Below are 72,089 nucleotides of genomic sequence, written 5' to 3'. Positions count from 1 at the left end.
ACATTTGAGATTTATTTTTTTACTGTTCATTAACATTATACATATCTTAACTGTCTAAGTGTTTGCAGGTTATGTTTACATTCTCACAATCAAATTTGAACAGCTGTCTTCAATGCCTAGTTCAATGCGATTGGTTAGGGAGTCTACAGTGTGTAAACTTATTTGACATTTTGTGATCTTGTATTTCTTTTTTAAGTGCAGATCTTTGTACTGCTAATGTTATTTCTTTCTTTAATAGATTTCGATTACATTCCCTTTCAGTACTTTTGAACGGCCATGTGTAGTGTGTGACTTACTCAAAGATATGGCTGTGGTAGATTGTAATCATGTATTAATACTGGAGTAGATGCAGGTGCAACTTTTGTGAACTATTGTGCATTTCCTCAATTTTCCCTTTTTATTTCCTTCTTACAATTTTCTAGCACCTCCACTTACCACTCTCACATTTACACCTAAAACCTTGAAGTGCCTGTTTGTAGTTCTACACACTCTCAGCACTCCGTTGATAAGAGATATGAGTAATGTAGGTTTAGGCCTATAACAGCACATGGGAGAATTGCTCAGTGCAGTAGCTGGGGAGGGGGCGGCGGCTCACCCCGGGTGACACACTTTTTGGGGGCAGCAGAGGTGAGGAAGTTGTATCTGCTGACTACCATCATCCCCCTGCAAATAAGTTGTCTGTTGCCCCCCGGCACAAGTCGTCCCTAGGCCACCAAATCACCCCCCCACACTCTTACCTGACCAGGCAGCAAACTTAGGGGACGACCCAGGTGGCAGAAGGTCTAGCTATTACAGCAAGCAAATGATGGACCGAATGCTGACAATGCAAGCATCTACCCCAGTCAAAAGATCTTGGGTTAACTATATCGTTCTTTTGCCCTCTAAGCCACCCCAGTTTGAGCCCATCCATATGCAAATCAGTCTTGACCCTGAGCCCCATTGTAACAGTCCAGACCGAACTGCCAGGCCAGGTCCTCCTTCATGGACCGGAAACAAGCTTCCTGGGACCAGCTTCAGTGTATGTCACCCTTCTTTAGCCAGGCTACCTTGAATCTAGTGGCACAGTTAGCAAGGGACCCAGGTCTGGGCATACCCATCCCACTTTGGGCAAAAAGTGTTACAGCAAACAAATGATGGGCAGAATGCTGACAATGCAAACATTCTCCCCCAGTCAAAATATCTGGGTTAAATCCATTGTTTTTTTGCCCACTATGCCACCCCAGTTTGGATCCAGCAATATGCACATCAGTCTTGACCCTATGCCTCATAGGAACAGTCCAGACCGAACTGCCAGGCCAGGTCCTCCCTGAACCGTAAACAAACATCCTGGGACCGGTTTCAGGGTATGTCACCCTTCTTCAGCCAGGCTAGCTTGAATCCGGTGGCACAGTAAGGAAGGGACCCACGTCTGGGCTTACCCCTGTACTGGGGTAAATGTATGATATTGTTCTGCATTCTGTCAATTCTATTTGCATTTCGCACCCGGAGTGGGACGGGTATGCCCAGACGTGGGTCCCGTGCTCTCCATGCCACTTGAGTCAAGCTATCCTGGTTGAAGAGTGCTGAAAGCCCGAAACATGTCCTAGGATGCTTATTTCGAGTCCAGGGAGAACCTGGCCTGGCAGTTCTGGCTGGACTGTTCCCATTGGGCGCAGGGTCAAGACTGATTTGCATATGGCTGGGTCCAAACTGGAATGGCATGGGAAGCAAAAAAACGATGGATTAGGTCCAGATCTCAGTACTGGGGTGAATGTAGAATATTGTTCTGCATTCTGTCCATCAATTGTTCTTTTTGCATAGGTCTAGCTATGCCACAGGAATTGCTCCAATTTTGGAGAAAGTTGAAGACACACTTCTTAAAAGAACTCCACATCGGATCACTGAAATAATATCGACTGACAAAATATCGACTTGCCAAAATATCGTGGACAAAATATCGACAGTCAAAATATCGAGTTTGTATCTACAAACAGGTAAGTACAAAAATATCGAGTACAAAATATCGTTAACAAAAATATAGATGTAAAAAATATCGACTTTATTAAAAACAGTGTTATATTAAATTAATATTAAATTTCAATTACTAAAATATACTTAAAACGACTTAAATTAAATTATAATAATAAAATAATAAATGAAAATAATAAAAATAATTTTTTAAAATCTGATTTGTTGACCCTGAACCCTAAAAATACCCCTTTACCCAAAAACCCAAAACTGACCCTGAACCCTAAAAATACCCCTTTACCCAAAAACCCAAAACTGACCCTGAACCCTAAAAATACCCCTTTACCCATGACCTGAAAACTGACCCTGAACCCTAAAAATACCCCTTTACCCATGACCTGAAAACTGACCCTGAACCCTAAAAATACCCCTTTACCCATGACCTGAAAACTGACCCTGAACCCTAAAAATACCCCTTTACCCATGACCTGAAAACTGACCCTGAACCCTAAAAATACCCCTTTACCCATGAACTGAAAACTGACCCTGAACCCTAAAAATACCCCTTTACCCATGACCTGAAAACTGACCCTGAACCCTAAAAATACCCCTTTACCCATGACCTGAAAACTGACCCTGAACCCTAAAAATACCCCTTTACCCATGACCTGAAAACTGACCCTGAACCCTAAAAATACCCCTTTACCCATGACCTGAAAACTGACCCTGAACCCTAAAAATACCCCTTTACCCATGACCTGAAAACTGACCCTGAACCCTAAAAATACCCCTTTACCCATGAACTGAAAACTGACCCTGAACCCTAAAAATGCTCCTTTACCCAAAATGTATCAATATTATTTAATTACCAATTAATTATTAATTAACAATAACAATAAAGTAAATATATTACAACATTAGGTGTAATTATTTTAATAATTAATATTATGTTATCAAAATTAATTACTTAAAAATAACACAAAATTATATATATAAAAAATGTACTCTAATTAATGTAATTAACTAATTACAATTAATTAATTAACAATTATTTACTAATACAAAATATATTCAAAATATATTAATTAATTAACTAATTAATATTAATTAATTATCAATTAATTAATAATTAAAAATATTAACAAACATATATTAATTAATTAATTATTATTAAATTACTTCCCACCCTATTCCCCTATAAACCCACAACCCGCTACAGAATTACATTACGCAATTATTATCAAAACAAAATTCATGTAATAAAATATTTTATAACATTAATACACACTATTCACACATATTATTACATAAAAATACACTATAAAATATTATATATTATTAAAAAATCGATATTTTTGCTATCTATATTTTATACAGTCGATATTACTTCACTTACCTGAAAAACGATATTTTTGTAGTCGATATTATGTCCAGTCGATATTTTGTCCAGTCTATATTTTAAACTCGATATTATGTCCAGTCGATATTTTGGAGTCGATATTTTGTCTCTATACCCTCCACATCACAATTCAGTAACTGTCCACAACTGTCCACAACTTAGCTTCCTCTCTTATTACTCATTGACATTAGGTTTACCTTTGACCATGTACAGTGGTCTGCTGCCCTTTTGTTAGGTTTCTGCTATAGAAATATCAAGTGCATAAATACATATACATTCGGAATATTTTGCAACACAATTTATTCTTGTAGGGAAAACATCTACTTCGGAGACCCTTAGATAAATTTGGACTTGTGCAAAATAAGCCAAGGAAGATTTTAAAAGCATTCCCCAAATTTTACCCAGTAAGAGAGAGCAGAAAGAGAGCCCAACTGTGTTCACAAGAAGGTTTGAGGAAGTTCTATCGAAGAAAATTCTGGGAAGAGTGTGGCCATACAACGGATTCTACCGCACAATTCTCAAAATACATTGGCTAAAATGTAGTGGTTTTTGCAAACAGATGTGAAGGGGAAACAATGAAATATTCTCGAAGCTCTTGCTTAGGACACAAAAGAAAAATTCTGCATAGATGCATATCTTGTATGTGCCTATTAAAAAATAGTATGCCAATCCAAAAGTGTGTAGAAAGATCCCTAAATGTTTTGTCCCAGATGTGAAGCAATACCTATCTTATACAGTGTACCCCTCTGAAAATGTGGCCATTGAAACTCCTTGTGAAGATATATAACATCTTTTATAAACTGTTTTAGCAAAGGTAATTCAGATAGGTTCTTGAACTTGAAATACTGAATGAAAAGACTTTGGCTACAGACATCATGTATTCATCCTATAACATAAATAATGTAAAACAGTTGAGGTTTTCGAACCCATGGTCAGCGGGTATCCAGGGAACCTTACCAATCCTAGACTATTATGAAAACTAGAGACCTAGAAAAATCAATGACTTGCTTGTTCACATGGTATCTTGAGGACTGTTCAGACATTTGATATATTTGCTTTTTGTCTTTACCTCCGTGTTACTGCTTGTATTGTGCTTACAAAAGAAATTAAAGAAAAATTAAATACAGAAAAATGAAGCAGATTCAGTTTACTCCATTGTCGCCCCTCTGTACAAGAAACATTGTTGAAGGTTTGGAAGACACCCAGTTTACTTAATTCCCTTTTACTCAAGAGGAGACAAGGATCGAACAAATGGGCCCACCTTTTGTCTTAGTACAACCTATATGTGCTCTGTCCTCAGTAACTGGAACATTTTCACCTATTTTCTCCAGCAGTACCTTTGGTGTAAGTATTTGCCTTAATAGAAATACTTATGACATTCCCTCCTCTACCATTCACAGCTTAAATATGTCAGACCAAACAAGGACAACTGTCCTGGTTGAATGTCATATCAGCCACTCAAATGCCACAGCTCTTTTGATGGCCTCAGATCGGAGCAAAAATACTTTTTCCTGCTGACCTTGAATTATCAAACCATGCAATTGATTGTGCTCCAGGAGTGGTTCAGAACTATGGGCCCGATTCACAGAATGAACTTAAGACTCAATCCTAAACTTACTACTATTTTGGTATTCACAGAATGCACTTACTACTTTTGGCATTCAGAGAATGAATTTAAGACTCAATCCCAAAATTACTACTATTTTGGTATTCACAGAATGCACTTACTACTTTTGGTATTCACAGAAGTTAGGATTTTGTCTTAAGTGTGTCTTAAGACAAACTTAAGACGGACTTAATTATTATTATATTTCTTATTATTATATTTCTTATATAGCGCCAGAATCGACCCCCGAAGGGGTATCTCCGCGCTTGCCTTGGGAACCCGTCCTGGTTTTTCCCTGTGAGATAGCCCCTACAGGGCATCCCCAAGGTGAAAGCCAGGCATCCCGCCGCGGGGGGCCGTTGTGGAGATTAAGCAAGCTTAATGCCCAGAGTTGCAGAGTGTGAACCCATGATTAGGTCAGGCACCGAAGCGAGAATTGTCGAGTCCGTGGACATTTGAGCTCAACACCCTGCCGCGTCGGGAATCGAACCCTGGTCCCGGGTCTGACCTCTGCTTCAGGGTCTGCCTGCTCTAACCAGTGAGCCACACTTCTCCACACCTAGACAGACCTAAGTTAGGATTTTGTCTTAAGTCTGTCTTAAGTCTGACTTAAATCTGTCTTAAGTCTGTCTTAAATCTGTCTTAAGTCTGTCTTAAGACAAACTTAAAACAAAATGCTACCTTCTGTGAATACCAAAAGTAGTAACTTCATTCTGGGAATGCCAAAAGTAGTAAGTGCATTCTGTGAATACCAAAATAGTAGTAAGTTTAGGATTGAGTCTTAAGTTCATTCTGTGATTCGGGTCCAATGGGCCTCATTATCATGGTGAACGGACGAGCGTCCAACCACCATCATTTCAGTCACGGGACTGTCCAACATGGAGTCGGCGGTTCCAAAAGCCCAATTACAATACGACCACAGTGCAGGTGGTCGTAAACATGCTTTTTCTATTGTGACTTGTACTGCGGCCTAGAAAAGGGCTGCAGAACTAGCTGCAATAGAAAAAGGGATGTTTTCAAACTTCCATGTGGTGCCTGGCACACAGTACATTCATGTTTGATGGGCACCCCTTGTGACCATGGGTCCCATAGCAGAGGCCCACAAGGGATGAGTTTCCCTGCCAGGGGCCCCCAAAGTCCCTTTCCATCTGCCTTTACATGGCAGTCGTACTGCGATGTAAAGGCAGCTGGAACAATCTGAGATACTTTGATTTTTGGTACATACTATCCAGGCCATACTTACAAAAACAGTTACATTTCCTAAATTTGAAATGAGATCACAGAAAATCTAATTCCTCAAAACTTAAAAACTACCTTCACTACCATTAAAAACTATAAATGTAAAACCAGTGTAGTGCAGTTCCTATATTCCCAAAAGGCTCTGCGCTTTGGAATAATATATCCTATAGATGTGACATAGGACTTATGTTTACTAGGTCTCTATCGAAATATATTAGACTTAATTGTGAGTGCAAGCTAGCTCAGAGGTCACTAGGAACTTTCTCGAGTTCACAAGAAGGGATTTCGTTTCTGACAACCGCATAAACATGACAATTTTCTTTCCCAAGATAAAACTGATCCTCAGAGTCGTGGAAACAATAGATAGATATTTTACTCAGTCAACCGTGCATGCTTCGTTTCACCAGAGGTGCAGAGAAATAGATAGGCGGGCATTTTCAATAAAAGGATTTATTGAACAGTCTTTTTTCTCAAGCAGAAGAAATGAACTGCTGCAGTCGTGATACTAGTTGCAAAGTATAATGCGTACAGTAAGAAGAGTAGAATAAAATAATACTGTAAAAGCATTGTATGGTTCCTAGACCATAGATAAATACATACATAAATAACAAAGGCTAAAAATACTCAACTGGTGCTTCTAAAATACGCCTACCCCGATGTACCTAACCTAAGCTTAGTACGACGGAAGAAGTAAGTGATGTGTAGCATAAATGTAGTATTCCTTTGCCAAGAATCTATCCAAGATTTCTTTTAGGGTCTAATAAGCTCCGTACCTTGGTTTAGAATGAAGAAGGTCAATCTCAGGACTCGATTTCCCAACAACCCGCAAGGCTAGCTTGGAAACACTGGAGCTGGATTTCTTGGTAGGAGAAAAGACAGCGGCTCTCTCAGTGCGTTTGCTGGAGGGTCGTCTTCCTTCGGCACTTGCTGTAGCAGGATGCGTTGGACAAGTAGATAGTCAAACTGCTCCAAACCACTGTGTGTTTGCTATGGCAAGTGTGGGCATATTTAGATCTTGAAGGTGCCAAGTTTGACATAAGGGTGGACATAATAACGTCATCAAAGAGTCTCAGTTCTTTGAAAACTCCATGAGTTTTTGGACAAGTCAGTATTCGAGCAAGGGGAAGTCCCTAGCTGCTGAAGCCGAGTTTTCCAAGAAATCGTTGTGGATTTTCGGAACTAGTGGAAGTAGCCCTGCCGTATTTGGAATGTATGAGCTATGTCTAAATATGGTTATGATTTCTATGCATATTTAAGGAAATGGTGATTTATACCTACATAAGGGCATGAATCGGGAAAATTACAGTAGGGTACTAAAATACTATACAACACCAGATCGCAATTTCTGATATCTTCTGTCTCAACAAGAGAGAGATTTCCAAATCTGCATCAATATTTCCATACACTATACGTCACCCCTTTTGGTTCTATTATTTATTTAATTGTCCAAGAAACATATATTTGTATATTGAAATAGTGAAGTGGGCCAATCAAATATTATATTTTATTTTATTCAAGTTCTAAAGGCATACGTTTTCAAGTTGTGCAATATCATGCCTTTTGTATCTGGCAGGGATTCTTCATATAGATGAGATAGAAGTCACACGAGTGGTGGAATATGGTAGTCATTTTCTGGTTAGTGGCTAATTGCAGTAAGAGCGCTAATAAAATGTTAAAGCTCCTCCACACATTCTTGTATGTTTTTCTGAGTTTAACCAAGAAAGTTATATGTTGTATCCATGTAAGAGAGGGACCTTAAGGAAACTGCCTAAAAATGGAAAAATATTTTCTTTTGTTAAACACACACACACAGTTAATGTTGGTGACAGGGCGATTCTACAAATATTAGTCACAGGAAATTGGGTTACTAGTTGAGGGAGGTGAAAATCCTTCTCAAGGAACAACCACAATATTTGTCAGCGTGAACCATATACAAAACTAAATTAACCTGTGGTTGTCCCTTTGGTAGCTTCGCATAAATGCAGTCAGGCTCAACTTAAAGGCATTGTGTTAAGTATTTATGCAGCACACAAATAGTAATACATTGAAAACACAGCACAAGAAAAATCCCAAGCCAATTTAGAAAATAGTGTACATTTTAATAAATAAAATGAGGGCAGAACAACAAAAATCCAATCATTAGAACTGGACATACAGAGGTTTAGATAAGTATATCACCTTAAAGCCCAAAGCACCACTCTCAGTCATCTGGTCATGCTAGACTGGGGAAAAAGTCAAACGTTCAGGGTGACCATGATGGGGCATGGGCGCGATGCAAGGGCCAGGTTGGCTCCACTAAAAAAGTTACCTCCTCAAACTTTTGTGCAAATAGTACAGAACTTCAGATTTTCTCCTTTTCGTGCAAGGGAGTGCACCCTGATGCCATCCTAGGGTCCATAAATCACAAAAAAGTGCCTACACCCGACATTCTTAACCAAAACTTTTTACAAATACACATGAAAAATTATACATTTTTCATGTGTATTTGTAAAAAGTTTTGTTTGTGGAATGTATGAAATTTGTAAATATGTGGTTGTAAATAGTCATGGACTGTAATGTAAATATTATGAATGTATTTTTCCTTTTTGGTGAAATTTTGAAAAAGGTATAGAAAAATTTGATAAAGTAAATAGGTATGAATAAAAATACCAGGTCAAACTCATACACTGCCCTCGTCCCATCCATATAAATAATTTTGGTTAAGAATGTCGGGTGTAGGCACTTTTTTGTGATTTAAGGTTTAATAGGGTCCAGCCTACCCCGTACCCCACCAGGACCTAACTCCTTATTCTTATAAAAGCATGTGGTGGCACCTCTTGGGGGGATCAGGGACTCACTCTAGCACAGTCCAGCAGGACTCAGGCTGGTCCGGTTACAGAAGGTCAGCTAGGCATCTGCAGGGATGGCCCCTGTTGCTTCTGGGGCCACGTAGCTCAGAACAGAAGGTCAGCCAACTGGCCCTAGGAGTCACTCAGATTGCCTGGGATGAAGGTAGAAGGTATTTCTTCTCTGAGAGCAGAATGGATTTCAGGCAGCAGAGCTGTCCTCAGATGAACAAACAAGCCTCAAGCAGTAGGATAGTCCTCTGGAAGCAGCATTACAGCCCTCTGGGGAACAAGGCCGTCCTTCTTCCGAATGTCTACAAGTCCAGAAGTGTACTCAAGAGTTGGTCTGAGTGTCTAATATTTATACCTGGGGCCAGCCTTTGAAATGACTGGATTCCCTATGCTATCTTCCCATCTGGTTCTGGCAATTTTTTCCCTTGCCAGGTGAAGGCTCCAAAAAGCCTGGATTGACAAATGGCTAGTGTCAGGTTTCTGTATGTGTGTGCTGGAGGCTGCCATTTGTAGTGAAAATGGAGCAGGGAACATCTCCACCACATCCATCCTCCCATGATGGCCCATCCAGCCAGCCAAGCCCTGGTTGGTTACAGTCGGTTTGCACATACATGCAGCGCTCGGCTGTAGTGGCACGGGATGGAGCCTTGTTCCCCTAGAAGGAAGATCTGCAGAGAAAAAAGACTGTGCCATTATGCGTTTTTAGGCCAGTTGGCTCTCACTGGCAGGTGGTGCAACAGAAAGAGCTGCAGAGTAGAGTCAGAATTGAGGCAAATTCATCATTGATAAGAGTCTAGCACTAGACACAGTTAGGCCTCAGAGCCTGCCCACTCATGGACAGGATGCATAGTACAGTCAAATGTTGCCTGCCAACTCCCACGAGGGACGTGAAGTAGAGTAAAATTTAGTGGAAAAGGTACATGAAGCTTCCGAGATCCATTCCCAGTCTTCTATAAATGAGACCTAAAAGCCAATTAATGAAAAGCTCTGCCGTAGCCAAAACCTAAAACCTCCGCAACCCCACTCCCAATAAATCCCCCCAACCAAATCCAAGACTATAACACGCTTATACCATTATGACCAACATTAACGAAAAGTTGTTTTCAGAGTAACTTTTGTCAACTGAGATAGTGTTTCCCACTATGTGTGCACCCCTCAGAGCTTCTGGTATGGTCGTTCTGTTTTTGAAAAACAAAAATCGCGGCAGGCCCTGGCCTATTTGGTGAATTCCAGTGGGATGTATGGCTGTGCCTCAGGGAGAGGTAAGCAGCTGCTAAGCGAGACCCACAGGTGCGCTGCAATTGCAAGCTGCTCCTGGGGGAAATGTTGGAAATGTGTAGAGATTTCAGCAAATCTATACTAGAGATGCAGTGTCAAAGCTAACCACGTCGTCCCTTACCTTGTGTTGACTGAAGTTCTCTTGGAAGACGTGGATGATTTCGCAGGGACGCAAGGGACCAACTTCCCTAATCACTAACTAAAACTCACTGATCTAAATATGCACAGCGAGGTTTAAACTAGAAATTAGGGAGGAGGGCCGGTACTGGGCGTTGAAGAGAAGACTTTGGTTCTTGCTGTCGACCTGCGAAGCAACAAGCACCAAGACTTTAGTATTCAGTTTTAAGAGTCATTAGTCCTAAACTTTCCTAGACCCTTCTCCACAACCTCTATCTAATTTGAGCTCCTAAAGTCGAGTAATGCTTTACAGAGATCCCCCTACCTGCAATCAGCAAGTTGTAGGCCTTCGCCCAGTATGTCTTTGTAGGGATGTAGGGTAGTTGTGATGAAGTCGTCAGATGTCCTCTAGGATAGTTGGTTTACCGGTGTGATGCCAGCTTGTCCGTCTGGAAGTTTACACAAAAGAAAGGAAGGATTAATTTACTATTTTTAAGAGGCCCTTTGCATTCCTTCTATCTCTTCCTAAGACTTACTTGGCATTAACCTCTTCTTCTTAGTCACGGGTTTCTATTTCTGTTTTTTGAGCTATAAAAGAAGCATAAACAAAAACACACCAAATCCTACGTATCTTTCTTCTATCACACTATTTTCAAATAAAATCCAAAAGTTTCTTGTAAATCTCTTCACAATTCAACACTCATAAAGAACTGGCAAATCGTTCTCAAAAATATTAATAGGCTTAAAATGTCCAAAGTCTCTTTCTTTGCGAAGGCTTTCACAAAGTAATTGTTCCAAAAATTCTGTTGACCTTTCTTGCGAAGGGCGCCTTAAATCAAGTAAAAGTACTTAGCTTTCAATCTTAGTTCTTGAGGTTTCAAACTCCAGGAAATAAGAAGCACCGCCGTGGAGTCCTGCCAGGATAGAATTCTCCTTCAGGTGAGTTCCTCCATCAGACGTGACCTTCTCCGAGGGAAATCCGAAGGCAAAGCGCCTTCCAGAAGGCTGGGTGCGGTTTAAATACTGGACCGCACACAGCCGCTCCCAGTCACGCTCTATGAACGTGCGCGGGGACGCTGCATGGAGTCCCAGCTCTAGCGCGCACCGAAAGGTAGCGTGTAGGGATGCGAGGAGAGATCTGTGAGACCTTCGCGGGGGCATACGCGAAGGTCACAATGCAAACATATTGCGCTCTTGAACTTCAATAACCACACTAGGTAATACAATAGTTTACAAACAGAAGGGCACAAGTAAAGGCATGGTTAGCAAAACCTTAAGAAGGTAAAAAAATAAGCATTACAGCAGAAGTAAAGTAAACACCCAATCACACTGACTAGAAGCGTGCGTGGAGCACGGGACAGGGGTGGGTTTTCATAAGGGGGAAATCAGCACATGTCTTAGGATATGTGTGCTAGGGGTAAGAGGAACCATGACAGTACTCCCTCCTCAAGATCCCCCCAAGAACTGTTGAAATGGGTTTTGGTTTCTCAGGATGTCTTAAATGGAAGAGTCGGATCAATCTGGGAGAGTTTTTTAGATGGTCCAAAGGTTCCCATGACCTTTCTTCTGGGCCATAACCTTTCCAATCTATGAGGTAAAACAGTTTTCCTCGAACTCTTTTGGAATCCAGGATAGCTTTAACCTCAAATTCAGGGTGATCATCAATCACGATGGGAGGCGGAGATTTAGAGATACGGGTCTGGGGATGAAATGGCTTAACCAGGGAGACATGGAAAACCGGGTGTATCAAGTACTTATGAGGGAGATTCAGCCTTACACAAACCGGGTTAATTACCTTCTCAATAGGAAAGGGACCAATAAACTTCGGATTGAATTTCCGGTTTCCCCTAAGTTTCAAATTTTTAGTACTCAGCCATACTTTATCACCTACTTTATATTGAGGTTGTTCAGATCGATGTCTGTCCTTGATCTCTTTCTGAGATTCTTTCGCCTTTGCCAAGTTGAATTTAGCCTCTTCTTGGATGAAAAATACTTTGGATACATAGTCAGAAATTGCAGGTACAGAATCATAGTTAGTAGAACTTTCAGGAATACATTTGGGATGGAAGCCAAAATTACAAAAGAACGGAGACATTTTGATAGATGAATGTTCTGAGTTGTTATAAGCGAACTCTAAGGGGCTTAAAAGATCAGACCATTCTTCAGGAACATTGGGCAACATACATAGGAGATACTGTTCGATTGTTTGATTAGTTCGTTCAGTTAAACCATCTGTTTGAGGATGGTAACTAGAAGACAAACGAACGTCCATTTGTAACAATGTACCCAGCTTTTGCCAAACCTTAGAAATAAACTGGGAGCCTCTGTCCGAAATGACCACAGACGGAATACCGTGTTAGCTAATCACGTGTGACATAATTAGATGAGCAAGCTCTAGAGCAGTGGGAAGTTTCTTTAAAGGAATGAAATGGGCCATTCTCGTGAACTGATCCACTACTGTTAAAATTGTATTAAATCCCTTCTTGGTTTCAGGTAGTTCAACTATGAAGTCTAGCGATATTGTATGCCAGGGTTGAGGTGGGATAGGCAGAGGCATTAACAAACCGCTAGGAGCTTGATGGGAAGTCTTATGTTGAATGCAGACACTGCAAGTTTCTACAAATAACTGAATGTCCTTGAACATCAAAGGCCACCAAAAGGTTCGTCTTATAAGTTCCATAGTTTTCAAAATGCTAGGATGAGCAGATAACATAGTATCGTGGTGAAGCTGGATAATGGATTTTTGAATCTTTTCAGTAGGAACGAAAATCAAACCATGTACCATCATCAAATCATTCTTCTCCTGAAGGTAAGGATGATCTCTTTTTAACATCTCAACATCCTTATCTTTCAAGGCCTCCTTGATGTCATTCATAATGTTACTCATGGATAAACTTCCCTGAAAACAAGAAGTCGGGATTACAGGATGAACAATTTCCGGTAGTTCAGGACCTTTCTCACCTATTCTAGACAAAGCGTCCGCTTTCAAGTTCTCTTTTCCAGGACGATAAGTTATCACAAAAGTGTAGTCATTGAAGAACATAGACCAACGTAACTGTCTTGCAGTCAGAGCTTTTACAGATCTTAGAGCTTGAAGATTTCGGTGATCTGTATAGATAGTTACGGGATGACGAGCCCCTAACAGGTAGTGGCGCCATTCTTCAAAAACCGCCTTAATTGCCAATAATTCCTTATCGGCAATGGCATAATTCTGTTCTGCCTCTGACAATTTCCTAGAAAAGTAAGCTATAGGGTGCATTTGGCCTGTATCAGAATTTCGTTGTGAAAGAATTCCTCCCAATGCATACTGAGATGCATCGGCTTCTACAATGAACGGTTGATTGGGGTCTGGATGACACAAGATTGGGGCCATGGTAAACCTCTTCTTTAAATTTAGAAAGGCTTCTTCAGCATCTGAGTTCCACAAGAATTTGACTCCTTTTCTCAGTAACTTGGTTATGGGTGTAATTATTTGAGAAAAGTTCTGGATGAATCTACGGTAAAAGTTTGCAAAGCCTAGGAAGCTTTGAATCTGTTTCACGGAAGTTGGACTGGGCCAGGTTGTTACTGCTTCTACTTTTTTAGGATCCATTTCGATACCTTCGGGACTAATTATGTAACCCAGAAAGTCTACCTTGGAGGCATGAAACAGACTTTTTTCCAATTTAACATAAAGGGAATTGGAGAGTAGTTTTTGAAGAATGGCGCGGACCTGTTGTACATGTTCTTCCTCGGTATCAGAGTAGATGAGAATATCATCTATATAAACTACGCAACAGATGTCAATAAATTCATGCAACACTTCGTTTATAAAAAACTGGAAGGCGGCAGGAGCGTTACACAGTCCAAAAGGCATGACTTGATATTCAAAGAGACCAAACTTAGTGCGGAAGGCCGTTTTCCATTCGTCTCCTTTTCTTACCCTGACTAAATGGTAAGCTCCTCGCAAGTCCAGTTTTGTATAAATTTTAGCTTTCTTAATTTGGTCCAAAAGTGTTGGAATCAAAGGTAAGGGGTACCTGTTCTTAATGGTGACGTTATTTAATGCCCTATAGTCTATGCACGTGCGCAACTCCCCTCCCTTTTTTGGAATAAAAAAAAGTGCTGAAGATACTGGAGATTTAGAGTGCCTAATGAAGCCGTTTGCAAGATACTCGTCAAGGTACGTTCTCAGATGAGTGTTTTCTGCCTCTGTAAGAGCATAAATGCGACTGCAGGGCAAGGTTGCTCCGGGCATAAGATCAATTCTACAGTCGAAATCTCTATGTGGAGGTAGAGTATTGGCCTTTTTTTTGTCAAACACATCAGATAAGTCGTTGTAAACTGATGGGACACCTTCTAAAAGCAGGACATTGGGTGATTCAATTCCGAAATCAAAACCTTGAACAATGTCTTTAGATCTATTGACTAGGAAGCACTGTTCTGCACAAAAGGATGACTTAAAGGTAATTAACCTGGTTACCCAATCTATGGTTGGGTTATGTTTAATTAACCAAGGTATCCCCAAAATCATTTTAAATTGAGGGGCATCTATTATGTCAAATTGAATTCTTTCTCGATGTATGGGAGAACAATCCATCTCTAAAGGTTCGGTTTGTCTGTTTACCAACCCTGAAGTCAACTCTTTACCATCAACTGCTCTGACGGTTTCTGGGTGATCTTTAAACACAGACTGAAAGCCTAACTGTAAGAAAAATTGGGAATCAATAAAATTACCAGTAGCCCCGGAATCTATAATAGCTTCCACTTTTCTTGTGTGGGATTCAGGAAGCAGATCTCGGAGTTCTAGTAGGATTGAAAAGTGTCTAAAACCTGCAGGAGGAAGAGTTGAGGCCAAACTAGAAAGACCACCCGATAAACTGACCTCTCCCTTTACCGAGTGTTCTAGTTTTCCGACTTTTCCTGTGTGATGGCCAAATCGGAAGTTTTGGTTTTAAACTTGTTAGGGCGTGTAGGGCATTCTTTTACGAAGTGTCCTGTCTTTCCGCAATATAAACACTGATTTAAACGTCGCCTTTTATCCTTCTCCTCCTTAGTTAAAGGCCCACGGATCGAACCAATTTGCATGGGTTCAACAGAGTCAGACTTTGGACCTGATTCTCGGTTCGAGGTTGACTTTTCCTTAAAGAAAACTACCTTATGCTCAGTTTTCCCTCTTTCTCCTTTTCTCTCAGAAATACGATGATTAAGTTTTACCACTAAATCAATGAACTCACTTATGTCTTCTGGGGGTTCAAGAATCTGAGTTATCATGTCCTTTAATTCTTCTCTTAGACCTCTGTAAAAGATGGATACTCTTTTGTCGTATGGCCAGTCAGCCTCTAAAACCAGACGGTTAAAGGTGGATATGTAATGTATCAGATCCGAAGATCCTTGGTTTAAACTTAAAAGCTCATTGTCTGCAGACTGAACGAAAAGATGTTTTGCAAACATCTTCTTTAAAGCCCTCTCGAAATCCTTAAAATTATACAAAACTCGATCGTCTTTTTCCACTAAAGGAACTGACCAAAGAGCTGCATCTCCACCCATATAGGATAGCATAAATGCTACTCTGGAAGAATCGTCTGGGAAGGCTGTAGTCTTAGCTATGAAATGTAGGTGACATTGCTGTAAAAATACAGAAAACTTATTACAATCCCCATAAAATCTTTCTGGTGGGGCTAAGGGGGTGGGGAACGGAGTTACCACTTGGATCTGAGTCCTGGTATCAGCACTGGACGAAGAACCCTGGAAAGTGGTTGGTTTTTGCTGAATTGAGTCCTGAAGAGAGGATAAATCCCTACGTAAGGCTGCATTATCCTGCCTAATAGCTTCTAAAACTGCTGCCAAATCCTGCATGTTACCTTGATCCATTGCGTCCGGGCGAAATTATCTACGTGGGCTTTGCCTTCTGTCAAAGCTAACCACGTCGTCCCTTACCTTGTGTTGACTGAAGTTCTCTTGGAAGACGTGGATGATTTCGCAGGGACGCAAGGGACCAACTTCCCTAATCACTAACTAAAACTCACTGATCTAAATATGCACAGCGAGGTTTAAACTAGAAATTAGGGAGGAGGGCCGGTACCGGGCGTTGAAGAGAAGACTTTGGTTCTTGCTGTCGACCTGCGAAGCAACAAGCACCAAGACTTTAGTATTCAGTTTTAAGAGTCATTAGTCCTAAACTTTCCTAGACCCTTCTCCACAACCTCTATCTAATTTGAGCTCCTAAAGTCGAGTAATGCTTTACAGAGGTCCCCCTACCTGCAATCAGCAAGTTGTAGGCCTTCGCCCAGTATGTCTTTGTAGGGATGTAGGGTAGTTGTGATGAAGTCGTCAGATGTCCTCTATGATAGTTGGTTTACCGGTGTGATGTCAGCTTGTCCGTCTGGAAGTTTACACAAAAGAAAGGAAGGATTAATTTACTATTTTTAAGAGGCCCTTTGCATTCCTTCTATCTCTTCCTAAGACTTACTTGGCATTAACCTCTTCTTCTTAGTCACGGGTTTCTATTTCTGTTTTTTGAGCTATAAAAGAAGCATAAACAAAAACACACCAAATCCTACGTATCTTTCTTCTATCACACTATTTTCAAATAAAATCCAAAAGTTTCTTGTAAATCTCTTCACAATTCAACATTCATAAAGAACTGGCAAATCGTTCTCAAAAATATTAATAGGCTTAAAATGTCCAAAGTCTCTTTCTTTGCGAAGGCTTTCGCAAAGTAATTGTTCCAAAAATTCTGTTGACCTTTCTTGCGAAGGGCGCCTTAAATCAAGTAAAAGTACTTAGCTTTCAATCTTAGTTCTTGAGGTTTCAAACTCCAGGAAATAAGAAGCACCGCCGTGGAGTCCTGCCAGGATAGAATTCTCCTTCAGGTGAGTTCCTCCATCAGACGCGACCTTCTCCGAGGGAAATCCGAAGGCAAAGCGCCTTCCAGAAGGCTGGGTGCGGTTTAAATACTGGACCGCACCCAGCCGCTCCCAGTCACGCTCTATGAACGTGCGCGGGGACGCTGCATGGAGTCCCAGCTCTAGCGCGCACCGAAAGGTAGCGTGTAGGGATGCGAGGAGAGATCTGTGAGACCTTCGCGGGGGCATTGTCTCTCACGGAGCCATACGCGAAGGTCACAATGCAAACATATTGCGCTCTTGAACTTCAATAACCACACTAGGTAATACAATAGTTTACAAGCAGAAGGGCACAAGTAAAGGCATGGTTAGCAAAACCTTAAGAAGGTAAAAAAATAAGCATTACAGCAGAAGTAAAGTAAACACCCAATCACACTGACTAGAAGCGTGCGTGGAGCACGGGACAGGGGTGGGTTTTCATAAGGGGGAAATCAGCACATGTCTTAGGATATGTGTGCTAGGGGTAAGAGGAACCATGACATGCAGCCGCAGCTGTGTCTGGACTATAGGGACAGGGCGTTTGCAGAGATGCACTGGGTAAGTAACCATGGTGTATGTCCTTCCAATTCAAAGAGGGTTCCTTTATTGGAGGCATGAGGTTTCACTTTTCCAATGTTCCTAAGTGAGGAGTTCATCCAGTCTTGTGTTGCATTCTGGTACTTGTAGTTTTGTGTGCCCCTTTACAAAGTAGAGCAAAAGTACCAGAAACCAAACCTGGACTGTATGCATCGACCTAGTAAACTTCAGAGGTTATCTCCTTGGCTTCTTCCCAATTCGCTGTATACCGCAGTAGGAAGGTGATAGATGTACAGATGGCTGCTACCTATTAACCTCTATGAGTGCATGCACCCACACAGAGATCACTTTATCGCCAACTGATGGCTGTATTAATTACTGTTAATCAGAAGGTTAGCTCCCAAGCGTGTACGGCAGACCAGAAGTCCTCTGAATCTAGCAGAGTTTTTAGCTAACTCCGTGGAATTCCGTGAAGTAAAACTCTGCGAGATCTGCCCACCTATAGTTTGAAAGGACTACTGTAGTGGTGGCATAATGAGTCCTGCAGGTTTACTAGTAGCATTTAATTTACAGGCCCTGTGTACATGCAGTACCATCCACTAAGAATGTATAAGTAACTTAAATTTGCCAATTGGGTTTAAGATCATTTTACCATGCTGATAGGAGAGAGTACAAGCACCTTAGCAGTGGTAAAGTGCACAAGGTCCTAATGCCAAGAACAATGAAATTCAGAAAACAGGAGGGAAGAAGACAAAATGTTTTGGAGGTGAACCTGCACAGAGGGCCAAGCCCAATAGTAATGCTATGAGAAAAGATACAATATAACACATCTCCTTCTGATAATAATAATAATAATAATAATAATAATAATATTAATAATAATAATAATAATAATAATAATAATAATAATAACAATAACAATAATAATAATAATATTATTTGCTCACATGACAGAAAAAATCATATATAAATAAAATACTGACACAACTATATATCAATAATGCTAACTATGAGGGCCTACAAATGATTATAGATCAAATGGAAATTGAAAACCCGCTCCAAGGAAACTCTCAGTGAGAAAAGAAACACACATACACAGAGGAAAACTACTGCGCGGTTCCACATATTGTTTCAGTCAAGCTGGTTTGTTCCTCGTCCACATGTAAGACACCCCACACAATTCAGTTCCAGCCTTTGCACCATCACTCTCTGATGACTTTGGATTGGTACCCCGCGAGCAGTCCCCGAGTCCTGTGCCCATGAGACCAGCTGGGAGAGGAAGTAGCAGGGGAGACTACATCTCCCATTGTCCTGAGCGCCTGGAGGGGCTTGAAATCACAGTTTCCAGCCCACGGTGTGGGACGTGTGCGGGCCGTGCCCGTCAAAGGGCGGGCCCATCCACGGCCGGAGGAGGCTGGCCTGGGCCCCCCTCTAATGTCCAAGCTCTAAAAGCATCTGGAAAAGAAAGGCCACTCTGCTTGATCAAAGAGCTGAAGCCGGAAATACTCTGGACTCATTCCTCCTTAAAGTGGCAGACGTACTGTCGAAATAAATCAAGAGAGCGGAGGGAAGTCTTTCAGGAGGTGAGGTGGATCCTGAATCCCCATTACCCCTTCATATTCCTATCACAAATGTTGATGAACTATTAGGGGTTAGTAGTGACTCACTTACACAAACTGAGGCCCCAATATTGATTCCTGATTCCCAGTCCAATGGTACGGTCAGCCAAAATACTCCTGACTCCCCTATCGACCCACCAGTGAAAAAGACAAGAGGGGTTAGGCCGCAAAGACTGTCTAAAACAACTGCTGTATTAGGTGGGGGCAAGGGCTCACTTTCGAAAACTACATGTGGCCCTGGAAAGTTTGTACAGTCCATACAAGAACTGGAAACTATCCTGTCCCACTTGTAACAACCTGTATTAAAGAGACTTGAATGTATTGAGGCTGATTTAGGAACAATTAGTGATATAGGGGGAAGTGCTGGTGCCTGTGTATGTATTGGCAGAACAGCTGAATCCGTACAGAGGGTAAACCATGCATGCCAGTGTAAATGTAGCAGGTCTTCACTCACTAACTTGCAGCCTGCGGTCATTTCTGAGTGCCGGCCGAATATCTCATCTACCCTAGTTACTAGAGGCAGATCTGCAAATTTGGGGAAGGTGCAAAGTATCGATAATATACCTGGTATGGCTGATTCACTGGCAATGAGCAATTTAAATATCTACCAACCCAGTGAACATTGTCCATTGTCTAGTGACCCCCACCCCCTTTCTAAATTTAGTCAGTCCACTACTCATTGAGAAGTACCTCTCCAGAATCAGCAACAAATACATTCACATACTATTGCAGACTCTGTTAGACAGACACAGGTTGCCCAAGGGGAAGGTCAGGGACGTCAGGGAGTATATCAATCCCATCTTAAGTTTAACCTTCCCCTCCCCCCAGCTGAATGCCCCTTTGTGATGATTCTAGTAAATACTCTGCACTATAGCAATACGGAAACTACTCAGCAACTGATGAATAAAGCATCTCATTAGCTTGATTAAATCTGTTCCGATTTATGAATGCCCTAATGTTGCTAGTCATATCATCATGGCAAGAAGAGTTCCCTGGGTGGGTAACACTACAAAAATAATTGGGGGGGGGGGATTGTGTAGTAAACAATTTTAAGAATCAACATCTCTTGAAACATCTTTTGGATCCGACCCCCAACTCTAATGTGGCATCTATGCAAATTTATGCTGTACCATTGGGGTTTTACTATAGACCGTTGGGCACTAATCCTCTGGCGAAGGGGAGGAATAGTATTCCTGGCCCTTCTATTCCTCCTCCACATCTGCATGCTCCGGTAGCCTTCCCTATTGGTGAGAATGTTATAACAGGTATACCACTAGCAAATAAATTTGCATCCCTGGAGGAACTAGAAGCATGCGATTGACATTAGGATAGCGGTGAGATCCAGGACCCCCAGAACCAACAGGAGGTAGCCTCTACAATAGGCGATCAGCCTTAGGACCGGGGAACCAACACCATCAAAGTTTTAATCTGGAATATAGCGGGGTTCAGGTCCAAGAGGGAAAATTAAGATTGGTCTATGATTATTAATTGCTACGAACTAGTGTGCCTTCAAGAAACATGGGAAGTGGGTGCAGTGTATTTTGATGGGTTTCGTGCAATTCATACCCCTGCAATTCTGTCCCGGCCAAGAAGAGCTAGAGGAGGCTTACTAACACTGGTAAGAAACACCTTGCGTTTAAGGATAATTGAGTTGGCTATGCAGTCCTCTTATTACCATTTAATAGTCTGTAGTGGCTCTGGTGTAGAGGATATGCCCTTAATCAATTATTATAACAACTAATTCGAAGGCAATATGGCAGTGGTAATCCAATCACTTGAAGACGTAATTGAAAAAGTAATAATTACCTATCGTAAATCCTCACATATAGTGTGGGTGGGTGATTTTAATGCTCATAGTTGCCCAAAAACCACAACACCGCTATGCGGACTGGTAGACGAAGAAGGGGTTATAACTTACCATTTTCTACACAATCAATATGGGGACGAACTGAACAGACTCTTGGTTATGAGAAATTTGGAAATTCTCAACCCTGTAGTTGAGATAACGGGCACTTTTGTAAAAACCTTTGGGGTCTCAATGAATGGACCAATGCTAGATTATTTTATTGGTTGTGACCCCTTTTAAGAGATTTTTTAATCATCTAGGAAACTTTGTGTCAATTTTTAGTGATCATGTTGCACTGACCTTTAAAATCCAATGGAAGGGATGTTTTAATATCACAGTTACAAAAGTTCCAGCACCAAGAATAGAAAGAAGGAATGGCATAGTGTTAGCTCACTTGTTGTGAGTTTATCTTTCACTCTTCACATTTTTGTTCAGTAGTAAAGGAGGAGGATAGTGATAGTGTTTACTGTCTCTTTCTTCCTTCTATATTTTCTTGTTTGTCTATTTTCTCTCTTGTCATGTGGTGTCATCCTCATCCCTGGGTTTATGGATTTCTTATTATGATTGTTTAGTCTTACTGTGTATAGTTTTTCATCCATTGTTATTTTCTCTTTTGTTTTTCATTTCGAGAGGAAGAGGATAATGTAGTATCCTCATATTTGTATATATGTTTCTGTACTCCTCTTCATCTAGCTGCTCAGCCAGTGTGAGTGTTCCGGGTAGAATGTTAGTGTGGTTGACATGAGTGGAATGCTTGGGTGCCTGGTGTGAGTGTTGTCAGTTGGGAGATGGGCTGAGCAGCTAGGAGGCTGCTCCTGGTGGGGCTGCTTGTTCCAGACTTCTACTTCCTGTTATTCTACTTATGAGCTGAATAAACCTATTACATAACTTAACTACTTCTGCCTCGGCTACATCATTATATGAATGTATGGACTGACATACTACAGAATGGCATAGTGTTAAAGTGGGCAAAAATAAACAAAGATGTCGTACACCCTACTGTAATTGGGACAACCCAGAAAGAAATTGCAACATGCCTTGATTTGATAGTGACCTGCAAATTATAGTCCAGGCTTTTGTTTCACTGCTGGGTTTGGTGGAAAGCAATTTAAAATCCAAAACTAAAGGATGTTTAGTAGAGACCCCACACTGGTTTGATATGCCTTGTACATAACCTGTTACTTCCCTACACAAAGCACTAAAGGAAAGGCCAGGAATACTGCCCTGGTAAACCTTCTTCGAGCCCAATACAAAAAAGTAGGCAGGAGAGACTCATGTCCTTAAAAGAGGAGGCCTGGGAAAAATTACAGCTTGCCTCACTATTAAAAAGCTCCAAAGAGTTCTGGGAGATAGTTAATTCCCCTTTTCTGAGTCAAGATGCAGACCCCTCCTTAAGCATAAATGTGGAGGGAAAACACTTGGGTGGATCACTATACTGCTATATTCAGGTTAACCGCAGATGGGGTAAACCTGAATGATGACTACTCATACTTTGATATAGGTATCCCCATTACTTTCTCAATGACAGAGGTGGAAAATGGCTTCCACAATGCAGTAGCGCAAAGGCTCCAGGCCAAACGGTTCACCTATTGATTTTTTCTTTGAACACTCAGGTCTCTGGATTCTATATTTGACTAACGTTTTTAATGCTATAGCTAAAGGTGGCCCTCTGGCCTCATGGAAAACAACAGTAATGGAGCCAATATTAAAAAAAGGGATCAGGCTCCGCCTACGAATTATAGGCCTGTCTCTCTTATAGATGGAACTTGTAAATTAATGGCCTGCTAGTTGTTAAATAGACTTGAGGAATGGGCTGCTGACAAAAATATTTTAATTCCTGCCCAATATGGTTTTAAAAAAGGAATGGGGACACTAGATCAGTGCCTACATTTAAATCTAATTGCAGCAAAGTATACTCATGCTAAAGAAGTTAACGTTTTTATGGCGTTCATGGATCTTTACGCTGCGATTGATTCTGTTTTGACTAATAAATTATGGATCATGGAAAGAGATGGGAGTGGAGGAAAATATTTTACTTTTTATTGGACAGTTATACTCCCAATCCATGGCATGTGTTAGGTACGGCACCCAGGGCGAAGGTACAAGTTCCTTCCCAATCCTTCGGGGGATCAGGCAAGGTTGTGTCTTAGCCCCTCTTTTATTTTCAATGTGTACTAACAGTGTGGAATCAGCAGTGAGCTTTGAGGTGTCTGATGTAACCAAGGTAAACAAGAAACAGCTACCCATATTGCTATATGCTGACAATGCCATATTGGTTGTAATGACAGGTATACCTCTGCAAAAATTAATAAATACTTATGTGTCACTTATGACAGCATTAGATTTCCAAGTAAATGAATCAAAAACATTTGTTTTGATAGTAGGGAAGCAGCCCAAAAAATTACCAACCTTTTGTATTGCTACACGGAAAATCGAAATAACTAAATCATTTTTATACTTGGGGGTACTTTTTAATAGTGAAGGGACTTGGAAAAATATGGTTGAGAACAGATGTAATTCATTAGAAAAGAACTCCATGGCTATTTGCTCATTTATAAAACAATTGGGCACAAAGCCATTGGAATCAATTAAAAAGATTTATGGCACCAAAGCTATCGCATGTATCAACAAGGAGAGAGGTAGGGAGAGTCAGGGACACTCTCTTATTCCCCGGTTAAATGTCAAACAACAAAAGAAGAGAGGTCTAGTCTGGTTATGCACAAGGGTACCAGAAATTAGGAGCGAGAAGATAGGTGGATAGTAAAGATGACGGTCACTCTAATTCAGTGGGATCACAGTCACTCTATTTGAGTAGGAAAGCCCTCACACACCGACCTGGTCAGTGTCATGCTTCATCATCGGGCCCCACCGAAGAGACCGAGTGTCTCTTCGGTGTGCTGCGACGCCAGAAAGACTGCGGAGCTGGTCGTGTGGGGAGGACGTGTTGTGAAAATTATATATTAAAAGTGACTTACAGGGTATCAAAAAAACTTTAATGAGTGATCCCTAAGGCACGTGTAGGTGGTATATGTGTCTGAATTTAAGAGCCAAGGTTATTAGGATTTTGTTTAAATTCAGCTAGATACCACGAGTTTAAAATAATCAGTCAACATGTTTCTGCCTTTAATGTGGTATATATTCACCATGGCATTCTTCAGGACTAAAACCCCGGCGGTATGGACACTCTAATAGTCCACCCTAACCTGGGGACGTGAAAGTGAAAAAGAAAAAAGTGAAAAAGTGCTTAAAAATAAGGAGAGCAAATCGCTCAATCCAAAAAAAACCCAAATTCAGGGATGTATCAGCACCTGCAAGAGAAGATATACAAACAAACAGATATAGACATACATACAGTTAGTATATATCAGCGTAGACTTATCATAGTGCTCCTAAAATGGTGGCAAACCTATGTGTACACACAATAACTGATAGCTTATGCACCATCCAAGTAGCCCTTGGGAGTATCTGTACTTGCTAGGAGGTGGAGTGCTAGAAGTGGTTAAAAACTACTATTGTAGTGAGGGAACTAAAAACGCGACGTGAATTCTCCATGAGGAGGGATCAATTGACCACATGGTCGGTGACCCCCATAAGGTGGTGAATATGGAGAACATCTCACTTTAAAAATGGGCGCTACTTGCACCATGGGTCTCGGGAGGGGGGTTGGAGCGCGCTTGGCACATCCTAAGAAAAGAAGGAGTTAGATGTCAGCATAACCCATACAGCAAACAGGCACTTAGCTTATTTTGATCGTAATGGTCGTTCCGTTGTGGACGTAGACTCACGCCCTCAGCGCTCAAAACCCGCTTGTCAACCTGCAAGAACCCTCTGGACCGGACCCCGACGATGGGGAGCGGGGCCGGTGAATGGGTATAAGAGCGCTTTGTTTTCGTTTGCGCGCTCGATTCCGGGTTGGGCGTGCCTTGCTCAAAGCGAGGCTTAGGGCGCACACGCCCACTTGGGCGGAGTGCGCTTCGGTTCAAAACGAGGCTTGGATTGGGAAGCCAATCATTGCGCCGCGTTTGAAGGAGGTTTTTGACGCTAATGGTTGTTAGGGTAACCGAGGGCCAATTGGTTTTTGGCAAAAGGATTGAGAGAAAGCGTCTCTTGATTGGCGAGTTAAATTCTATGTTTCAGGAGATTGGTACTGAACGAAACCCGCGAGTACATAGATGATATCAGGTTCGCCTAATTATGGGGGTTATACCACTGCTGAAATGCATAGAGAGGGACAGAGTGCACATATTGTCAGAAAGAACTTTTGCTGGCTAAAAATAGTCTTCTGGTATGATGTTGAAGGGCACAGAAAATTTTATGAGGAACATGTCGGATAATGCATGTTTGGATCAGATCAATTCAGTGTCAAGTTTAACAGCTACAGGAAGTTTATGGAGTTCATGATAGGACTGTGTTCCAGGGGATATCGTCGTTGAGGCCATTGATGTGTGTCCCCAGACGGTACACCCAGCGCTGTTCTTTTTCGAACAGTCTTTTTTGTATATTCCTTGTGCCATCAATTGCTTCAATGACAGTCCACCTCATGTCATTGGTGGTATGATTGTTGTCAAGGAAATGGCGGCTCAATTTTGTTGTTATTTTCTTGCACCTTATATTACTTCGGTGCTCGCAGATCCGTTGCTTCACCTTTCTAGTGGTCATGCCCACGTACCGAAGGTTGCAAGAGCAAGTGATCAAATAGATCACATTGCATGAATTGCAATTAGTATGGTCACGTTGCGTCCACACTTTCCCTTCTTCCAATACCAGAGTTTTTGTTGGTTGTGTTAAGTGGCAGACACTGCAGTCCGAGCAGGGGTAGTGCCCGGTGATTTTAGGTAGTCCCCATGCCGTTGTCACTGAAGGTGTTGGATCCTGTGGTTTCTCTTGAGGGCGGGTGTGAACCAGCGAATCTCTCAGACTGCGTCCCTTTTTAAAAGAAAACAGGGGGTTTTCCCAGTCCTTTTTAAAGGTTTTCACAATACTCCAGTGTTTGTTTATACTCTTTTTCATTATGTTTGAGAGACTGCTGTATGTGGTGACACAGGTGAGTGGAATTTGATCTGAATTGTTTGTTCTTTCTTCAAGGAGAGATTCCTTTGGTTGATTTCTGGCTCTTTTGAATCCTTTATTTAAGGTAGTGGTAGGATAGCCTCTATCTTTTAGTTTTTTGGTCAGATTGGCTGATTGATTTTTGAAATCAGTGGTCGTGCTGCAGTTCCTACGTAGCCTGAGGTACTGTCCGTAAGGAAGATTTTCTTTTAGCGGACGCGGATGGAAGCTATTAAATTGCAGGAGATTGTTCTTTGCTGTCGGTTTATTGTGGGTTTTTGTGGTTAGTGTCGTTCCGCTGATCGAAATAACCACATCTAAGAACACAATTTCTCTTCTGCTAACGGTGTTGGTAAATCTTAGATTAGGATCTAAGGTGTTGATCCATGAGAGAAAGTCTTGCAAATCATTATCGCTACCATTCCAAATGAGTAGGACGTCGTCAATGTAGCGTTTCCATAAAACCATTGACGAAAAAAATTGGGCGGTCGGTGGTAGGATATGTTTGGCCTCAAAATCTGCCACATACAGCCCCGCCACGCTCGGCGCGAAGGTACTGCCCATGGATGTCCCAGAGCATTGTAGGTACAGTTGGTTTTTGAATGAGAAAAAGTTCTCTTTCAGTGCTATGGTGGCACAGTCAATGATGAACTTTCTTGGTGTCTGGAATTCCCAATTGGTTGAATCTAGGACCTTTTTTAGGACTTCGATAGTGTCGTCCTGCGGAATGCTTGTGTAGAGGCTTTCCACATCTAATGTCACAAGGGTGATAGAGTCTTCAGGGAAGTTGATTTCTGTCAGTAGACGTAGCAGGCTCTTGGTGTCCTTCAGGTAGGTCGGTGTCGTCTGGACTAATGGTTTGAGGAAATGATCACAAAATTGTGATAGCGGTTCCAGAAGTGACCCAATTCCTGAAACGATTGGGCGTCCAGGTGGGGGGAGTTTGTTCTTATGCATTTTCGGCAAAGTGTAAAAGTAGGGTATTATGCTACTTGTATTATTCAGGAATGCAGCTTCATTCTTGGAGATCTGGTCTTGATCCTCTGCTTGTTTTACCAGAGCGCTGATTCTTTTAGTGAGGTCCGGGGTTGGGTCCGACGCCAGTGGTGTGTAATTTCTAACGTCACCGAGTAGATTTCTACAGGTGGTCTCATACTCTGTTGTGTCCTGGATAACGATCCCTCCGCCTTTATCCGCGGGCTTTATGGTTATGGAGGTGTCGTTTTTCAATTGTTGCAATGCCTCAAATTCAGCAGTACTGAAATTGCCGAATGTTCGCGGGTTTTGGCACTGTTCTAGGTCTTTGAATACAGCTTGCTCAAAAGCAGTTATGGCCGCTGGTATTGTATGTGAGGGCGGGATAAAGGTGGAGTTAGGTCTAAGACCTGTGTCACCTTTCCTAGCCGATTCCAATGGGTCGATTTTTCCGTCAAAAAATGCTTTTAGTTTCAATTTTCGGAAAAACCCTGCTAATTCGCAGTGCATTTTGAATTTATCGGGTTTGGCTGTGGGGACAAAACCTAGCCCCTTTTCCAAAACTTTGATCTCCGCCGGAGTTAGTATTCTGGTGGATAGGTTGGTTACTAGACTCATCGCTTCATCTACATACGGAGCAGGGATTTAGGGCATAGCCAAAACTGATATACCACAACAGAAAGTAGACAGGTCCTTTAAAAAGCTATTCTCTTTCCCGAAAGGTTGCTCAAATGATATTATGCACCATGAATTGAATGTCCCATTTATATCTGATTTGATTTTCATGGCTCCGGTCCTACGTTGGCACTCAATCTGGACCAGAGTCGCAGTGGGACTCACTCAAAATATTATTCAAGATTGCTTATCCCTTGATAGGGCACTTCAGGTCCCATGGTTGTTTAGGATGCACTGTTGAAGTTGGGCTTAGTGACCCTACACACAGATCCACTTACATGTATGGGTACGTCAAAGGTGGAAATTAAAACGTGTGCTAAAGAGAATAGGGAGAAAGAAAGATGTGTTTCAAATTGTAACAAAACCACAGTGGCATTATATTTGGCTCATCCGCCTATCTCGGGGGAAACAAACTCATACTTGACAGCTGTGACAAATGCTCTTCATAGATTTGTACTCCTGAGATTTAGACTAAATTGTATTCCGTGCATGCTGGCCTTCCCATCAGGGATGTACTCAGTTAATGACCTTTCAGTTTGCCCCTGTGACGGCACATCCATTCAATCTAATTTACATTTTATATTCTTCTGTAAATTTAATTCTTGTCTTTGAAAAATGTATAGTCGCCGATTGTTTTTAAAATATAAATTTGGGCAATGCCGCCCACCCTTGCTTTTTCTCCAAATGCTTCCATATCCACATGTAAACTTTTGTGTTGCATCATATTTATTCACGGCTTTATCAAAAAGGAGATTAAAGAAATGCTAGATTGTATTTTAAAGGAAGGTGGCACTGTTTAGCACTTTATGTGGCACGTTGTTTGGGGTTTATTGTCCGCAAATGAGCTAGTCCCAGTATTGCACTAAGCACTTTATGAGATATAGAATGGATTTGACATGCTTTAACCAATGTCTAGGATAATGCCTTTATAAGGTTCCTATGTGGTTTTTATTCTGTGTTTTTAACAAAATTTGCTGGTGATGTATTTTAATAGGTGATACATGAAGTTTCTTTGCACTTTAATGATCTTAATGTTTAAGATCAAATACAGTTATATTGATTGATTGACTTCACATATTCTGGAACCAACAGTGCTTGCTTTATTCCATGCATTCCCATCACTCAATTTCACAACGAAATTACCTACTCTCCTTACCACAAAAATGTCTGAAGACCTAGACTAACCTTAGATGCTTAATTCACCCACTTTCATTTTCACCACATCACCCACCTTAAATTCCTTCAATATTCTATAGTTATGTACTCTACTCAATACTTTTTTACCACCGAAGACCTTCTCGACTTGCACCTCAAGTCCAAAATTCTTATCTTTGCTTTCTGATATCCACGGTTGCCACAACAAAGTGCATGGTTTTCTTCCACTTGTTTGTTCAAACAAAGACTTTGCACCATTGTTACAAAGTATTACTTGGCCCACAATGATACTCTTTACATTTTTGTCTCTACTCATTGCCAGTTGAATTCCTTCTTTTAGGACTCTGCTCAATCATTCAACCTTGATATTACTTTTCGAGAAATAGCCAGATGTACATATGTGTGATCCCTAATTTCTTCAAAACTTTTTCATGGTATTAAATACCAGCCACAAACTGATATCTGTGACCAATGCTTTAGACAATCCTTTCTTTGCAAATCTTCACTTGTAGTCACTTGGCAACCAATTAAATCACAAACCACTGCAAAAGTGATCTAATAAGACCAGAGCATACATAGCACCAGTACCTTTCAGTTGGAAAGGACCAGAAATATCAGGGTTATCTTTTTGCAGGCTCTGGAAGGTCTTGATATCACCTCATTAGAATGCAAGGATATTTTTGGAGCTTATCACTCAATGCCCATGCAATGCATGTATAAACCTTTTCCTCTACACTCCTGCCTAACCCTGGATACCAAGTATTAGTACTCAACCTGCATTTCATTCCATTAATTCCAGGATGTCTCTCGTGAGGTACATCAAGTGCACATCTGATACCCTATAACCCAGACTTCTCAAGCCTTCTAAGGTATAGGAAAGGACCTCTTACATTAAATGATTGTCCAATATAAACACTCCACTACAATGAATTGACAAATTAACCTATACATTATTTGGGAAGGTGGGTTACCAGTTACAATCTTAAAGATCATTTAGCTAACACAGACAACATGCACAAACATTTTGGATTGATGGAGAAGCCGTAGATCAAGTTGCTGCATTTGTCTGGTACTGGCACATTCTGTGCAGGTGTGTACTTGCATAAACAGATACATTTCCTAATAGGAAAATTAGATCTGAACCAAAGTGTCTCTCTAAAAGCACAAACTACCTTCACTACAAATAAAAATGTAAAAAAACAGCTTGTAATTCTTTTCTCACCTGCCTCAACAGCAGAGAGATTTCCATACCTATACCCATATTTCCACCCACTATACTTGACCTTTTGTGTATGCTGTTTGTTTATTTGACCTGGAAGAATATATTATGTATGTTTAATTAGATTTTTAGGTTGGAACTAGAGATAAAAATATTGTATTTTTATCCAAGTTCCAAAGGCTTGCAATTTTTAAAACATCATGTCTTTTGTGTTTGGCAAGGGCTTCTTCAAATCGATGAGTCAGGAGCCACACAAGTAGAAAATAATAGTTTTTTTTCCGGTTACGACCGATTTATAGTCACAACACCAATAGTCTGGCTCCACTCTTCACCAGTATGTAGTTGCCAGGCTTCCATCAGTAAACACACTGACAAAGTTACATCATTGTATTCTTAAAGCCACACTCACCTTTCCAAGCACCAGATCTCAAATGCACGGAAAGGGAACATGCAAGGCACAACAATGAACTATTCCCTAAAACGTAAATACCGACTCAAATTGCTGTCAAAAGACATACTGAACCCAAGGATAGCTGGTAACCAGGGAACTCTACCAACTCCAGAAATTTAACAAACTAGAGATCTAGGGAAATTAATGAAATGCATGTTCATATCGTATCAACATTTGATATATTTGTTTTGTTTCTTTATGTCAATGCTACAGATGTTTGTTTTGCTGAATTGGAAACTAATGAAAAAATAAACACCCCCCCAATTAAGCTGATCCAGTTTTCTGCATTGTTTTCCCCAGAATTTGATTTATTAATAGCGAAGTACTTTGCAAGTAATAAGTCAGCAAGTTTCTGTTTACTGCTAAACAATCACCGCATTCTAGCATTTGATTGTCTTAGGGTAGCAGAAAAGTCCAATTGGTGTGGGCCTGTAACCCCAGCTCACTCAATAAATTATTGTCCGGTCAATATTTTTTCTTTAAAAAAAAAAGAAAAAACACTTTTTGTTATACATACTACTAAATTCTAAGCATTAAATTACAAATATATACAAGCAGGTAATTGTAAATTCATGTGGTGACACTCTTCATATCTCTTTGCAGCCCCAGTTGTTCAAGAACACTATGACCACAATACCCCTTGCCTATACTAGATGCTACATCACAAAATATAGGTAGATCAATATCAATGAGGCAGGGCTACCGACTTTATCAGGGTGTCACCACATTAGTAAAATAAGCTAAGTTATAATTTGCCAATATAACACAATTGACATTAATGCATTAACAATTATCCACCATTATATATTATATGCAGTGGAGCCTTGCCTTGTCAATAAAGCATTGAATTGACGATCAAGGGACCCAAACTCTTTTATGAAAGCACAGCACGGTAGTTTAAGGACCTGACACTAGAGGCACCTGTCCTCCTGAATCCATATGCCAAAACATAGCTTCATGGAAACTTTTGGAATCCAAAGGGATTTCACCTGGAGCCATATCTCAACCCTCCTTGGAGACTTAAAGTGAGCTTTCTTTAAAACATTTTAGGAGTTGCCGCACTCCCTTCAGCCCTCAAAACATTTGTAACAATGTTGGTGGTGCCCCGCACTTCCTCGGACACCACAAAATTATATGAGCATGCTGGGATTTTTTTGGGTGTTCCCATGCCTGTGGTGTGAATATTAGATTTTCAGCTTTAGCCTCTTGTTTGAATGCTTTTTGACAGCATCATGCTGCAGTCTCTTTTATTTTTATTTGCAAACACCGGGTAACCCTGCCCGCAAGCCACCCATGTGTAGCCAGGGTTGTAAGGGTCCGTAGGGAGATCTCCAAGCCCCACACAGCTCATACCTGCTCAATGTGGCGTTTTGACCACTGGGATAGAAACCATTGTTCCTCCTGATGCAATGGCTTTGGTAGGAGGCTCAGAGCAGGGTGTGCCAGCCACCCAGGAAAGGGCCAGAGGGGTTAGTAGAACCGTGCAGGGCCTCCTCCTTCTTCTATTTTTTGACCTGGTGTAATATGGTCCCATAGGACATTGATTATTGGGTGGACTTGGGAGATTGGGTCCTTGGGCCGAAAATTGGCTCTGGGCAAGAGTACTACACACACTCCCTCCTCATCAAAACTAAATTTATGTTGTGAGTCAACCCCAGGAGGCTTGGCCCTTCCTGGGGAAAACATTTTTTATCAACTACTTTGACTTCAGTCTCTGCTTGTCACACCCGGAGACCATGCTACATATCAGGCTCTATAGTGCCAATTTGCACAATTAGCACTTATTTCGCTCCTGGCAGCCATTCCTAGATACCAAGACCCACAGTATCTTCAGACTTTCCAACCTCTGAAAGGGTCAATTTTGCAGGGAGCAGGGTTTTATGGCTCCCTCCACCAGACCTGTCCTCTTCTGGGCTAGTCTCTTACTTGTGGCAACATGTTATGAAGCCCCTCTGCAGCCTACAAGCAGTGCATCCTCTCTGCTGCAGTTCCTAGATCTACAACCTCTGGGTACTTGCATGGCACCGGTGTTTCAGTGGATTCAAAGGCCAGTCCACAGAAGTTCATGGGGAACCATCCAGGGTCCACCAGCAGGTCTACTCCAATAACTGTTCCTCAGGAGATATACAAAGGCCAATGCTTTTACCTGGATAGATCCTTTCTAGGCATAGGGGTCAGCTGGTGTCAAAGTCTTAAAGTCCATCCTTTCAGGGGTATTATGTGGCTTCACCCTACAGCTGAGCAACTTTCACTGTTGTCGCACCCAGTCTTCTCTTTTGTCTCTCCCTTGTAAATATTTACTTAGGATGTATGGTAATATGTATAGTTACATCAAACACCACACCCAAATACTTGTAATAATGTACCTTTTCCAATTTTCTGCTGAATATATGCCATGCAGATGGAGCCTTGAACTTACAAATCTGCATACCTTTGCTTTGATTGTATTGTTTATGAGCCTAATTGTTTTACATTAGCGTTCTAGGGCCTTCAACTGTTTTTTCAACCCAATGGAGTGTGAGTCAGAATGTTTAACTCGTCGGCATATAGTTAAATATTTACCTGTATGCCATGTATTGTAGGAGGATTGCCATTAGCTTTCTTCAATGAAGAAGGAAGGTCATGTATGAAAAGAAAACAACAATTGAGCAAGCACACATTCTTGCTTACGACCGTTGTGACCCTGACTAGCCATTTGCAGCTGGGACCTATTCTAACATGTGATCATTTATTTGTGTGAAATGCAACCAGGAAATTGAGTAGACCATAGGGGATATCCCACCTACCTAGAAAAAACAGAGTTGCAGGCAATCCTGAACATTAAACGGAAAGTGAAAGTCGACAAACGATTTAATGTATATTTTTATATTGCCCATTTTTACCCAAGAAGGAAACTCGTTGCCTGTAAAAACCACTTGTTTTCCTTTGGTAAGGTTACATGGGTAACTTCTTTTAAAAGGACATTGTTGACAGCATAGATAATACGAAATACATTACAAAATGTATGTATCAGTAAACAATGCTGATGTTTGTCAATGTGAACTGAAAGTAAAGTTTTAAATGATTTAAACCTACAAACAATTACATTTTTGTAATGAGATTTGTAAAGACCCCTAAAACTTACAATAACTTTGCATTATATTATTAAGAGCAATTTCCCAAAGTATCCATTATGTGCAAACATTCTAAAGAATTAGAATGAAGACCATACATCACTTTCTACAGTCTGCATGATAAACTACGGGGTCGATTACTATCCCGTTCGGAAGGGCTCCGAATCGGATTCAGGTTTGACAAATCAGTTTCGGAACCCTTGTTTCTGACCGAATCGTACACAGTTCAAAATGACCGATTACGATGCCCGGAAACCATAAGGGCTGTCCGAATCAGTTCCGAAAGGCATTCATGTAGTTGAAGCCTTTCGAAGCCGAATCGTACAGCTTTATGGACTTTGTTTACGTGCGAGCGATTACGATGACAAATTCGGACAGCTGTTTTAATTCGGTTTGACTGGAACAAAACTGCTGTCTGAACATATCTTTGGGGGCCAGCAGCAGGCACCCCTTTACCCGTCTGGGGCCTCTGAATTGGGCCCATGGGGGGTGCCCACGGGTACCCTCTTCCCAACCATGCACAGTTTGGCAGGCACCATGGAGTGCCTGCCACAGGGTACATTATTTTCCCCAGACACCCCTTTCTTCAATGGGAGCAGGAACACACAATGGGAGTCCAACTGAATCGTATTCGGGAGCATCCAGATGCATCCAAATTGCTCGGTTGGACTTCCCCGATCCGAGTCGTCCGAAAAGCATTCCGGAACATATTCCGTTAAATGCTTTCCGGACGATATCATAATGTCCCCTAAATCTTAGTTAGGGACTTAGCAAAGTAAAAGTTTGAGTAAACGTTTACTATATACCATTGGGCCAAATGAGTTATTGCCATAGTGGCATACTAAATGGTGTATTTGCCCCCCATGGATGTTCACAAATAATAAAGTCTAGAGTCAACCGAGTTCTTCTCAATTATTTTACTAAATCGTACATTAACTCAAAAACTCTAATTTTGTTTATATCAACAAAGCCAAGTGTTACTCCTCAGTGTTTTTTTTTGTTTTGGAAGAGAAAGGAAGATTATTGGGAAAAGGTGACCTTCCTCCATGGCCAGGTTCTTAATACCTCCAACTTGATTTCCATCTAAGAGTCCACTGCACTAGACTGTGGAAATGAAATAGTTGCCATTGTATATTTGCCTCCATTGGTGACCAAATGTAAACTGGCCTATTAGCAAAAGTGTAACCCTGATATGCTGCCTTGTCTCACATCCCTCTGTCTCTGGACAAGATTGGAACCTGCCCAATAAGCCATGGACTCAATCTTGATGGAGGACCTATGAAGTGAGTGCCACACACCAGCCCCTACACAAAACCTTTATGGTGAAGAGGTTAACGCCATGCATATACCACGCAGCGTGGTGGAAGCATGACACAAAGTGCTCAATAATATGTCCCTTAATGTTTAACCCTTTCCATGCTCATGACGGAGCGGTTCTGTCCCCTGTTGAATCTTTTAACAAGCCCATTAGTTTCAGGGGGGTAAGGAGTGGAGAACTTGTAGGTTGCCATAATACTCCTTCCATAAGGCCTTTGTGTACCCAACATGAAGTTGATACAACAGTCTGACACCACCTTCTTGGAGAAGCCCATTAGGTTAAAGATCCCTATCAGTGGCCTGGCCACTGCGTGCACAGCCACTATTCTCAGATGGATATCCTCTGGGTACTGGGTTGCATGGTACACCAAGAGCAGGATGAACCTGTTCACCATGGCTCACTTGGGGTGCAGAGGCCCAATAATGATGATGCCCACCCTTTCAAATTAAGGGGCAAAGACCGTAGAAGGTTGCAGGGGAGCCTTGTGCTTCCATTACCACTGGACTGGCAGGTTAGACAGAACCTGCAGAACAAATCTGAGGCCCTCCTCACTTGAGGCCAGTAAAAGCAGGTGATATGCCTGCCAAAAGTCCTGTTCTGCTCCAAATTATTCCCTGCCTGGGGTACATCACGAACCAGCTCCAATAGTGAGGCCCTGTAGCACTGGGGGACCACCAACACAAGGGTTGAACCAGGCTCAGGAATCCTAGGCTCACTATACAAAGACCATTCTCTCAGTAAACCAGATTATCACCAGAGGTATTCCCAGCTGCCTTGCCCTCGACCTCGTACCGCAGGGCCACTAGAGTAGGGAATTCCCTCTGCGCCTTGCAGAACTCCCGGGTAGGACCGCCTTCTTTCTGACAGTTGAGCACCTCAGGAAAGTTCCCCAGGGCAGCAGCATCCTCCACTGTAGTGTCTGGAGCATCCCCCTCAGGCTTAGTCTCAGCCTCTTCCCGGACCGTGGGAGTTTAAGGAGTGGGTTTCTTGCACCCCTTGCTGTTCCTCTTTTTGGCAGGTACCGGGGCCCTTCTTTCAGGCTCCCAGTCCTCCTGAATATCCTCTCAGGTGGTCATGGACCGTGTGGATAGGCCCACCCACTTAGGAAACCCTTACATTTCCAAGTGGGACCTGAGCTCCACCTTATTCCACATGGAGTGCTTCAAGTCACTGCAAAGCAGACATTACGCAGAGGTGAACGGACTCACATCTATCCTTAAGAAACCTGAGACTCCCCGCCCCCACACTTAAAGGGAATCAGAGCCACTGGATAGTGGCTCACATGGTTGTCAGTTGCAGCATCGTAGTGTAATGCATTAAGGACTACCTGCTCTGAGGTCACCAGATGAAATCTGAAAGTTGTCATGCTGGCTCCAGTGGCTCTCAGAGCCTCCACCCTCTGCCCATTGATGGTGACCCTCTGCCTGTAGATTCTAATGTTACTAGGCATGTGAGTACTCTGCAGTATCTCTCCGTTACCCAGGGATACCAGTGTAGCCTCTTCACTGCCCTCCCCCTCTGACCGGGACAATCTGCTCCCCAAGCACTACACTAGCCATCCCCTGTGACTGCTCACCAGTGGGGGGGGGGGGGGCCTTGCCTGCGTGGTCACCCCCCTTGAAGTGCCCTTACTGTTGTCACTGATAGCACTTGGGGGTGCCTTCCCTAAAGACTTACTGTCGGGGAATCATCCTTTCTTTTTCTCAGTTGGGGGATGAAAGTCATGACCTGTGAAACTAGTTTAGGGCCTATTATATTTTTATGTTTGTCTCCTCTTTCTTTCCTCTGATGGGGACCCTGGCCAGCCTTGTGGTGTGTCCCCCCCCCCCCCCGATACCTTATAGTTGACCCTGGTGCTGACCCAGTGGTCCACCTCCTTAGCAAGCTCCCTCGGGTAAGAGAGCTTACTTTCAACCAGGTGTTGGCGCAGATCTGCAAAACAAAGACGGAACATGTGCTCTTTTGCAAACAAGTTATACAGCCCCTGATAATCCTTTACTGCATTGCCCTTCACCCAACCATCTAGTGCCATGCAAAAGGAATCCAGAAATTCCAACCAGGTCTTCTGGGCCAGTTTCTGACTATCCCTGAGCATCTGCCTGGACTTCTCTGGGGTAAGGCCATATTTTCTGACAAGAGTTTCCTTCCTGGGGGACACCTCATCCTGTCCCTCTTTTCTAGGGCCAGTAGGATATTCTCCAATTCTCTAGGGATATACCTCCACAGACTAGCTCTATCAATGCTCATCAGGGATCTTGTGCATCTGTAAGGCAAACTCAAAAGGCTCAAACAACTTGTCAATATTATCTCCCACAACAAAGTCAGGCACCAGATCTTTGGGATTATGGACCCTCTTGACTCCAGAGTGCACTGAAGAAATGTTGTCACTATCACTGCTGGCCTGTGTCTGTCTGGCCTTGATGTCCTCCTCCTTAAATCTCCTCTCATGAGGCAAGCACTAAAAGGTAGTTCCATATTTTATGGCCCATTTCTACTGTTTTGTCTCCATGGGCAGTCTCTTTTGTTTTGCTTCTATGGCCAGTCTCTTTTCCTCCATCTTGAGCTTGGCCATCTCCAGCTTGTAATCCCTCCCTTGCTTCCTTTCTGTCAGTTCATCTGGGGAAAGGTTGCCAGAGGACACACTGCTCCCTGCATGAGGAGGATTTCCTGGGAGTAGGTTTACCCCCTCCTCAACAGGCTGCATTCCAAAACCCTGGTGTGAGTACCATTCTAATTCCCCTCTTCCTCCTGGTCATCTGTTGTGACTGGCAGCTTAGTGGGCCTCTGCCCATGACCTCAAGGCCTTCTGGAGCTCCACCTTCTTGATGCTCTTTTTAGCAGGCAGCCCCCTCTCCTGGCCAACACTTCAAACTGTAAAACAGTGAAAATACCGGACAAAAGATATTACATCATGTTTGAAAAACAGAGCTTCATTATATATATATATATATATATATATATATATATATATATATATATATATATATATATATATATATATATATATATATATATATATATATATATATATAAAGACCAATATGACAAAAATCCAATCTGTAGCACCAGACCTATACATTTTTAAAGAATATAGTGAAAAATACCACCTATCAATTAATCAATCAGGGTTTGTAAATTGTGGCTACTCAGCCATGAGGGTCACAAACGGCTGAGGTGGGGTATGTATAGTGGGGCGGGCTGCTGATCTGGCTGGGCACTGGGGTTCAGTAGAAGAGCCAGGTTTTTAGATCCTCTCTGAATTGGGTCAGCAACCGGGATTGCCTGAGGTGGCGAGCATAAATATCTGGTCGAGCTGGACTGGATCAAAGTCAAATGTTCAGGCCAAACACGATGGACCGCAGGTCAGATGCAGTCCCAGATTAGTCCTTCTGAAGTTTTTCATCCTCAGGATTTTGTGCCAAGAGTCCCAGGGGTGGTGAAGTGAGCAAAACAACAATGTTAGATTAAACCTAGATCTGTGACTGGCAGTAAGTGTCTGAAAAGTTTCAGCTCTCCGTCCATCATCTTCTTATGTTTGCTTTGTTCTCCGTAATTTGGCAGGGTATGCCCTGATGTGGGTCCCTTGCTCAATTTGCCACTGGATTCAAGCTATCCTGGTTGATGAGGGGTGTTAACCCGAAACTGGTCCCAGAATGCTTGTTTCTGGTCCAGGGAAGCCCTGTCTTGGGAGTTCAGGCTTGACTGGTCCCATGAGGCACAGGGACAAGATTGATTTGCATATAGCTGGGTCTGAACTGTGGCGGCAAAGTGAGCTAAAAAACGATGATGGATTCAACCCAAATCTGTGACTGTGGGTGAGTGTCTGAAAAGTTTCAGCTCTTCGTCCATCATCTCCTTGTGTTTGCTTTGTTTGCCTTACGTTGGCAGGGTGTGCCCAGACGTGGTTCCCTTGCTCACTTTGGCAGTGACACCTAGGCAGTTGGACAGGAAAGCAATGGACAGGTAACAGGCATCAAACGCAAAAGCTCACCAGTCAAAGAGCAGGCAACAAACAGTGCATCTCACTAGCAATTTAATGCAGAATTCTGCTGCAGGTTATTCTTATAAAAAAGATGTGGCTTTCATCTTGCATGCTAAAGCCCCCTGCCCCTCAGACCTAAAAAAAAAACCAGAAGACTCCACTAGCACGTTAGAGGACTGTGCCATACAAGAATTCTGCTTATGTAAGGGGGTGTCATTTTGCTAAAAAGTGCATCCACTTTCAGCAAAGTTGAATGCCAGCCAGGTTGCTATATTGCTTTAGGACTCAATGTACCTTTTTTGTCTCTCAAACAACATCACCCTAAAGAGGGATTTGCTTCTAAGAAACATAATATACAATGGGCCTATTACACAGAGAGAAAACTCACTGTGCATCAGTGCCACTGCTAATTTTACCTGCCCGTAGTGCCATTCCACACAGACCTAAATGGAGAATATCTCTGAAAGCACTGAGGATAACTGCTCTGAGGTGGAGAATCAATCTCACTGGCAGAGTTGGCAGAGACTCCATTGGCATGTAATTGGTTGTTCTTCCAAATGCTCCGCTGCCAGGCTTTAAATACTGCACATAAGCTGTTATGCATTATTGTGGATCAGCAGTATTAATGTAGTTGTCAATATAAACATTATCATGCACATTTTAGGCCCTACTTGACAGGAGAAATTGATTAACTCAATTGATCTGGAAGGCAGTCAGGCATTTGGTCATGAATAACCATGCATTAAGTACTATTATACCCAATCAATGGTCGAGTTTTTGTGCCATGAGTCCGATTCCCATTGGACGGGGTCACGGGGAGCAAGGGGAATGTCACTGGCGGTGGTCGGCATGGCGCAAAGAGCAGGTAGGGTGTTGCGGACAGTGGGCTGATGTTTCATGCTGGTGGTCCTCGGTAGGGTTATCGAGCTGCTATGTGAAGAGACGGGCTGGTGGCGTCTTGCTCTGAATATAGATGCAAACAGCACTGTTCCAGTGTGAACTGACCCGTTCACAGTTGCGAAGAGTGCAAAAGCTTGCTTTCAAGGCCTTGTGAGAGACACCAAGGATCCAGGACCTGAGAGGCATTACTTGGGGGTCAGGAACATGCTAAAGTCATGGAGTTGTTGGAGAGCCTGTTATGTCTAAAAGGCTGAGGTCAGGTGCCAGTAGACTAGCCCTTTGAGTTAGTCTGTGGCCCTGGGTTCATTATGAGATTGCAGTTTTAGCTCTTCTTCTCCAGGCAAGAGGGCAGCAGATCAGCGGTTCCTTCAGAGCAGCAGTCCAGCAGAGTGGCGGTCCTTGCAGCAGCAAAGCAGTCCATCTTCCTGGCAGAGTATCTACAGGTCTATAAATGTACTGAATAGTTGATTCCAAAAGGCCTTCTTAAATACACAGTTCTGCCTTTGAAGTGGAGAGAAGCTTCTAGAAGTATGCCTTTGAAGTACACAGATGCCCTGTCCACCATAGCCTATTCAACAGTAAGTAAGGCTGTGCCCTGCTCCTCCCTCCCATAAGTACCGCTATACCCAATCAATGGTCATCATTTGATAAGGAAGCAAGACTAGTCATGCATTGATGTAGTGTGTGCAGTATTTGATTACGGCATTTGCTGTCAAATGCATAGATGCTATTATGTTGTGCTCTATGTAAGCATGGGCGAATTTTGCGAATTTTGCGAATCTCGCGTTCGCAAATTTTGCGGATTTGCGAACTCGCAATCCGCAAAATCCGCGAATTCCCGCGAATTTGCGGATTTTTTTTTTGTGTTCGCCCGTGTTTCTGCCAGTTCGCGAGGGTTTTTACAATTTCGCAATTTGCGAACTTACCTGTCGGGTCGCAAGTTTTGCGAACTTGTTGTTTCTACGTGTCCAGCCTGTTTGGGACACTCTTCTTCATCACTGCCACTCTCTGTCACCACTGCCACTCTCTCACTACTCATGCCACCCTCTGGCCCACCCATGCCACCCTCTGTTTCATCACCTCTGGTTGTCCAGTGTACATTATTTTCGGCAAAGCAAAGCACACCTTCCCTGCCTCAAGTGACCTGAATTAATTTGGGGCTGATTAATGTGTCACAGAATATTTTTTTAGCTGGCACCTGCTTCCTTAGTGCGCCCTGATTAGTGATCTTTTACACTTGCTAAGTGCTTTCATTGTTGCAAAAAAAGTTACAACACCTGCCCTGCCCCAACTGACAATAATGAATTAGGGGCTGATTAATGGATTTTAACTTCCAGCCTGGCTCCTGCTTGTCTCCCTTAGCTGTAATTCAGGACCTTTGTGGCATATGTGTAACTATTCTGAGGTTCAGAGCAGGGTCACATAATAGTTGCAACTGGCAACTGAACTCTGGAGGGGCCCCTCAGGAAGCACTACAGGAAATGGCTACTAATGATGAGCCTGAACTTTTGAACCTGGTAAGTAGTTTCAGTTTTGCTAAGATCGTATTTCTGCAATTTAGCACTTATTCGCGGGGCGCAAAGTTGTACTGGGAAGCCGCGAACTCACGCGAACAGTGCGAGCAGTGCGAGCAAAATCCGCTGCTCGCGGATTTGCGGATATTGCGGGAGATTCGCGAATCTCGCGGATTGCGAATTTCCCGAAAATCCGCAAAATCCGCGAGCGAAACGGATTTTCCGCCCATGCTTAGCTCTATGTGCCTTACTAATCTATATATAAAAACGAATGTATGTCTGTCTGTCTGTCTGTTTGTCCTTTATGCATTACTACACCATTCATCCGATCGCCATGAAACTTTGGGAAGCTGTTGAGTACACTCCTGTGAAGGTTTCTGGCATACATTTTTTTAAAATATCGGCCCCCAGGGCCCTCATAATTTTTCGAATACTGATGTACGGACAAGACTGAAAAACAAAAAATCGTGTATCCACAAGCACTCGAATAAATAAATAGAATTAAAACACCATTCGTCCAATCGCCAGGAAACTTTGGGAAGTTGTTGAGTACACTCCCGCAAAGGTTTCTGGCATAACATTTTTTTAAATATCGGCCCCCCAGGGCCCTCATAATCTTTTGAATACTGTTGTATGCACCAAACGGAAAAACAAAAAATCATGTATCCACAAGTACTCGAATAAATAAATTGAATTAAAACAACACTTTGAAATGTTTTCCATATTAAAATGAATAAGTTTCAATAAAAATGACAAAATGTAAATTGAATATTAACATAACGAGTTTCCTTGAATTTCCTTTCTTCGGAGATCGCAGCAACGCGCGACGGGTAAGCTAGTTGATAAATAAAAATGCATTTGGCAAGGATGACTATTTTACTCAGTTAATGATGATGCAAAATCACTATTCACTTTTCTATTTTTATTTTCAATTTTCAAAACCCTAAAATGTTGAGGGACAATGCCAAACAAAATGCAACCAAGATGATCTTCTGTTTACATGTACTGTAATGTGCTTAATGTGTTTGTAAGGATAGGGAAATGTAAACCTACTGCATGCATTTGCTGAATGAAATTTGTAGGACTAGGTGGTAAATTAAATGGCTTGGGATTATGATTGCTGGAGTAGAAAATGCAACCAACCTGATTTGCATCAATTCAAAGTCATATTTAGACTTGCTGTGAGGATGCTCCTGTTGGTAACTTGAACCTGAACAGCTGGTGGAAGTCTGGAATTTATGGAAAGAACCCCTGCCTGTGGCACTCACTCACTACCTCTCCTAAGAACAGAACAGCTGTTTGTGGCTTTATCTGCAACAAGATTAAAAAAAGATGATTGAAGATAAACTTAAGAAAGAATATTTCATTATCATGTCAGTAACATATGGGATTGGAATTTTCTTCAGTTCATTCATCATGGGTTTCATTCTCAGGGTCAGGACCAAAGGAAAAAAACTGATCACCTGCTATCTCATCTTAGTGGCTCTGGGGATCTGCGGCACATGGTATCAAAGTACAGCATTAGGATTCAGATTTGCTACTATGATATTTTCACCTGTTTATCGCAGTGCTCAAGTATCACGAGTCCTGTTACAACTGAAAGCATGGTCTGGTAGCTGTAATTCCTGGCTCATCGCTTGTCTCTGTGTCTTCTACTGTGTGAAAATCGTAGACTTCAGCAATCGCATTTTCTTCTTCTTAAAGCCTAGGATCTCTAAGGTTGTTCCCTGGCTGCTCCTGGGATCTGTGGTTGGATCCTTCATCCTCAGTATGTCAATGTGCTTGAGTTCAGGAGGAAAACATCCACAGAAATCAACAACTAATCTCACAGCTAACTCTTCTTCCGCAAGTGAAGATACGAAAGCGAAAGAATTATACCCAAAATATATTAGTGTTCTTGGCTTCATCTTACCTGTTCTGCTTGACATTGCTTCCACCGCACTCATCTTTGTGTCCCTCTGCAGACACACCCTGCGAATGAAAGAGAACGCATCCGGGTTCAGTCAGCCCCGACTGGAGGCTCATTTTGCAGCAGCCAGGATGATGGGGTCACTCCTACTGACATGCAGTTTACTGGTCCTTGCACAGTATGCTGTGCTACATTTCAAATCAAGTAATTGCCAGTTTATTTTTGGGCTCATCATTGATTTATGTACTCCTGCACAGCCCATCATTCTGGTTCTAGGAAACACCAAACTGAAGCAAACCTTCTGGAAGGTTGTCAATCCTTGGAAGAAATGTGTCTGCTGTCAATGAACCTAATGCAATCAAGGGAATTTTCCCATTTGGACCCAGTCTGGCAGTAAAATACAACAGTTGGGGTTCAGGGAGCCCACATGCCCTTGGTTTCCTGGGTCACAGGCATCTGCATGCTGTAATAATAGGGACACTCCTGTCCAATTAAGGTATCTGTGAAACTAACAAGACCTGAAGTAATTCCCCCTGTGCTGGGGGACGGGGGGGGGGGAGGGGGAGGGGGGGGCGGTCGCGCACATCACCCCGGTGCTCATGATGAGCTTAGCTCGTCATTAGCCACGGTGGCTGTGTGCTCATGACAAGCTGAGCTCGTCATGGCCACACCCGTTTCTTCAGAGCGTTCAGCACAGAGGGGGAATTAGCCCTGCGTGCGAGCTGAGCTCATCATGAGCACACGCCCACCGTGGCTCATGACGAGCTCAGCTCGTCATGAGCCACGTCATGAGGTTAAATTTCAATTTCAGTAGCATTGCTCAGTAATCATTCACCTGTGGCTGAGATTCTCATTTCCTACCTTTGTAATCAATACATTGTATTTGGAATTCTGCTCCCTGACCTGCATTTCACAGTGCCTATTGGCAGTAGACCTTGCTTCTTCACAACTCAACTTTAACGACTTATTACAGTAGCGGGACTGTGTCATGTTATGTTATGAGGACTAGTGAAGTCACAACCAGATTGTGAAAAGAAAATTAGAGATGACATTTTATTCAAACATTACAAGATTCCGCATATAACATTTTGGTGTGCTATTGTGATCTATTTATTTTTGTATTACTGAATGCTTTTTGTGACAAGAAATCTAATTGCTTGTATTTTGCTTTGTAAACAGACTCATTATTGTATTAAAATGTCAATGCACCAATAGACAGATTACTCAAGAGCCTCAGGAATTGAGGAGATGTTTGCACCTGCTTTATGTGCCCCTAGGGCACTTTATTTTATTTTATGCATTTAAATTGTAATTTTTGTCTAGCACTACAAACTTCACAATGGTACCTTACAGTGCTTTAGGTCAGGTACATTGGTGTAGCATTGCATCTAGAGACAGAAGGAGTGAAGAGCATGAACCAAAGCACTCCAAGCGGTGGGATCCTCTACATACCAGGTGTAGACACAGGGCAGGACCCTTGATGGTGGTTTGACTACAGGGCTACCCCATTCACAAGAGGTCCTATGTGAAGTTGTTCCTCTCCCAAATTGGGTTGGAGTGAACTATTGCGACAAAGGTCACGTTTATATAAGGACCAGCTACCTGCCCTTATCGCAGAACAGTATAGGGTAATTCTCTTACTTGTCTAATTTCCAGGGGGTCACGCCCTGAAGATAGTCCAAGCACCATTTATGGGGCAGCAAGAGGCAGAAACATGTTGGCTATAGGGTCCTAGGACCATAATCTCCTGAGAGACGCTTAAATCCATTTTTAATATCATTGCCAGACCCAAGAATAAAGGGATACTGGGGTCTGACATTGATTTTTAATCTTTATCCCCCTGGCCAAAAACTATCTCACTAAGCGCTCCGTGAAATATGGTCGAGCCCACCCTGACTTCTAGGAGTCAGGGTGTCCCGATGATGAAGCATGACACCACTAGGGTGTGTGAGGGAATAAAATAACAAAAGGAATTGCTTCCTTCCCCATGCAGCAGTGGTGTTAGCACTTCACATAGGGCATACCACCAATCTAAAATACATAAATTGTTCTAGTTAGCCATTTAAATCCTACTGGGGCAAACTAGGTCATACAGGGAGTACTTTCTGTGACACAGCATGAATCATTTACCATGTATGATGATAGGAAGATGATGAAGCCTATGGGATGAATTAATAGAATCTGAGGGTCTGAAACACGCCGGGGACGAGGGAAAAACTGGACTTCTTTGAGCAGATAAGATACAAATTGTTCTGTTAAGAAAAAACTGTTTGACATTATATAGCTTAATTTGCTTTTAAATAAAAAACAATGCAGAAATTGTTTACAAATGTGATCATTTAATGAAAAAAGTTGGTTGGTTAAGTATCTATGTTTATCTTTATTTAATTGTAATAGGTAGAATAATATCAGTTAAGAAGCAAAACCGTAGTAATATATAATGGAATAAGGCAAAAATGAAATGGTTTGTGCTAATATTATGCAATAAACAGAAATGGAAAAACAATACAATGCCGATATTCAATTTTCTTAACCATTTTGAGGAATTCCAATTTTTTTTACTGCAGTGATGATTTATTTTTTGGTATGTCCCTTTGTGGGTGAGCTATATAGAAAGTGAAGACAGCAAACAAACAGTGGTGGATGAAATTGTTATTGTGACTGCAGTACATGATGAAGTTTATTAATTATTAATTCTGCTACCTTGCAACTAGGACTGTGTAAAATTTGATCTCATGACATTTTCACGAAATTCCATTAAAACTGAGCAAACTTATGATTTTGTAGGTGAAATGTGGTTTGCCTGTATCTTAAATCACTTTATTTAGCCGAGCAGACAGTTTCTGTTAAAATGTTTTGTGAGATACTGCCAGTAGGCTAGTTCTCTATGTCTTTAATCTGTAGTGTAATCTTCATGTAAGACTAATGCCCAGCATTACAGGTTGATAGATTATGAAACAATAAATTTACTTCATCTTTTTTAGATAAATGTGCTGATATTTGTTAGCCTTTTTCCACTTCTCTATTAATCCTTATGGATGCCACATAGCACATGTCATGCCAGAGCTATACTTCCTGGACAGCTTTGGATTTCCCAGAGACCAACCAGGCCTGTAGCTCAAGTTACATTATTGAATCTGATGCATAACTTCAGCTTTTATCTTTTATCCTGCTCGGTGGATTGTTTCCATACCTATGGGCAAATTCACAAATGTAAATATACAAGCAGAGATCCCTTCACACGTAGAATCATGCCAACACCTAGACGTAAGTCTCCACCGAGACATTCAATAACTCCGGGTGAAGATATATGCCTAGTAGTAGGCGCTTTTGTCCCCCACCCCCTACAAGATGGGCTGTGGACAACTACAACTCAAAATATGCCACCCAGTTTACTACTGCTAACTTTAAGGGAGTATTTTAGGCCTATGTTGCACAAGTGAAGATCTCCACCTATTCTTTATAGAGCTATGAATTGAAAAGAAGAAGGAAACAGGTACCACCAGAGGAAGGTAAGACACAACTGATGATTTTCACAAGTAGAAGCACATAAATACAGACTACATTCTGGGCTCTACCTTTTTCCTTTTGTGCTTGAAGATAGATGTCATAGAGTCAGACATCAGCTACAGTTGTGTTTGCTTGACATTGTGTGAGTGTGTGTGTGTGTGTGTGTGCATGTTCAGGATGTGCTTTTGTTTATACTGTGTCTTGAATATGTATAGATTAGTGTTACATTTGAGATGTAGTTTTTTACTGTTCATTAACAATGTACATATCTTAATTGTCTATGTATTCGCACATTATGTTTACATTCTTACAATCAAATTTGAATGGCTGTCTTCAATGCCTAGTTCATTGTGATTGGTTAGGGTGTCTACAGTGGGTAAAATTATTTGAAATTTTGTGTTCTTGTATTTCTTTTTTTAAGATATTTGTGCTGTTAATGTTATTTCTTTCCTCCATAGATTTCTATTGCATTCCCTTACCGTAACTTTGGGTGGCCATGTGTAGTGTGTGACGTACTCAAAGGTATGGCTGGGGTAGATTGTACGCACGTATTACTACTGAAGTATATGCGATTGCACCTTTTGTGAACTGCTATGGCTTTTCTTAATGTTCCATTTCCATTTCCTAATGTCCATTTTCTAGCACTTCCTCTTGCCACTGACACATGTATACCTAAAACCTTGAAGAGCCTGTGTGTAGTTCTGCACACTCTCAGCACTCCCTAGATAAGATATAGGAGTAATGTAGGTTTAGGCCTATACCAGCACCTGCAACAATTGCTCAGTGGCCTAGCTGGGGGGGTGGGGCCCACCCTGGGTGACATTCTTTTTGGGGGCAGCAGATGTGATCAATTTGTGTCTGTCGACTACCACCACCCCGCCACAAACAAGTTGTCTGTCCACCCTCCCCCTGGGAACAAGCCGCCCGTCGGCCGCCAAACCAATCCCCCACATTGCTCCAATTTAGGAAAAAGCTGAAGACACACTTCTTAAAAGAACACCACATCACAACGCAGTAACTGTCCACTACTCAGCTTCCTCTATTATTACTCATTGACATTGTTTACCACCATGTACAGTGTTCTGCCGCCCTTTGGTTAGGTTTCTGCTATAGAAATATCATATGCATACATACATCCACATTTGGAATATTTTTCAGCAAAATTTTGTCTTGTAGGGAAAACATCTACTTCTCCAGAGACCCTTTCGATAAATTTGCGCTTGTGAGGACTTAGCTGCAAACTAAAATAAGTCAAGGAAGATTTTAAAAGCAGGCTCCAAAGTGCACCCAGTGAGAAAATGCAGAAAGAGAGCCCAACTGTGTCAACAAGAGGGTTTGGGGAAGTTCTGTCAAAGATAATTATGGGAAGAGTGTAGCCTTACAATGGATTTTACAGTACAATTTTCCAAATACATTGGCTGAAATGTAATAGATATTACAAACAGATGTGAAGGGGAACTAATAAAATATCCTACACGCTCTTGCTCAGGACACATAAGAAAAATTCTGCATAGATAAAAACTTGTATGTGCCTATCAGAAAATTGTATGCCAATGCAAATGTGTGGAGAAAGAGCCCTAATTGTTTTCTCCCAGATGGGAAGCAGTACCTATCTTATACAGTGTACCCCTCTGAAAATGTGGCCATTTGACCTCCTTGCTATGATAAATGACATATTTTATAAACTGTACCAGCAAATATAAGGCAGATACATTCCTTAACTTGAAATACTGAAGTAAAAGACTTTGGCTACAGACATTATGTATTCATCCCATAACATAAATAGTGTAAAACAGTTGAGGTTTTTGAGCCCATGGTCAGCGGGTATCTAGGGAACCCTACCAATCTTAGACAATTATGAAAACTAGTGACCTAGGGAAATCAATGACATGCATGGTCACATGGTATCTTGAGGACTGTTCAAACATTTGATATATTTGCTTTTTGCATTTACATCAGTGTTATTGTTTGTATTCTTGTATTGTGCTTACTAAAGACATTAAAGAAAAAGTAAATACTGAAAAATGAAGCAGATTCAATTTACTCCATTTTCGTCCCTCTGTACAAGCAACGTTGTGAAAAGTTTGGAAGACACCCAGTTTACTTCAATCTCTTTCACTCAAGAGGAGACAAGGATCAAACAAATGGGCTCCACCTTTCGTCTCAGTACAACCTATATGATCGGTTAGTTAGGGTTAAATCCTAAGTAAGTATATTGGTTAAAAAGGAAAGTATGGGGAGATGCTATTTTAAGCGAGCTCCAACCAAGTTGAAAAATCTTTAAGGTCTTGAGCTAGGTCCTTTTAATCAAGCTAGTTGCTGGAACTATCAAATTCTCCAGTGGAAGATAGTCTGCAAACATATGGCCCTGTATCCATGTATCCTAGCCCATGACCAGACAAAGTCAAGAAAAAAACTAAGCTAAATAATAAAGCTGAAAACGGGGAAAGCAATCCTACCATTGTCCTTGGGCAGTTGCAGGACCTGATGCTTACAGAGAGGCTCCATATAGACCCAGATAAACTTCTGCCAGCATGCCTCTATCATCTTAAAAAAGCTGTACGCAGGAAGAGAGGAAAATATCGATAGAGATACAGATACCTAGGAAGAATAATAATTTTAATAAGATTAGCCCTACCAATCAGGCAGAGATGCAAGCAATTCCATTTATTAAAGATATTGCCTGTCTTTTTTATAGAGTTTACCATAGTTGGGCCTGATTCACAAAGGCAAACAAACTTATGTGTAAATGTAAGATTGTTTGCTATTCAGGAAGAGATTTATGAGCGATATCTTTTAAGTGTGGAGTCTCTTCATATAAAAAGCCTTTTTATTTTTTGTTACAGTTTTTATATAGCGCAAACTTGATCGAAAGGTATCGGGTATCAGATCGCTTTACACGGGCACCAGTTGCGTTCCAGGAGGACACATTCATTTTTGTTAGGCACAATGGGGCCGATTCACAGAACTAATGTGAGATAATATCCTAAACTTACTACTTTTGGTATTCACAGAAGGCATTTAGTAGTAGTAAAGTTAGGACACCTAACTTTACTACTACTAAATACCTTTTGCGAATGCTGAAAGTTAGGATTTTGTCTCAGTTTAGTAGTAGTAAAGTTAGGAGTCCTAACTTTACTACTGCTAAACGCCTTCTGTGAATACCAAAAGTAGTACGTTTAGGATTTTATCTCAGAATAGTTTTGTGTATCGGCCCCGGGGAGATTAAGTGATTTGCCCAGGATCACAGGATGTTGCGCGTCCTTGTCGAGACTCAAACCCGGTTCCCTAGATTTGAAGTCCACCTACCTAGCTATTAGGCCACATCCTCTCCCCAAGAGAGAATGTGCAGAGACTCCACACTCGTCAATATACTACTCATAAATTCCTTTGTGAATAGCAAACAATTGTAAACTTACACAAAAGTGTAAATTGCCTTTGTGAATTAGGCCCCTTATGTTAAATGATGTCCTCCATAGGTACAGATAACTCTACCCCCAAATATGTGGCTGAGTGTACCTGTCGCTTATCTTGATCAGACAGGATAGCATAGGAAAGGATCTGTGTTTTATTAAGTTGAGCTTGTTTCCTGAGACGTCTCCAATGGCCTGCGCGGCTACCGCCACCACCCTTATAACCTTGACTGGGGTAGGGATTAAGACAGCCACAACGTCTGTGTAGAATAGAACCTTCACCTCAAAGTGATGAAAACACAAAGGGTCAGGTCATTGTTCTCAGTCATCTTAAGGGCCAGGATATATGGCTAGATATATATTGCATATTGATGTGGAGAAAGTGGGCATTCCTGCCTGGTGCCATGAGAAATGTCTATGGGGTCAGAGAGAGAACTCGAGCAGCGAATCCTAGATTTCAGGCCAACATATATTTGGCAGACTCTAGATATGAAACAAGGGCTAAGATCTGCTGACTCCATGACCATCCATAAGAATGGGCAGGAGAAACTATCAAAGTTTTTCAAGCAGATACATACCGACTGAGCCCCTGCCCGCAGAGGTGGCCTCCAGAGCTGAAATAGCAATATCAACATGAGAAGTTGTATCATGTCCAGTGACGAACCCATGCTGTTTCGGATCTACCAGTCTTGAAATCACAGTTGATAATCAGTTGGCTAAGATGATGGCGTGAATCTTAGAGTCTGCATTAATTAAAGAGATTGGGCAGTATGAGCCACAGATTGCAAGGTTCTTCCCTTTTTTAGGAAACAATATTGGTCTCGCCCCATTCCCCGGAACCTGGCCAAGCACTTTAAAAAAATTAAAGAGATCCTGAAGGACTGGGGCCAGATTATGAGAGAATGTCCCATCGAATCCTAGAGGAAGTTGATCAGGTCCGGAGGCCTTGCCCTTGGCTAAGGAGCTGCAAGCAGCTTCTAACTTAGTCAACATTATGGGCACTTCTAATTTAAACTGCTGAGCATGATTCATCTTATGATGGAATTACCGCCTAACAAATTGATACAGCGCCATAGTAAAACTGAAGCAGTCCCCTCGGTAGAGACTGCAGAAAAACCTCTTTAATAAATTGAGGCGTAATCATGAGCTCTCCTTTTTGTTCCTAATCTGCTGGATGGTAATCACACTACCATTATCCTTAACTCTGAAAGAAAGCAACCAGCCCATCTCATCGCTATTTTCGAAGCTTCACAACTGCCTTGCTCAACATTTTTAAACCGTCCAATCCCAAATACTCTTCCTAAGGAAAGCTTGCAGGGTGACCAAATGCCCTGCTAGAAATTCCATCCATGGCCCATCCCTGGCGATTATACTTTGCCCCAAATTACAGTCCAATGATTAAAGGGTTAAGCGATTTTGGGCTCCTTCTGAGTGACCATTTTCCGTTGATGGACAACAAAGTTCAGCGTATGTCCGTGGAAAAAAGCCAGACGGTGGTAGTGGCCGCTGATCCAACATTGACCGCCAGATATTCTCTTGAGCGGATATAATGTTCTTCCAAAAGCAGTCTATGCTCAAGTGTCCATCGTTTCAGCCCCAGAGACTGAAAGGATCCATTTTATTGCATGAACAATGATAGAGAATAATGATCCAATATAATTCTAAGATTGATCGCAAAAGTGAGATCAAGGAATGACTCACTAAAAATATATCAATACGTGGGAGAGATTTGTGAGTAGCAGAGTAGAAAGTGAAACTGGCCTGTTAGCTCATGCATGCCATCACACATCAGTGAGTGAGTAGAAAGACATAAACTATTTGAGTGTACCCTTAAGTCATTGCTTCCCCCACAGGATTGGATACTGGTTTCCCTGACCTTGATGCTTGAAATCTCTTTAGGGCAAAACGTCACATTGAAATCCCCGCAAATAATATTGGGTGATGGCCAAAGATAGCTTGGCCAATCGAAAGTCAATAATTAACAGGTCATACTCAATTGGGCCTTAGACTATGCAGATGGTAAAACACATGTCATCTTTCCAGGTGGTCACAATTGTCATTTTTCTGCATCACTCACCATTTACTATCCCTGGCCAACAGTGTGACATCCCTCTGAGCTGAAGTGAAATATTAGGGGCATAACACTTTATATCCAAACTCAAGATGGCGGATCGCAGCTGGTCGCCGGGCCCCTTATAGATGTGTCTGACAGAGCTGGGACGTTAGACACCCGTTCTTCTACTTACCTGCCCCCTTTTTGATCCAGCACTCTGGCGGACCTCTCCTGACTGTCACATGATCCAGTAGCCTGCTGTGCAACAGACAGTGGTATAGAATGGTGTTGGGCTTGTTCAATGGTGCTTGGCGCCGCGAGGAGGACTACGTTTTTGCCCCATGGACATGGGTCTCTCAGCGGTGTTGTCACAGAGCATCGAGCCTTGGTGGTACCAGGCTGGTTGAGGTGACTTCTTGCCTATGCACAGTACTTTGTTTCATCAGCAGCCACCAGGACGGTAACCCTTCAGTTTGCTGAATTCCTGTTACTTTGTATAGAACACCAACTCTCAGTGGAAAAGTCTGCTGGTAACTTCTGTGTGGCTGGCAATTTTTGGACATCTTTGACTGCTCTCATTCAATATACATTGGCTGGGATTCCGGCTATATGGCTTGCAAGGGAGGGGTCAGGGCAGCAGTTGTTGGCTGGCTCTTTCACCCCCCGAAAGACTTTTGTATTAGGTGAATATAATAGATGTACAAGCATATGCATCAAGCTAGGATTTTGCGAGTCCTTAATTGTGATTATTAAGGAATCGCAATTAAGGACTCGCAAAAGCCTATGCATGGAGGAATCGCTATTAAAATAGCAATTCCAACACATTCCTTATTTGCGAGTTGCAAATTGCGATTCACAAATAAGGAAGGGCTCCCCATGCATTCCTACGGGCCTACTGACCCATAGAAATGAATGGGAAATTGCATGCGCAATTTCAAGGGTGCAAGGGTGTCAAAAGGGCACCCTGTTGCACCCCTGAAACTGATCTGTGCACAAATGTTGCGCACACACATGTCCTTGTAACATACAACTTTGAAAGTTTTTGCAAATTACCATGAAGTTGAACTTCTTGGTAATTTGCGATTCCTTAAAAGCAATCACAATTGGAGAACTCGCAATTAATTGCAAATTCTCAAATTCTGAGGGCCTTGACCCTTGATGCATCGCAAAACCTAATTTTGCGATTGCAAACGGACGATTTAAGCGAATCGCACTGTTTGCGATCGCAAAAAGCTTTGATGTATGTGCCTGGTACTGTTTATGTGATCTTTGTGTCTCTGTGTATTGTAATGTTTTATGACAAATTCGGGTTTCAAATAGATGAATGCTTCACTCTCCCATTTTTTGATAATTTCGGAAAAAATTATATGTCAATCAAGAAAAATAAAATATTTGCTCATTTCAATTGAAATGTGTGATCATGGTGTTTCATGGTAAGGATGAATTGATATCAGTATTGACATGCATGTAATTGTCTGATTGTAAAATTGGCCTAGCCTTACTGATTATGGGCCTAACCCTTTCTAGTTAAGAACTTTCTAAAAGTGACATTTTCCGAATTGTGACCGAAAAACCGAGTTTACCTGTAAAGAGGGTTTTAAATTACAATTCATTTGAGACCAAAGATGTTTTTTGTATCTGTTCCCAATCCATAGTTAGTACTTATTAAATGTAATAAGATGGCCCAATACCAGAACATGTACAACTTAAAAAGACATGTCCCAATTTTTAAATACAATGCACCCTGCTGTTTGTGCTGTTTAGGATCTACATTAGAGGTGACTTATGTGTATTAAAAAGGAAAGTTTAGGCCTGGCAAAATATGTGTTTTGCAAGGTTGAATTGGCAGTTTAAAACTAAACTACACTACAGGCTGCAATGGCAAACTTGAGGCATGATAAGGGGCGGTAGTAAACTCCGCTCCACCGATGGAGTTTACAGAGTTTTGCCTCTCCGTGCTCCACTTGGAACACAGAGTTTGGCAAAAACCCCACCACCTGTCGCATGGCACCCCCTTGTAAGCCCAGGATAGTGAAAGTCACTTTGCACATTCTTGCAGCACTTGGCTGTGGTGGCGCAGGACGGAGCTTGTATCCGAGGCAGACCTGTGTTCCTCTAGAAGGAGGGGGAACAGAGAAAAGACTTTGTCATTATGCATTTTTAGGCCAGGTGGCTCCTCGTGGAAGGTGGCGGAACATAAAAAACTGCGAACTAGAGTCAGAATAGAGGCAAAATTATGATTGAGAAGAGTCTAACACCAGACACTGTCAGACCACAGACCCCACCCACTCAAGAAATGGATGCACAGTAAAGTCAAAATTTGTGGAAAAGGCATGTGCACTCTCCAGGGTACCAAAGCCAATCAATAAATCACCAGAGCTTTCGAGATCCCAATCCCAGTCCTCTAAAATTTGAGAGCCCTAAAAGCCAAATAATGAGAAGCCCTGCAATAACCAAAACATATAGCTCCCTCAACCCCCCTCCCAATAGATCCCCTCAACCAAATCCAAGATTATAACTCGTTTATAACTATCCGACAAACATTAATGGAAAAAAAACATTCTGCTGAACTTTTGTCACTTGAGACAGTGTTTCCAAATTGTAGAGGGGGACCTGTTATGCATGAACACCAGAAAGAGCTTCTGGTGTGTTAGAACTGTTTTTGATAGATGAATATGTAGACAAGCCCCAGCTCATTTCCGTGAATGCCAATTAGAGGTATGGCTGCACCTCAGGAGAGGAAGTGGAGACACCCGCTGGGCGAAATCCCCAGGAGCGCTGCAACAACAATAGGCTCCTTGTGGAAGTGTTGGAGATGTGTAGCGACTTCAGCAAAGCTATACTAGAGTGCCAGCACAGCTGTTGCCAGAGTACAAGGATAGGGCATTGCAGGAGATCCACTGGGTGAGTAACAATAGTGTGTGCCCCTACCTTCCAATTCACAGGGGTTTCCATTGCTAGAATCAAGAGATTTCACATTTTCAATGTCCCTAAGTGAGTAGTTCGTCCAGTCTTGTGTTTGTTGCATTCTGGTATTTGTATTTTTGTGCTCCCCTTTATAAAGACAGGGCGAAACTTGGACTGTATGCATGGACCTGGGAAACTTCAGGGGTCATCTGCTTGGCTTCTTCCCAATAAGCCATATACTCCGGTAGCAAGGTGATAGGTAGGCAAATTGATGCTACCTAGTAACCACTGTGAGTGCGTGCACACATATGGAGGTCACGTCATCCCAAACTGATGGCAGCTTTAAATACTGTTAATCAGACGGTTAGGTCACAAGTGTGTATGGTGAACCGGAAAACAACCTCTCATAGAACTCTTGCAGAGTTTTTAGGTAATTCTGCAGAATTCCACTGAGTAAAACTCCACCTACACCTAGTTTTAGAGGACTACTGTTGTGGGTGGCACAATTGGTGCTACAGGCAGAGTAGTAGCATTTAACTTACAGACCCATATACATGTAGTACCCTACACTATGGGCCCGATTCACAGAACTAACTTAAGACAAAATCCTGAACTTACTACTTTTGGTATTCACAGAAGTTAGGATTTTGTCTTAAGTTTGTCTTAAGACAAACTTAAGACAGACTTAAGACAGACTTAAGTTAGGATTTTGTCTTAAGTCTGTCTTAAGTTTGTCTTAAGACAAACTTAAGACAAAATCCTAACTTCTGTGAATACCAAAAGGAGTAAGTTCAGGATTTTGTCTTAAGTTAGTTCTGTGATTCGGGCCCTAAGTATTTATAAGTAAATGAAATATGCCAATTGTGTTTAAGCTCATTTTACCACATTGAAAGGAGCGGGCACAAGCAGTTTAGCAGTGGTAAAGTTCACAGGATACCAATGCCAGCCAAAATGAATTTCAGAAAACAGGAGGGGAGAAGACAAGCATTTTTGGAGGTGACCCTGCAGAGAGGGCCCAGTCCAACACTAATGATTGGAGAAAAGATACAATCCAACACATCTCCTTCTAGTAATAATAATAAAATATGCATACATCACAGACGTAATCATGTATAAATGAAATAAACAACTGACACTACTTTAACAATAATGCTAACTAGGAGGGCCTACAAATGATCATGGATCAAATGACAATTGAATAATCACTCCAAGAAAAGACTCAGTGGGAAAAGAAACACACATACACAGAACGCAGAACACGACACCTGCACTGTTCCACACATTGTTTGAGTCAGACTGGTTTGTTCCTACTCCACATACAAGGCACACCGCAAAATTCAGTCACAGCCTTTGAATCATTACTCTGACAACTTCTAATTAATCATACATTCTGGAACTTCCACTACATGCTTTCATTCCATGCAATCCCATCACTCAACTCCACAACAAAAGTACCTACTCTCCTAACCACAAAAAGGTCTGAAGACCTAAACAAACTTCTGCCTTTAGATCTCCCACTTTCATGTTCACCACATCACCCACCTTGAGTTCCTCCAATCCTTTATGGTTATATACTTTATTCAATGTATTTTAGCCTTCTCAACTTGCACCTCAAGTTCAACATTCTTATCTTTGATTTCTGACATTCAAGGTTGCCACAACAAAGTGCACAGTTTTCTTCCCCTCTTTTGTTCAAACAAAGACTTTTCACCATTGTTACAAGGTGTTACTTGGTACATCCACAACAAAACTATTTCTGTTTTTTCTCTACCCATTGCAAATTGGATTCCTTCTTTTAGCATTATATTCCATCATTCAGACTTCACAGTACTTTTTGAGAAGTAGAAAGATGTACACATATGTATGATCCTCAATTTCCTCAAATCTGCACACTGTTATCTCTGACTGAGGATTTGGACAATCATTTATTTGCAAAAAATTAACTTTATAATCTTCGCTTGTAGTCACTTGACAACAAATTAAATCTCACTCACTGCGGCAGTGGTCTAGTAAAGCCAGGGTATACATAGCACCAGCTCTTTTCAGTTGGAAAGAAAATACAAGGAATATTAGGGTTATCTTCTTGCAGCTGTGAAGGATCTCCATATCTCCTCATTAGAATACATAGTTATTTTTGTGACATTGTTCCTTGCCCATGCAATGAATGTATACACCTTTGCCTCTGCACTTCTGCATAGCCCTGAAAACCAAGTATTAGCATCCAACCTTTGTTTTATCCCGTTCATTCCCGGATGTCCGTCGTGAGCTAAATCAAGTGCACACCTGATACTCTATAACCCAGACTTCTCAAGCCTTCTAAGGTATAGGGAAGGGACTCTGACATTGAATGATTGTCCAATATAAACACTACACTACAATGAATTGACATGTTTGGTAAAAACAGGAAACTGACCACAATTAGGGGTAAAATGAAAGAGGACCCTTTGAACTATGATATTACACAGTTTTATAAAAATAGCAACATTTGACATGTCAGCTAACTAATTGATGCAGAGGTCCCTTATTAGATATCAGAATTTAGAGCTATAAATTACACAATTCCACCTTGGGAAGGTGGGTTACCACTTACTATCTTAAAGATCATTTAGATAACACAGTCAACATACACAAACAGTTTGGATTGATGGAGAAGCTGTAGATCAAGTTGATGCATTTGAATGTCTGGTACGGGCACATTCTGTGCCGGTGTGCTCTTACATAAACAGATAGATTTCATAATAAGAAAATGAGATCCGACCCAACGTGTCCCTCTAAAAGCACAGACTACCTTCACCACCAATAGAAATGTAATAAACAACTGGTAATTTATTTTCTCTCCTGCCTCAACAGCAGAGAGCTTTCCATACCTTCACCCATATTTCCACTCACTATACTTGACCCTTTTGAGTATGCTTGTTTGACTCAGAAAAATATAATATGTATAATACATATTATATTATGTTTTTAAATTGAAACTAGCCGAAAAATATTATATTTTATCCAGGTTTAATATTAGGCCTTATTACTACTTTGGTGGTCATGGTACCGCTGTCAAAACGGCGTGATAATCACTGCCTCACCATTGTCTGTCTGACCGTCCTATTACGATGTATACAGCTACATAGTCAAAATACTGCCATGATAGCGCTACCCAGGAATTCTCAACCCCAGCTGGATAGGCCAATGCGTCTGTCAGAGGGCGGGCCGCCAGTGTTACCGCTGGCCGAATTATGATGTGCCTTCCCGCTGATGTGACTGTGGTAGTCCAACCACCACATCGGAGCTGGTGGAAAGGAAGGGATGTAACGTTGAAACTAACCTGTACTCAGCTTAACACGTCCTGTGGTGCCATGGAGTTTATCATACATGTCCTGCTGTTGTTCCTGCTTGATGACTTCAAAAACCGAAACAGTTGAGGACGCAACCAACAGTAAGCTATACTCATACCTGTTTACTTTGACTCCTCAGCAAATAGATGCTCCTCCATGGACCTGGCAAGGGGTTTGGGGTCCCTGTTCAGAATTGTTCTCAATGTATGATCCAGTTGCAGCTCTATGATGTCCTCTTTAACCAGGCCACTGACACTGCATAGGCCCACTCTATATAAGTCGACATGTGTTTATATCTAACAATTAGGGATACTGATGAGTGTATTAAATTGTGTCACACAACAGCACCTTCTAATCAAGAACACTCCTATTGATCTTGTGATACCCTACCATTGCTCACATGCAACGTCTTGTGATATCATAGATACATCTGTATGGATGTGTCATGAAACTGAAACACACACATCTCTCCATTGGACTCTCACAGAACACCCACATTAACAAGTAATGTCAGGTAAATGGGATACAAAGGTATCAAAGATACATCAGTATGGATATGTCATGAAACTGAAACACACACATCTCTGTAATGGACTCTCACACAGCACCCACATTAAAAAGTAATGTCAGGTAAATGGGATACCAAATAATCAGTGTGGGAAGAATTCAAATGTCACTATGTAAAGACTCTCTACAGAATAGGTTTGCCTCTAACATGGTGGGGCCCTGAAAATCTGGGGCCCTGGGCCATAGTCCAATTTGCACATGCCTCAAAACCTCTATGTGCACAGAGCCTATGGATTATAGTACATCAGGGACAACCAATAGCATAACCAAGTGCCATGGATATGTGGGAAATGTGTAAGTAAAAAGTCACAAAACCAAATACAGAAGTAACAGCATTTATCACACATGTAGATAAAGTAGGTGTAAGGTACACACACTAAAATGGGCACATGTCAACAAATATCTGTGTGGATGAAGAAATATCTAACTTGCACTCATCAAGCACATATCCTACCTACACCGTAGGGGTAAGTGCAAGCTAAATGATGTTGGCATTGGCCAAGCCAAGCTGAAATACTTACTATATTTAAAATCACACAATGTAATGTCAGCCTCAAGTGGAATTAATCCCACATATCCATCCATCCAATATTTCCCCTTGTCCTGTGTAACACCAGCACTGGCTCCAAGGTCAAATCATACTAACTAATTCAAATAGATCAGCAATCAGGGTGAAACAAACACAACTGTAGTCACACACCACAAAGTTTCCAATCAACTAGTTTGGAAAGTGGCAGGACAAATGTGTTCCAAACAAAGCAAATGTTTAATTTTGCAAAAAACAATGAGATGTAGTAAACTAAGGGCCAATGACCAGTCCATATTCCTGTGCCACTAAACTTGATCTTTATGAACTGCTGGGGAACCTCCTCTCAAAGGGCCGTCCATTGGGCATGGCAGGCAACTTGAAGATATTACTTGGGAGGGGTGCAGTTGGTCTTGGGAGAGGTGGGTTTGGTTTTGGGAGGGGTGGTCCTGAATTTGAAAGGGGTGTCTTTGGTTTTGGGAAGGCTTTTGATCTTATTGGGGGTACAGCTGGGTTTAGTGGTGCGGATCAGGTTTCTCAGGGGTGGGTTGGGATATGGAAGGGATGGGTTGTGCATGGAAAAGGTCCTTTTGGCTTTAGGAGAGGTAGTCAGGCAATTTAAGCCTTGACTTAAACATTACCCTTCCCAAAGCCGAGGTCCCTTGGCTTTGGGAGGGGTAAGGGCAAATGACACACTTTCACAGGGGGAAAGGATATGGGGGCAGATTTAAAAGCCCCTTGCGCCGCTTTTAGCCGCTGTTGCGTCACTTTTGTGTGTTGTAATGCTGGGGGGGGGTTGATGGGTCTGTGGGTATGGTGTCTTTTGTATTCTTGGGTATGGTAGATGGGTTTTGGGTGTAGTCATGATGTCTGAGGGCAAGTTGGGGGGTTGTTTTGGAAGATTGAGTGTCATGTGAGTGGATGCATTCTTTTGCGTTTTTTGGTGTTTCTTTTTGCTTGTGCTACTTGGGGTATTTGAAGTGTATGCATGCATATGTGTGAGTGTGATTGGGACAGGGGGAATTTGGATGGGGAAGAGGCAGGAGGTGGGGATTAAGTTTGGAATGGGTGGAAGGCTGCCTGAGGGAGTAGGCCAGGGCCTGAAAAGATCTATTTAGGCCACACATAGCACTGTGGATGCTTTCCAGGTTGACCACCATCTGTTGCAGATTGCTGCCTTGCACCTGAATGGCATTCCGTAGTGCAGTCAGAACTACAGAGCGGTTTCTCAGGAGGTCAATAGCCACTCACTCAGGGCAGCGGGGGTAACAGGGGCAGGGAAAGAGGTGCCTGGAGTGAATAAGACAGCTCCCCTCTTAGGGGATGGGGCCTGGCCAACCAGGTTAGAAGCAACAGGGAGGTTGGAGATGGAAGGGGTGTGGTGGACAAGGATTTTGTGGATACAGCTCTTGTGTGTTCTTCCACCACTAGAGAGTGTCCCCTGGAAGTCGACTCTGAAGATGATGACACTGAGTCTGCGTTCTCCGTGGTGCTCCCCTCACTCTTCAGGCAAGTGGCTCCTTCCATGTCAATATAAAAATGTACCTTGAGGAATTGTTTCAGCTTATTACTCAATCTTTACTAAGTCATATATATGTACGTTAATTCAAATAGACATCGGAGTCATGGTATCAATCATTTTCAGTTTTATATCATATAAGAAACGATGAAATATTTTTTGCAACAAATAGAAAAGGCAACACAAACAACACTATTACATTCAATATACTTCCGGTAGTGTGTTATACTTTTGGTATAGTACGTATTATATACATATATACATAACGTGCTCCTGAAGCCTCAGTCAGCTCATTCAATACGTTTTTTATGAATGCTGTAGTCCATTTTTACAACCAAACAGTATAAAGGCGTCGACGTTTCGGTCTTTAACACACGATTTTCACCAAGACCATCCTCAGGACTGACAGTTGCTCAAAATATCTGCAAAAATATACAATATGTACAGTATATTAGATCCTACTCCTAGCGTCCAATATAATTGATTGTCTGCTATGTCAGTCGTGTCACCACCGGAGACAATGTGGCCCGATGCTTCTCCAACAATGATGGCGCTGTCTCGTCCTCTTGCAAGGGATGATGCTGAAATGACATTTGAGATAGGTTTGCATGTGCCAGAACACACTTGACCAACAGCTTTGATCATAGAACATTATTAAAGTGTACAGAAGACTTCAGCCGCATATGCATCTGTTGTGTGTTTGCTGTGGAAGTGTGCAGTGTTTAGCCTGTGTTGTCTCTTTCAGCTGACGGGTGCTCTGTGTGTGATGTTCTCTTTGCATGTCATTGTGTGTGAGTTGTTTTTGCATTGTGATACATTCAGATGTGTGTTGCAAGTGTATTGTGCATTACTTGTGTGTCTGTCACATACACTTAGAGTATTCTTGTTCCTGAGCTTGTATTGAGTGCATCTTGGTGGTTTCTTCTGTCATATTTGACCAGTCACTTGTCAGGATTCTGCATGTGCATGCATGTGGTACACTCTTACACCATGTTGACTTGATGGGTAGTGTGGTATGTCTGTCTGTGTTTACTTTTTGGACCATTGCTCCCAGTTTGTGTCCATGATTGTTTTGAGATGATGCACTTCTTGTCGGTGTTGGGGTATGGTGTCTGTACATTGGTCCTGAGAGATGGTGTTCTGTACTCCTGTTCTGTATGTGATCCTTTCCACGGTTTGTCTGCGCATGTCTGGGTTTGTTGTACTTCTGTGTCTGTTGTTTGTGTAGTTTTTGTTTGGCTATTGTATTTGTGCCAGCATTGGTTCAGGCATCCCCGAGTGTGTGTGATATTTGTGGATGCACCTCAAGGAGTGTGATTCTTTGTCAGAATATTCACAGGACATTATTTGCACCATTCAGTGTGTTTGCCACTAGTGCTAAGTGGTGCAGGTTTGAGGTGGGTGGAGGAGGGGTATGTGTGAAGGGGCTAAGTTGTGTTTGACAGTCATGGAATATATCTGTGTGTTGTGCCGATGACATGCACATGTCAAGTAAGTAGGTACAGATGTGTGGCTGATCACTATTTGACTTCACACACTTCCTATCATCCCCGTGCCTCTGTGTGGCTTGCATTGCTGTCTCCCTGGGTTGTTGCACAGAGATCACTTTGGTTTGATTTCACTCACTGGGCCAGCTATGTGCTATTGGTTGGCCTAAGGGTGCTGCGATCTGTTCCTTCTCTTGCATGTACAGATGCTTGGTAGCTGGCTCCTTTTGTTCCCATCACTGTCCACCTCACGGTTGTCTTGCCCATTTTTTGTCCTCCATTGCTGCTGCCATCTGGATTGAGTATGTGGCTGTGTGTCAGTATGGGGTGTGTCTGGGTGGCTTGACAGGCATTGTGTACAGTTAGGGTATTGTTCATATTCATTGTGAGTGTTCATTTTGTGATTGGACTCGTTTGTTTGACATGAGTGGAGTGTGGACGTGGGGAGGAGGGCTGCACTGGCCCTGTAATTCTGTGCTGTGTGTTCCTCTTCAGCCCCACCTGCTGCGACTGGCTCTTTGGTTGCTTGGTGTGTGTGGTGCAGGGTCTGGGTTCACCTGGCTGGTCAATTGTGCAGGGGGAGCACAGGAGGGGCACACAGCATGTCACCTGATGGGTGTGGGGGACCTAGTGTGAGAAGGGTGTAGTTGTGGCCCTGTCAATCTTTGTGGACTGCCCATGCCTTGCGCCGGCCTTGCCTGCTACATTGTGCGCATGTTTTCCCGCGTCTTGACCGCTGCGGCGATGTGACCGGGAGATTGCTGTGATTTCACGGTTAACGAGTGACCTGGAAGCGGAGGGGTGATTTTGTGAAAGGTAGGACGTGTGTGGGTACACTTGTGAATGTGTTCCTGTCCACACCAGAGTGTCTGGTGTGGACAGAAACCATATATCAGGCCAGGAGTTGTGTATTGTGGTTGTGTGCGGGGTTGTGTGATTGCGTACCTGGGGCTTTGTCTGCGACGGTGCATTACTTGCTGGTAGTGTATCAGGTACAGCACCGGGAAGACGTGTAGAGCTGGATCCATTGCGGTCCGGACCGGGTAGAGGGGACCGGGAGTCTGGTTTGCGCTCCGCTGTCGTGCTTCTGCCGTCTCTGGTTAGGTGGTTTCTCCGCAGCGGTTTGATGGGCTGTGTGGGGTGTCCTGATTTGTAAGGCAGTCAAGACATCATTCCGCGCGGCAGTGGGTCTCTATTGGCTCCCACCGCCGCGGTGGCGGGTGCATTTTTATGGTGTTCACGTGGCACAGTGGTGGACGGGAAAAGGGCTATCTTTGCCCATTGTAATATGGCCACGTGAGGACCGCTGCTGGCATGCAAAAAATTGCATTTACCGCCACTGCCAGCACCGCAGTGGTGCATCCGCCTACCATCCTAATGGGCCCCTAAGTGTGTGTGAATAGAATAATCAATATTGAGACTGCAACCATGACAAGAGACTTTAGAGGGCATCACTTTGAGGCTACGTAAGGTACAACTATAGAAACAGCCACAAGAGAGCAGTACATTGCATATGTCTTCCTTAAACACCATCAGGCCACATATAATGAAGCCATAGAACCAACCCCTAGAGAGCACTGCACTTCCAGCTGTACAGCAAAAGCTAACACCTTGGAAGTGCTAGAAAGGTAGTTGATAATCCTGGGGTGGTCATAAATTATGAGACCCCTGCAAGTTAGGGCCAGTTTTAAAATTCACTGGGGGTGCTGCTGCTGCTACAGCAACATCGTTGGTAGTTCCCCTACCATTCGGGGACTAAAACAAGGTGAGGAAATATTTTCTATTGAAGAGCCCCACAGGGCATTATCAGGCACAGCCTTTTAGAGCACTGGGCACCCCACATGCCTTAATTTGTTGGGGCAGACCAGAGAGCCTAGGCCAGGCTGCCCCAACCAGCTCCCTGCATGGGCTGCATCTTCTCCTGCTGCTGCAGGAGCCGGCAGTTCTTCTCTTGCGCTCAGTCCTGTGGAAGGAGTGTACTTCCACTATTGTGGCTGCCCGCTCCACTCATAAACGTGTATGGGGAGTGTGGCAGGTCTACCATTGCTGGAAGGATGCGTTATTGCTCCCCTTTCCCATTGTGGTGTGGGATCCAGAGTTCGGTCCAGGGCCACTCCTCTTCCTCTCATGGAAGTGTGACAGTGCAGCCCCACCATCAGCAATGTTAGGGGCATGGCATTGTTATCCTGGACCACTTTCAAGCTTCTTGGATGGTGGGACATTGCTCCCCCGGTTTGACTTTTGCTGCAGGGGGACAGAGATGGGGGTTTTGACCTACCTGCTATGAAAACCAGCCCAAGGCTTGAGATCCCCTGGCCTCCAAGAAAACTGGAAAGCTTCCTTGTGCTAACCCTCAGACCCTGGCCCACCCTGGGGTAGAATCAAGGCAGGTGATGGAGAAAAGGTAAAGATTGTTGACCTTATAAAGACCATAGTTCAGACCATGTTGGCCCATTTTGACAATCCTGGTCTCATTTTACTCATGGTGGTGGGAACAGTTCCATCATACCACCAGCGCTAAGACCCGGTGTACCCTGCATGGAGCTGGTTCCTTTGGCTCCCTGTGACAGCTTTTCTCATGATCTTTGTGACTGGAAGCAGTAGTCCTGAGTTTTCCCCAAACTGGTCCTCAGGGGAAATAAGGGTGCCCGTGTCACTGACCCTTTAAATGACCACTCTTGTCCTGGGTCAGCTGGGCGCAGAGTCCTTACTCTCTTTTCAGCATCAGGGGGTATGTACTTCCAGTTGTCTATGGCTGTCAAAGTCCCACAGTCCAGCAGCAAAAACCTCAAGAGCACCAACCCAACAGCATTTCTCTAACTCTGCAAGGTGATGCAAGGTTTAAAAAGCCAAGCAATCTGTGCAATCCCAGGTTGCCACATCACCTCTTCAACCCTGTCCCAACCCTCCTGCACAGCATGCTGACACAGTTCAAGGTATCATCATTAAGGAGCCATTGGTCAGACCCGCTCCTGGGTCCTATCTCTGCCCATCACTAGCATTACTGCCACGACCTTTCCCACCAAAACTCCACAGAGGAGCCCTCTCCTGTATTGGCTCCAGCAGTCTGGGCTGCCTTCTTTGTTCAGTGGGCTGTCCTCAGCCCTTGTGCAGGACAGGAATTAACAAATGGAGATTTCTACCCCCCACCTTCCTCATCAGGAGTTGAGAGAACCACTGATTATTACTTCTTTTTTGAGGGGTGACCTTTGTTCCATCTGCTGGGGAGAAATTTACTTAACTTGGCCCAGCAGGGTGACCAAAGGTCTGGGCTCTTTTCCTGAGCTGAGCGAGAGAAATATGAGACTTCTGGATGACCCGTTAGATGTACATGTATGTTCGTGGAACTTGTGAATATGAACTGGGTGCAGCTTTTCCTCCTCATTTTCATACCTCATGGGACTCTGTCCACCTAAGAGAAGAAAAACTGCACACTAAGCCTTATTTACCCCTATATGTATAAAAAAAATGGCAGTGCAGACAAAATAGTAAATCACAGTGTGACTTTACCTAATTGTGCTCACTTAATAATATAAGGCTTATCCCAAGTCACTATCTGACCCTGCAGAGTATCCCTGCCCCATGCTGCCACAGGTCAAGGTAGGTTCAGCAACTGGCAAACTGGAGGCAGAGGTGTTAAAGTCCTCTCTTGCCTGCCTTTTAAAACATTGAGAATAAATAGGACTCACTGCTTACCTTGCTCTCCCCCAGGTGCCCGCCCCCTCCACCTCACTGGTCTTTGTTTTGAAGGACCCACCGCCACCCTGCTACCCCTTGACTCCTCAACCCTAACCTATGGCCTTCTCTTCTGTGGCCAACACCCCCTCTCTCCCACATACAACAGTATACATTTAGCACCTGTAACCCCCCACCTCGCACATGGTTGTTCGCCCTAAGTCTCCTGTATCCCTAAAATTCAATTTGCCCCTCCTCTCCTTTACTTCTCTGGATTGAAGATTGTCAGATTAGAGCACAGTTTCAGATTTTGGTCAGATTCAGATTTTGGTCAGACTCAGATTTAGGTTTGAACCCTCTTGCATCAGATACCCTTCTGTTCCAAGGCATGCTACTGCTGTGCAGTCTGCAAGATCACGGCCTGTGACAGTCACAGTCTCCAGTAGTGTTAGGCCAAGGACAGGGTAGTATTTTTTTGACATGGCATGTTCTGTCTGCTAGAAAAATAGGAAAGGTTTGGGGTTTGTGGCCTCAATCTTTCCCATTTTTGCCACAACATTTGCCATCCTAGGCCTCAAAATCCTGATGGGGTGGTGGTGGTGGTGGTGGGAGGTTGGGGGGTAGAGGGACTGTCTGGCTAAATCTAGTTTTGCTGAACCAGATGTATAAAACTGACACAGGCAAAAGTGCTATCCGCACAGACTCATGTAAACCATGCCTCATTAATAATCATAAGGCAAGGCACCTACTGTGAATGTTTTTAAATGGTAACTAATGAAAGTGACAATTGATTCTGCACTTTTAACATAACATAGCATGTGTATTTGTAAAGCGCACTTTCACCCTTAGGCATCTTGGTGCTGAATAACAGAAGTTTATTGTTACCCAATTCAAAGGCACTCATTTTATCGACCTCAGATGGATGAAAGGCTGAGTGGACACGCCGGAATTTGAACCTGTGACCATGAGGTCGAACACAGGCCCCTACAGCGGATGCATTAGTCACTGAGGCACCAGACCCGGCTCAAAGGGCCAGTATGTCAGCCCGTGTCCCTTAATGGAACAGATGATGCAATACTTTAAAAAAATGTTTCACTTTGCAGAAGGGAGAATTGAAATGCATACACTGGCCCATTAGGCCAGGCCAGCTCCAATATGGAGTATTGCAAATTCTATTCCTTTTAAGCACATAATTCCTTAGAACTTTACTGGTAGGGCAGGTAAGTTGGCTTCTTCTCATGTGTCCTGCAGAAAATGAAGTGTTAATGTAAGCTCTAGGTATGGTCCTTTGTTCAGGGTTATCAAAAAGTTATTTGAGTATAGGGGGTATCAAGTAGTCATCTCCACCTGATAAGACATCATGATTTAGGATATTCTCATGAGTGCCAGTTCTTAGCCATTGCTTCTCCAGTCAAAATGCCCTGCGTTTAAATGTATGAATGTACCTTCAAGGTGCATATATAAAGTTTTGGTGAGCCAGTGGAACATAGTTGATGAGGTAGCAGTGCACTCATGAATGACTCTCCTAAGCATATTTTTGGAAGTTACTGTGCAGGAGATGCCTCAGATCCCATTCTGCAACCAAGATATTTCCCAGAGTATGAAAATAGGCGTTAGTACTAATGGCCCAAGAGGAATTTATTCAGTAACTTGCAAGTTTTGCCTTATGTTAGGCATGACTATCAGTACTGAATAAACACACAGGCTCAAAAATAAGGCCTGGATAGAGAGCACCATAGATTGGTGCAAAGTGCAACATGGTGTTAAGACTAGGTCAGCACATTTGAAGTTAAAACAGTCTGCACAGACCTTTTGAATCATAATTGAGTAGGCAGCTATACTAGTTTTTATGTATCACTTTATATGACATTTCATCTATCTCTAAGAGCTATTAAAAAGGATGTAACTATTACCCAATTAAATGGTGCTAAATTCACATACATTAGAAAGATAAAAATCTGAGAGTGGCATACAGGGCTTGTAACTTGTGATATGTAGATCATTTCAGATGTCAGTGATGAGTATTAATTCATGGATCCATCTTGTCAGCTTGCAGAAAGTTTCTCAGTCACATCCAGCAGCTCGGCGAGAGAAGATCATCCTTCTGCTGCTATCTTTTATTGCCTATATGACAGTAAATGTCTACCAACACCCCGCACATCATCTACTTTATCCCATGACATGCTCACTCACATCTTCAAAGAAGATCCTCCAGCTTGTAAGAAGCATCCACAGAACATTTGCCCTCATTCATGTGATAAAAGATCCAAAGATCCTGCCCTCTTTCAGAAACATGGCTATAAGGTCTCGCTGCTGGTAACGTGTTCCCCTTTCCAGTGATAGATAGAAGCAAAATGGTTATCCCGGTAATTCAGCCCTGTGCTAATGCTTAAACCCTCAGAGCGGGTAACCTAACAATCTCACAAAACGTAATATACCATTAGGGGCACCTCACTTCAAAGGAATTGTTTTTTGACATTATGTAAATTTTTATACAACAATATTTATTACTCCACATAAAAAATATACACATAATTTATATGATTTTGATATGTGTGTAGTTATCTGATATGGAGTTGTTATAAATTGGGTTCCTGGTTGACTGGGGTGCGAGCCCCTGTCAAGCAGCTACCACTATCATAGTCAGGATAAGGCACAAGCAAACCCGCAATTAACCTGTGCTCGCCCCCTGGTTGCTTAGCTCACAGCAGTCAGGTTTAATATAGAGGCAATGTGTGAAGTATTTGTGCAACACTTCAAACAGTGGAAACACCACACAAAAAGATACCAGACCAGGTTAGAACAATAGAGCTTAATTTAATAAATAAAACAAAAACAAACAAAAAAATCCAATCATTACAACCAGAGTTATGATTTTTTTAAAGAATACATGAAAAATAGAGCCTGAAAGCAAAAAGTGCCAACTGGGGATAGCTGATCATTCTCGACTGGGTCGAAGTCAAAAGTTCAGGCCAACTGCGATGAGATACAACTAGATACAGTCCCAGATTAGTCTTGCTGAAGTTTTACCTTCCTCAGTTTTTGTGCCAAGAGTCCTGTTTGTGTTGAAGAGGGTCGCAAGGAGAGCATTGCTGGGGGTGGTCGGCATCGTGCAAAGAGCAGGCTGGGTGTCGTGGACGGGCAGGCTGGAGTTTAGCATTGTCTATTCTCTGCTGGCTATTGATGCTGTTGTGTGAAGTTGTGGCTGGATGCAGCTCGCAATGAATTTCAGAGTGAGTGGCACAGTTCCACTGCAAAAGGGTCCCTTTGAGGTTGTGAGGAGCTCAAAAAGCTTGATTTTAAAAGCTTGTGAGACACACCAAGGGTCCAGAATCTGAGGGGCACCACTTGAGGGTCAGGAACTCATTAAAGACGGCCCCAGGAGCTGTTGGAGACCGTGTTATATTTTGGAGGCTCAGATCAGGAGGTCAGCAGACTAGCCCTTTGAGTTACTCAGCGGTCCTGGGTTCAGCAGAATTTGTGGGTTCAGTTCTTCTCCTCAAGGCATGAGGGCAGCAGGTCAGCACAACAGGGCAGCAGTTTCTTTAGAGCAGCAGTCCAACAGAGGGTCAGGACTTGTAGTAGAATAGCAGTCCTTCTTTCTGGCAAGGTCTCCACAGGTCCAGAAGCAACCAGAAGAGTTGATGTTTGAGTTCCCTCTTTTATACACAGTTGTGCCTTTTGCATGGGAGATCAGCTTCTATAGGCATGCCTTTGAGGTGCACAGATCCTGCCTTCCCTACCTAGACTAACTCCAGGGGGTATGCAGCCCCCTACATGGAAGTGGAAGTGGGGCTGTGCCCAGCTCATCCCTCCCATCCTCCCAGTGATGCCCCACCTGAGCTCCCATTTTATGTGGCTGTCTATGAGGAATCCACAAAGCCCAACTGTCTACCACACCCAGTCATGTTACCAGACACAGGCTACAGGCAGCAAATAGCTAAGGCAAGAAGATATCAACATTGAATAATCAGTGCACTCCTTATTTAGTTTTTTGTATATTAATTTTGTCTTATTCGGTGTGCTGGTTGGATGTCCCCCACTGATGATCGGTGCCCTAAAAATGAATAGCATGTTTTATGCCAGGCATGGTTCAGTGTCTCCCCCCTGCACTCCATCTAAATCTCTTGTGTTTTAAACAAAAAGCCTTGTGATATAACCGAAAATCTGGAAAGTTTACTCCACCTGGATCTCTTTTTTGCTGCTAATGACTGACCTCAAACCGATTTACAGAGGAGAACTGATTACAAAATGTAGTTATTAGGAGAGACATATCCCACTGTAATTATCATAACTCACACATAAGACCAGGTGGAGTATTTTTCGTGCATCAGCCTGTTACAAGCGGACAAAAACCCTGATGAAATACCTGGGGCATCTGAAATGTGTAGGGGATCAAATTGAAATCATGATGTAAATGAAAATTATACATAAGGACAATGATGTTGAATAGTTCAATTCACACAGGAATGAAAGTTTGAAAAAAAAAAGTGAGAACTTGGTATACTTTAAATTGTATTTTTCTTTTGTTTAAAACACAAAAGCTTTTGATAAATTGGGTTTGGAACCACCAAGGAAGCATAAGTAGTGCAAGGGGAGAAACTATACCATGTAAGGCATGAAGATGCCAACTTTCTTTTTTATGTTTAATAAGCTTGATGTGAGACAAAATCAATACAATATAGCATAGGCCTAAAGCATAATAATATAAAGGATAACAAGTAAGCAAAATATAGTAGGCACAACTCATAGTAGAAAGCTGTTTACATTTTAGGAATATTATGGGAAAGAGGGGAAAGAAGGGGTAGAAAAAATATTTTACAAACCATAATTAGGAAGTAATATGATAATATGCTCCATAAACTATAAAATATGGTAAACAAGTAAACTGTTGAAATAAAAAAATTGCCAGAATTAGAGATAGAAGGAAAGAGTAAAGAGGAGGAATTCAAGGGGTTGGAAGTTTTTGGAACGATGATGAGAAACAGCATTGATTGAAACTCTGTTTAAATGAATAGTTAATGACAACCAAAAAACATCTCTATTAACATGTGGATTACATTGTGATGCATAAGCGCAACATCTAACCTATGATATTGGCATACAGTATTCCATCATGACTAAGTTGACATTTTTGACAAACATTTCCAGTTTAACGCAATTTGTTGAAATGCTAAAGCCAACATGAGATCAAACAACCCTTTTTCACAAGATGGTAGAGTGATAGATTCTGATAAACTTTCCATAGAGAGAAGAAGGTGGGACATGGGAATATGGAATTTAAAGATGTTGGATGAACGAGTCCAAATTTGTGACCAAAAAGAGACTACAGTGGGGCATAAAAACAGGAGATGAGAAAGATCTGCTGATGGAAACTCAAAAGACCAGCATTTCTTATTATCTGAGTGTGTAAAATTAGCTATAGAAATTGGTGTGAAGTATAATCTATGATACAGAAAAAACATAGATTGAGTATTGGAGGCAGATCTCGAGATGCCCAGCGACCGAGCCCTTATCTTATTCCACATATCAGTAGTAAATTGAAAATCTAA

The 72,089-nt window shown here is 42.3% G+C and overlaps 1 protein-coding gene across 1 annotated transcript; it reads left to right on the top strand.

The window, feature by feature from the left end:
- The first annotated feature begins 42,974 nt into the window (after positions 1–42,974).
- On the top strand, positions 42,975–43,898 carry LOC147684063 (taste receptor type 2 member 2-like). Its single transcript, XM_086942591.1, has one exon. It carries the CDS (start codon positions 42,975–42,977, stop codon positions 43,896–43,898), a length of 924 nt encoding a protein of 307 aa, XP_086798717.1.
- The last annotated feature ends 28,191 nt before the right edge of the window (positions 43,899–72,089 follow it).

Source organism: Lissotriton vulgaris, chromosome 11, assembly GCF_964263255.1.
Source record: "Lissotriton vulgaris chromosome 11, aLisVul1.2, whole genome shotgun sequence".
NCBI classification, from domain to species: Eukaryota; Metazoa; Chordata; class Amphibia; order Caudata; family Salamandridae; genus Lissotriton; species Lissotriton vulgaris.
This window is presented reverse-complemented; position numbering and strand designations above follow the sequence as displayed.

Excerpts from the sequence above, each read along its gene's own strand:
- LOC147684063 (XM_086942591.1), top strand. The coding sequence starts at position 42,975 with ATGATTGAAGATAAACTTAAGAAAGAATATTTCATTATCATGTCAGTA.